This window comes from Kogia breviceps, chromosome 16 (assembly GCF_026419965.1).
Source record: "Kogia breviceps isolate mKogBre1 chromosome 16, mKogBre1 haplotype 1, whole genome shotgun sequence".
NCBI lineage: Eukaryota > Metazoa > Chordata > Mammalia > Artiodactyla > Physeteridae > Kogia > Kogia breviceps.
In genome coordinates this window covers 22,025,701-22,085,705 of record NC_081325.1, presented here as the reverse complement: position 1 = coordinate 22,085,705, position 60,005 = coordinate 22,025,701, and the positions used below count along the sequence as shown (strand labels likewise).

Sequence of the window (60,005 nt, the reverse complement as noted above, 5' to 3'; positions counted from 1 at the left end):
AGTGATATTTTTCTCATAGAACCAGAAGTCTGGAGGTAAGAAGCTGCAGGCATTGGCGTAGCTTCCCAACAATGCCAGTAAGGACCCTGACTGTCTTCCGGTCCTGCCCCTCTTAGCATGTGGTCTTTTGTTACCATGCTTGTCATTTTGTGATTCTAAGACGGCTGCCACAGCTCCGGGTCCCATGTCCGCATTACAGGTGGGAGGATGGGGAAGGGCTGTGCCTGTGGCCGCTGCTCCTGGGCCTGGCCCTTTTATAAAAAAGTAAAAGCTTCCTCAGACACTCTCCCTTCCCCACGGGAGCAACACCTTTGTCTCTTTGGCCTGAACTTGTCACTTGGCCATGCTTAGCTGCAGAAGGACTGGGAAAGAAAGTATTACGTTTTCCAGCTTCTGTACTGGAGGCTGGCAAAGCAGAGGAGGGTTAGGGAGAAGCTGTCCTACCAATAACATCAGAGAGCAGCCCATCAGGGAAGCAGCGAGTGGCCAGAATCCTTTGGGTTGCTTCCTTTTGTGGCACTTAAATCAGATTCTACCCAGTTTCAAGTCAAAACACCTCCTTAGGTAACTTCCACCTACAGGCTACACAGGGAGGTAAAGGAAACGGGAAGAGACTGGAAGTTGTCTCCGGCTACACCGTCAGGCAGCGTAAGATGGTCCCATATGCAGTCTTTGCTCCCTTACTCCGATAGCAGCTCTGGTGACACTGTCACAACAATGCCTGGCAGGCGACTCTTCAGAATGGAGCACTGTGGATCCGTGCTTTGGGCTCTGACATGATGGTGACTCAGATATTTTGCCTCTGAACCTGCTACTTCTGCCTTTTCCAGTGCTTTTCCTGTGTCTTCTATCAAATGTCCCAAGAGGAAATCAGCTGGACAGCCCTCACTATCCACTGGAGGCACCCCAGGCGGCTGCTCGTTCAAGGCCACCTCAGGCCTCTGGCTGGCTTGGCAATGGCTCCATTGGTCTAGTAGTGTGACCGGGGTGAAGGATCGCTTTCCACCTACCAGTCTTGGTCATCTCAGGGGTGACCATGGGGACCGTGGGGGAGGGAGGCTCCCTGAGACTTGAGAGAGGAGGTAATGAAACTGTGGCTGGTCCTGGATTCCTAGTTCTAGGCTATTTGCTAAGCTGTGTCAGACTGGCCTTTTCTGGGGGGTGGAGGTGGGGATTGGAGCTGTTTTACTATTTACAAAGAGTTATCTGCCTTTCTAGCTTCATTTGCTCAAAGTTAAAGCCCTAAAACTTTTCTGTATTGACTACCCAGAGTATCAGAAATCTAGAATAAATAAATAAAACAGCAACAACAACAAAAAACCCCTACATTGCTCCGGTGGTATGTATTCCTGTTTTTTTTCCATTAAAAAAAATTGAGGTGAGGGACTTCCCTGGTGGTCCAGTGGTTAGGACCCCGCACTTCCACTGCAGGGGGCGCTGATTTGATCCCTGGTCGGAGAGCTAAGATCCTGCGTGACGCCCATTGTGGCAAAAATAAATAAATAAAATAAATAAATTGAGGTGAAATTCACATAAGATAAACACAACCATTTAAAAAGTGTATTTAGTGGCATTTAGTGTATTTACAATGTTGTGCAACCTTCCCTCTATCCGGACCCAAAGATATGTTTGTTTATTTGTTTTTTAACATCTTTATTGGAGTATAATTGCTTTACAATGGTTGTTAGTTTCTGCTTTATAACAAAGTGAATCATTTATACATATACATATGTTCCCATATCTCTTCCCTCTTGCGTCACCCTCCCTCCCACCCTCCCTATCCCACCCCTCTAGGTGGTCACAAAGCACCGAGCTGATCTCCCTGTGCTATGCGGCTGCTTCCCACTAGCTATCTATTTTACCTTTGGTAGTTTACATATGTCCATGCCACTCTCTCACTTCGTCCCAGCTTACCCCTCCCGCTCCCCACGTATTCAAGTCCATTCTCTACGTCTGCATCAAAGATACGTTTTTGAACAAGTGATCACGAATGCTGAGGATGAGCTGGTCCTCTGTGTTGAAAAGACTGTTGGCGCTGCCTGCCAGACTCACCCCAGAAGCCATGCGCTTATGGATTCGGTATAGACTTTAATGAAGAAAAAGCTCTCTTTCTGACTGTTCCCAGACATCTGTCCCAATTCTCAGAAACCTCCTGCTCTCCCCCTTTCAAACATCCCTCAGCTGCAAAAGTTGCAGTGAGAAGCTGTTTGTTTGCTGAGGATTTGTTGTTTAACCACTGTATGGTGGCTTAGACAGCAGTTAATTCACACCCAAACCAGCAAACGATGACCTAACTGAGTCAGGTTCAAGGCCATGGGTGGACTTGGTGTGACATGAAAATAGGATCTCTCCTTTGATTCACCCACTGGGAGAGGAATTTTCCAGGTTAAGTCCTTAAGATGAGTTATTGGACGGCCAAATCACTATTCAACCTTAACAACGTTTGTCGCAGAGCCCTTTCCCCTTCTTTGGCATACTCACAGAGTCAGCTCATGGGATCCTCAAGGCAGTCCGATGAAGGAGGCAGGGCAGGTGTTGCCATCTTGCGAGAAGAGGAGCCTCTGCTCTGAGTGCATCGCCTGCAATCAGACAGTGGCTGCCTCTCTTCTAAGCACTCACCTCCTCTAACTGTAGAGATAGAAAAGGAGGGCTGGGCTTCCCTGGTGGCGCAGTGGTTGAGAGGCCGCCTGCCGATGCAGGGGACACGGGTTCGTGCCCCGGTCCGGGAAGATCCCACATGCCGCGGAGCGGCTGGGCCCGTGAGCCATGGCCGCTGAGCCTGCGCGTCTGGAACCTGTGCCCCGCAACGGGAGAGGCCACAACAGTGAGAGGCCCGCATACCGCAAAAAAAAAAAAAAAAAAAGAAAAGAAAAGGAGGGCTGTAGAGGCCCCTCTAATTACAGAATAACTCGGAGAGAGTATGATTTGATTTGACTTTTATAACCAATATTTTTCAAACTGTGGGTTTTCCATTTAGTGGGTTATGAATAGTATGAACAAAATGAAAGAACATAGAATAATAAATGTCAGAGTGCATTGCAGTCATAGTAAGTATTCTTTCCTGAAACGTTTGCCTCAGTTGTATGTGTGTGTGTGTGTGTGTGTGTGTGTGTGTGTGTGTGTGTGTGTGTACTGGGTCATGATGTACAATGGTTTCCTAATGTGGGTTACAGTTTAACAAATTCATATTTGAAAGCCGTGGACAGAAATGGCTGCGGCCCCTTCGGCACTGTTCAGATTTGAGCACTGCCAGCCTCCAGGCTTGCCTGCCGCCCTGACCCTCCAAATACTACCAGGATGGAAATGTCATGTGTGTGTTCAGAGTACTGTGCTCTTTATCAGGGACAAAAATTTAGTGTGACCATCTGCCCCAAAGGCAAGTTCCAAGAACCAAGAACATGACTGTCACTGGTTATACAACTTTTTGACTTTCCAGTGGTAAAAACAGTGTCAGTCCTGGCTTTGCTGTCCCCAGTTATTTTGTGAATGTCTTCGAACATTCTAAGGCATTTCTTTTTCTTTTTCCTTTTTTTTTTTTTAAAAAAAATTAAATTTTATTTATTTATTTTATTTTATTTATTTTATTTTTGACTGCATTGGGTCTTTGTTGCTGCGTGTGGGCTTTTCTGTAGCTGCGGCGAGCAGGGGCTACTCTTCGTTGCGGTGCGCGGGCTTCTCATTGCGGTGGCTTCTCTTGTTGCAGAGCATGGGCTCTAAGCGTGTGGGCTTTATTAGTTGTGGCTTGCGGGCTCTAGAGCACAGGCTCAGTGGTTGTGGCTTGTGGACTCTAGAGGGCAGGCTAAGTAGTGGTGGTGCACAGACTTAGTTGCTCTGCGGCATGTAGGATCTTCCCGGACCAGGGCTCAAACCAGTGTCCCCTGCGTTGGCAGGCGGATTCTTAACCACTGCGCCACCAGGGAAGCCCTCTAGGGCATTTCTACAGTCGTTGGAGAGAGCACAGACCTCCCTCCTGGCCCCAAGAAGCACTCTGCAGGGAGCTCTGGCTAAAATTACCCTGCAGAGGCTACCTGTTAACCTCCTTTTATCCTGTGCCTCTCAGCATCAGGCGGCCCAGATCACTTACACTTCCCCAAATCCTTTTTTGTGGAAAAAGCCATTTATTCCATCTACTGGGGATTGCAGTTGGCCCCTTTATTTTGCTTCTGATAAACTGAAGTCTCATAGTTTCTTAGGCAGTGTCTACGTGAAGGCACCCAGAAAGGGAGTAAAATATTTAACCAAATGATTGACTTAAAGAAATGCAGGACTTCCCCGGTGGCGCAGTGGTTAAGAATCCACCTGCCAATGCAGGGGACACGGGTTCGAGCCCTGGTCCAGGAAGATCCCACATGCTGCGGAGCAACTAAGTCTGTGCGCCACCACTACTGAGCCTGCGCTCTAGAGCCTGCATGCCACAACTACTGAAGCCCGCGTGCCTAGAGCCTGTGCTCCGCAACAAGAGAAGCCACCGCAGTGAGAAGCCCGCCCATTGCAACGAGGAGTAGCCCCCGCTCCCTGCAACTAGAGGAAGCCCGTGCACAGCAACGAAGGCCCAATGTAAATAAAAATAAAATAAAAGAGAAATGCAGACAGGGACTTCCCTGGCAGTCCTGTGGTTAAGACTTCGTGCTTCCACTGCAGGGGGCGCGGGCTCAATCTCTGGTCCTGGTAGTGGAGACTAAGATCCCACATGCTGCTGGGCACCGCCAAAAAAAAAAAAAAAAAATGCAGACAATTCCAATTAAAGCCCAGAAAGACTTTTTTTGGTTGTTGGGGGGGGGGCACGTTGAATTGGCTAGTTTTCATAGTGTTCCAAAGATATGACTTGCCATAAGAGCAAGTAAGTAGCCATTTTGGTTTCTGTTCCTATTGCATTTTTGAAGCTGTATCACTCAATAAAAGTTAATTGGAAGTGCTGAGTGTAAATCTCAGGACAAAACCACTAAGAAACATGAAAGGCTTTAATTTTAGACTCTTACCCTGTTAGCAATACTGGTTTTACTTAAATGGAGTGGGCTTTTTTTTTTTGGCCAAACGGGGATTGAAGCCAGGCCCTCGGCAGTGAGAGCGCAGAGTCCTAACCACTGGACCTCCAGGGAATTCCCAATGGAGTGGGCCTTGTGTATATAACATGAAAGAGTCGTTTGGAATAATGACAATCATGATGACGGTAATACTAACAATGGCAATAGCGATGTTGATTATATGCAAGGCACTGTGTTCACGATTTCATTCATTTCCTTTAATTCTTACAAAAACCCTCTGAAGAAAGTATGTTTATGATTTTACTTTTAAGAGAACTGAGAATTATAAAGAAGATAAATAACTTTTAAAGTCCTCCTGAGTTGGATGCCACATCCCCAAGCTGCATCTTTGTGGAGGGAGAGAAATTCGCCAGGCACGTGGACCCTTTGAGCCATTTTCATGGAGGTGTTTATACTTTTTTGTTCCCCCTCCTACCTGACTGTTCTGCTTGTCAACTCACCAGGTGGAAAAACGGAGGGGAGGGAATTCCCTGGCAGTCCAGTGGTTGGGACTCAGGGCTCCCTGGTCGGGGACCTAACATCCCACAAGCCGGGCAGTGGGGGGCTGGGGTGAAGAGAGAAAGAAAAAAAAAACTGGAGGGGAAAAACTTCAACACATTCCTGAGTGTTTATGGAGAGACCAGGAGAAGTGAAGGTCAGTTCCCAGGAGCAGGTCCCAGAAGACCCAGGCATGAACCCACCAGAGATCCAGATGCTCAAGGGAAGAACAGAGATCTTGTTGGGGAGGGAGATTAGTTGCAGACCCAGATGACGTGGCAGGGAGATGAAGGTGGTCAGGGAGCATGGGTTAGTGTCCTATTGCTTCTATGACAAATTACCACAAACTTGATGCTATAAAACAATAAACATTTATTATCTTTTGTTCTAGAGGTCAGAAATCTGGAATGGAACTCATTAGATGAAAATCAAGGGGCTGTATTCCTTCTGGTGGCTCTAGGGGAGAATCCGTTTCCTTGACTAATTGGGCAGCTTTTGGCGCTGCCCACATTCCTTGGTTTATGACTCTTTTCCATCCTCAAAGCCGACAATGGCAGGTAGAGTTCTTCTCACATCAAATCACTCCAACCTACCTCCACAGTCATATTGTATCTCTGACTTTTCCACCTCCCTCTTTCACTTAAAAGGACCCATGTGATTACGTGGGACCCGCTCACTATCTCATTATCTTGGATAATCCAAAATAACCTCCCTACCTAAAGGTCAGCTGATTAGCCACCTTAATTCTCTCTGTAATCTTAATTCTCCTTTGCCATGTAGCCTAACTAGTCACAGATTCCAGGAGTTATTTGGGGCTGTTAGTGTGACTAGCACAGTGGCCTCTCGGATGAAGCAACATTTGGCCTGAGACTAAAAAAGTGGGTAAATGTCAGGGTGTGAAAAGAGGGAGCAGGGCGGTAGTATTCCAAGCAGAGTTGACAACATGCGCAGATGAAGAAGAGCTTAGCACAGTGGAAGAACCCACATCATGCTGGCCTCCAAGGCTGGCATAAGGATTTAGGGGCTAATGCTAAGTACAGTGGAAAGCTTTTAGGCAGCAGGAAGACTTGATCCAAGTCACTGTGCTCTGTGGAGATGGGTGAGGGAGGCAAGAGTGGACATGAGAGGCTAGCTATTATCATATACCTTCCCTCCTGGAAGCACATTCCACCAAAGTGGGAAGAGATTCACCAGATATTCACCAAAATCCATTTCCTTTTCCTAGATATACAATTAAAGCACACTTCCCAGCATCTTGGTATTTTAGTGGGGCTTTGGGACTAATGCCTATGGATTGTGACCACAGGCAGTAAAGAGCAGGTGGGCCTTCTCCATGCTCTTTTCTTTCTTTCTTTCTTTCTTTTTTTTTTTTATAAATTTATTTATTTATTTTGGGCTGTGTTGGGTCTTCGTTTCTGTGCGAGGGCTTTCTCTAGTTGTGGCAAGCGGGGGCCACTCTTCATCGCGGTGTGCGGGCCTCTCGCTGTCACGGCCTCTCTTGTTCTGGAGCACAGGCTCCAGGCGCGCAGGCTCAGTGGTTGTGGCTCACGGGCCCAGTTGCTCCGCGACATGTGGGATCTTCCCAGACCAGGGCTCGAACCCGTGTCCCCTGAATTGGCAGGCAGACTGTCAACCACTGCACCACCAGGGAAGCCCTTTTCTTTCTTTTTTAAAAAAATTAATTAATATTTGGCTGCGTTGGGTCTTCGTTGCTGTGCGTGGGCTTTCTCTAGTTGCATTGAGTGGGGGCTTCTCTTCGTTGCGGTGCACAGGCTTCTCGTTGTGGTGGCTTCTGCTGCAGAGCATGGGCTTCTCATTGTGGTGGCTTCTGCTGCAGAGCATGAGCTTCAGTAGTTGTGGCTTACGGGCGCTAGAGCACAGACTCAGTAATTGTGGCACACGGGCTTAATTGCTCCATGGCACGTGGGATCTTCCCGGACCAGGGCTTGAACCCGTGTCCCCTGCATTGGCAGGCGAATTCTTAACCACTGTGCCACCCGGGAAGTCCCCAATATGTAGTGTTTTAATTACTCTGACTTTTTAAATTTTATTCATAGCTGAGCCATGTAGTATACCATGATTATGTTTCCTCTTTTTATGACCTCTGGTTTTCCCTGGAATTAAAAATTGTCATCATTTAAAAGGTTTTTGGGGACTTCCCTGGTGGCGCAGTGGTTAAGAATCTGCCTGCCAATTCAGGGGACACGGGTTCAAGCCCTGGTCTGGGAAGATCCCACATGCTGCAGAGCAACTAAGCCTGAGTGCCACAACTACTGAAGCCTCCGTGCTTAGAGCCTGTGCTCTGCAACAAGAGAAGCCACCACAATAAGAAGCCCAGGCACCGCAATGAAGAGTAGCCCCCGCTCGCCACAACTAGAGAAAGCCCAAGCACAGCGAAAAATAATAATAATTGGGCTTACTTTTCTGGGTGCCTATTTCAAATTCATCCCCAAACTCTCTCTTCGTAGTTAAAGCCCCCTATCACTACTTTCACAAACATCAGGTGATTTCTCAGTCTCAGTTTTTCTCTGCAATGTATTTCCAGGATCCCTTTGTACTCCTGCTCCAATCTAGGCTGGTTGCTCTTGTCCTGAGATTGATTTTCACTGTCATCTTAGGAAGTCCTTCCCCACCCTCCTGTGTTGGAGCTCCTATTTCCCATGTATACCTTTTTTTTTTTTTTTTTTTTTTTTTTTTTGCGGTACACGGGCCTCTCACTGTTGTGTCCTCTCCCTGTTGTGGCCTCTCCCATTGCAGAGCACAGGCTGCGGACACGCAGGCTCAGCGGCCATGGCTCACGGGCCCAGCCGCTCCGCGGCATGTGGGATCTTCCCGGACCAGGGCACGAACCTGTGTCACCTGCATCGGCAGGCGGACTCTCAACCACTGCACCACCAGGGAAGCCCCCCATGTATACCTTTAAAAAAAGTTTATTCCCTGGTGGCGCAGTGGTTGAGAATCCGCCTGCCGATGCAGGGGACACGGGTTCGTGCTCCGGTCCGGGAAGATCCCACATGCCGCGGAGCGGCTGGGCCCGTGAGCCACGGCCGCTGAGCCTGCGCGTCAGGAGCCTGTGCTCCGCAAAGGGAGAGGCCACAACAGTGAAAGGCCCGCCTACCACAAAAAAAAAAAAAAAAAAAAAAAAGTATTCCTTAGTTTTGAGGAAATATATCCTTTATTAGTTTTTCTGAGAACACATACAGGAGAGGCCAATTCTTTGAGACCTTGCATGTCTGTAGCTTTAAAATTTTTTTTGGTTAGATATGGTGTTACAGTTTGGCAATAATTTTCCCTCACATTTAAGGCATTGCTCCCTTGTTTTCTAGCTTCCAGTATTGCTGTTGAGAAGTTTGAAATTGTTAGTTTTCTCAATCCTTTAAACGTGACTTGCTTCTCTCTCTCTCTCCACCTAAATCAGGCTCTAAAACAAACAAATTGGGTTTGCTGAGGGAAAATGACCAGGGATGAAGGTAGAGAAACGAAATTCCAAGTGAAAGGCTTAGACTTGAGGTCTCTGCTATGTATCAGACACAACTCCTCTGTAAAAAGGGAACACATAACTGGAGTGTATCTCACAACACTTCAAGATAATCTTATTGATGTCCTGATTTTTTTCATTATCTAGTTACTCAGCTGACCTGAGCTAGTAAATCTGCTGTTAGTTGGGTACATTATTATATGATTATATAACCCTGAGAAGGTTTAGAATTAAATATAGCAATGGTGAGCTAAATCAAGCCCATAGTACTAATATTTTTAGTACTAACCTTGAAGTGTAACACAACCCTTATGTGTCTGTTATTTATGTGCAGTGTCTGTAATAAAAATAGAAACTATACTCTAGAGAATCTGACAGAACCTTGTGATTTCAATTTGAAATGTGTAATTGATTTTTTTTTTTTTTTTTTTTTTGCTGTACGCAGGCCTCTCACTGTTGTGGCCTCTCCCGTTGCGGAGCACAGGCTCCGGACGTGCAGGCTCAGCGGCCATGGCTCACGGGCCCAGCTGCTTCGCGGCATGTGGGATCTTCCCGGACCGGGGCACGAACCCGTGTCCCCTGCATCGGCAGGCGGATTCTCAACCACTGCGCCACCAGGGAAGCCCTGTAATTGATTTTATATTTATGATTTTAAAGTGAAGGTGCAAGGGAATTTGGTTAAGTGTGTAGACTACATTGATTGTATTAAGACGATCATAGTACAAATCTGTCCTGTCAGGTGCCAGGGGTCTTTGTGAGGGTCTCATGATAGTCGGTTCTGCTACCATCAGCTGTCACAAAGCTGTGCTCTTCCCCCTTTACCAAATGAGCCCCAACAGGCTGATAACACAATAGCCAAAGCACAGCTGAGACCAGAATGGAATATTTAAATGCAAATATGCTAAAGGATAGAGCAGTGGTCAGCAAACTTCTTCTGTAAAGGACCACATTGTAAATATTTTGCTCTTTGCAGTCCAGGACACAAAATTGAGGATATTCTGTAGGTACGTATATAACTATTCAAAATGTAACTATTGGGAATTTCCTGGTGGTCCAGTGGTTAGGACTCTGTGCTTCCATGGCTAGGGTCACAGGTTCGATCCCTGTTCTGGGAACTGAGATCCCATGTGCCATGTGCAGTCTGGCAAAAAAAAAAAAAAAAAGTAACCATTAAAAAAATGTAACAACCATTTCTATGGCTATACAAAAACAGGCAACTACCCACATTTGGCCCATAGACCATAGTTTGCCAGCTCCTGGGCATAAAAATTAAAAGGATACTAAAAAGGAAAACAGGGCTTCCCTGGTGGCGCAGTGGTTGAGAAATCCGCCTGCCGATGCAGGGGACACGGGTTCAATCCCTGGTCCGGGAAGATCCCATGTGCCACAGAGCAACTAAGCCCGTGCGCCACAACTACTGAGCCTGCGCTCTAGAGCCTGCAAGCCACAACTACTGAAGCCCACACGCCCTAGAGCCTGTGCTCCGCAACAAGAGAAGCCACCGCAATGGGAAGCCCTCTCGCCACAACTAAAGAAAGCCCGTGGGCAGCAACAAAGACCCAACGCAACCAAAAAAAAAAAAAAAATGTCTCCAGACATTGCCAAATGTCCTCTGGGGGCAAATCTCCCGGTTGATAGCCACTGCTGTAAGAGGTGAGGGTAAAGAATTTCACTGGCTCATTCCCCGAGCATACCCGCTGGGAACACCGCCTATCCAGCTGTTCTTGTTAGGAGTAGCTGTCGCTTATTACTGTTCCACTTTGCCAAGGGCAGGGGAAGGTGACCAGATGTCTCAGATACAATGTTCTCCCCCCCACCAATCACTGAAGGCTACCCTAAAAGTGGTCTGATTCAGGCCTTTCATTCTGCATGGCATCAAGCATCCAGAAAAACTCAAAAGACTCCTTCCTGACAAGATGTAGGGCCATATTACAGTGTAATCAATATCATTCCTGTAGTTTAAGTTAGTTGCATACACACTTATTAAATTCTAGCTGATTCCAAATCATTTGTTCTTTATCACAGTACAAATGCAACTACCAAGATGATGAAAACCAAGAAGTGGGTGAGGAATGGTTCTTGCTGCCCAGCTCCTCCTGAGGCCTGGCGTAGCCCAACTTATAGACTGTGGCTTGTTTGAGGACCTTTCCATTCTAAACAGTGGCGTACACAATGTGCTGATAAAGGGCCTATATGGAAATACGGCGAAGAGTCCAGCTCCTTGAGGTGGCCAGACTTTAGAACGCAGGCTTGAGAGGCAGATGAACAGGGGAGGATGGGGAACTGGATTCTGTGACTGGGAGCTCTAAAAACCACACGGGGAGGGGCTTCTCTGCCAGGCTAAGGGCTTATCCTTGATTCTGAAGACACTGGGGAGACACGGAACAATTTTAAGCTCATGAGTGACATAGCCAGATGAATGTAGAAGAAATTTCTACAGCACTTACATTTTACAGAGTGTGTTTTTGCACACATCACCTCATTTAACATTCTGTGAGGAAGGTATTGTTTGCATTTTGCAACTGAGGACTTAGAAAAATTAATCAGTCAAGGTCAGAGAGCTAATATAGAAAAATTATTCAGTCAAGGTCAGAGAGCTAATACAGTTTGGCCAAGATTGGGTAGAATTCAGGTGTTCACTTCCATATTGCCACCTGGGTGACTTGACTGTAGTCAGATAAAACGCACATACAAAGGGCTGTTACAGGGCAAAGGTGAGAGAAAAGAATAGGTGAAAAATTAGTTGCGTTTAGCAGGGACTGGTACTGAGTAGTTAGTAGATTTGTTTCTAGACTCACCATTTCTTTTTTGTTATTCTTGTCGTTTCAAAACTGGTTATGATGATGTAACCATGTTACTATTCCCTAGAGCAGTGATTTCCGACCTGTGGATCAGGACCCTTGGGGGAACCCAAGGTTATTCAGAGGGTCCTCAAGTTCGGTGTGAATTTTCTTGATAGATGCTGAAAGTACTACCATCCATTTTAGAGGGACTCCAAGATTTTTAAAAATTTAGTTTGTACTACAGATGGATCTTTATACTTGAAAGGGATCTTCATACTAAATATAAATGACTGGATATTATCTGTGTATTACTAAGGATGATATGCCCACTAGCAGAGGCTGGTAGGGCACAGGAAAATAGTGGAGTTTGGGTGTCTAAAGAATCTATAGGAAAGGGTGTGTCACACAGTCATGAGTCTGGAAAGGACTTGGTGAGGTGAGAGCTGGGGTAGAAAAAGTCCTGTTCTTATTTCCCTGCCCTAGAAAGGAAAGCATTCCAATGACTTTCCCCACAGCGTGGAGATTACATTTTGGTTTGTTTGTTTATTTTGTTTTTTTCAGGAACTGGTATTTGTTATCAAAGTCATATTCGATGTCAACAAGAAGCCACAACTACAAAAAAAAAGGGTGCACATTGCAATCTCAATGCAAACATACATTTGTTTTTATGGCGGGATTCACGTGAAACCTCAAACAGGTCTAAACTGTACTGACATCAAAACAGTGAGCGGACAAAACTCCAGGGTCTCACTTAGAGCTCAAACTGGAGAGTGGAAATTGGGGTGTTTAAGGCCAGCCTGGGGCCTGAGCTAGAGAAACTGGAAAAGGGAATGAGAGAGAGGGGCCTTTGGGCTCTGGCTCTGGCATAGACCAGTCGTGAAACCACAATTTCCTCATTTATAAAACGGAAATAACACTTTTTTTGGGCTTGAATGAACCATTGAATATAAAGATTCCTGGAGGAGCGCTTTGCATCCATAAATGCAGGTTTTGTACACATGCATTTGCTTTTTGACCCAACAATCCCACTTCCGGGAATTTACCCTGAAGCTATACCTCCTCCAATGAACACAATATATGCAAAAGTTTCTTCATTATCTCACTATTTGTCATAGCAAAAGATTGCAAACCAACTATATGCCACATTTATTCATTTTCTATTGCTGCATAATATAAAACCACAAGATTAGCTTCAAGTGACACCCATTTAGTAGTCGATCAGAAGTGTGGCCTGGTGTGGCTGGGTTCTCCACTCAGGGTATCACAAGGCTGAAATCAAGGTGCCGGCTTGGTTTAGTTCTCATCTAGAGAACTCAGGAGGATGAACCTGCTTCAGAGTCATCTTTATTGCTGGCAGAATGTAGTTTCTCGTGGCGGCAGGACTGAGGATGCTGCTCCTTGTGGGGTGTCAGCTCGAGACGCTCTCAGCTCCTAGAGGCACCCGCATCCCTTGCCGTGTGAAGCCTCATCGTCAAGCCGGTGTCTCAAATCCTTCTGTGATTTGAAGCTCTGACTTTCCTTCTGTGACCAGCTAGAGAAAATTCTCTGCTTTTAAAAGGCTCATATGACTAGGTCAGGCCCACTGAATAATCTCCCTATTATCAGGGGCAACTGATTTGGGACATTATTTTTATTTTTTAAAATTTATTTATTTGGGGGCTTCCCTGGTGGCGCAGTGGCTGAGAATCTGCCTGCTAATTCAGGGGACACAGGTTCGAGCCCCGGTCCAGGAAGATCCCACATGCCGCGGAGCCACTAGGCCTGTGAGCCACAACTGCTGAGCCTGCGTGTCTGGATCCTGTGCTCCGCAACAAGAGAGGCCGCGATAGTGAGAGGCCTGTGCACCGTGATGAAGAGTGGCCCCCGCTCGCCACAACTAGAGAAAGCCCTTGCACAGAAAACGAAGACCCAACACAGCCATAAATAAATAAATTAATTAATTTAAAAAATTATTTGGTTGCACCGGGTCTTAGTTGTGGCAGGCAGGCTCCTTAGTTGTGGCATGCATGTGGGATCTAGTTCCCTGAGTAGGGATCGAACCTGGGCCCCTTGCATTGGGAGCATGTAGTCTTAACCACTGTGCCACCGGGGAAGTCGCTGGGACTTTAATATACATGCAAAATCCTTTCACAGACTTACCTAGATTAGTGTTCGATTGAATAACTAGGAGAAGGTATGTGCACATCAGGGGCCAAGAATCTTAGAATTCTGCCTATCACACTACACGAAGCTAACTGGTAAATAACCGGGGTCCATCCACATGAGGGAGAACTATGCTTGTAGTAATGAAGGATGAGAAAGGCCTCTGGGAACTGCTCTTTTTTTTTTTTTTTTTTTTTTTAAATTGGAGCACAGTTTATTTACAATGTCATGTTAGTTTCAGGTGTACAGCACAGTGATTCAGTTATACATATACACACTTTTTCAGATTCTTTTCCCTTATAGGTTATTACAAAATAATGAATGTAGTACTGAGGACTGCTTTTGTTTCCGAATCAAACTTGGGTCACCTGCTCGCAGTAAAGCTAATCTACTGACACAGGGTTGTGGTGAAGGAAAGTGCAACGTTTATTGCAGGTGCCAAGCAAGGAGTCCAGGGCAGCTAGTGCTCAAAACACCAGAGCTCCCCAATGGGTTTCAGGAAAGCATTTTTATTTATTTATTTTGGGGCCGAACCACACTGCTTGTGAGATCTTAGTTCCCCGACCAGAGTCTGAACCCGGGCCCTCAGCAGTGAGAGCACGGAGTCCTAACCACTGGACCGCCAGGGAATTCCCAGGAAAGCATTCTTAAAGGCAAGGTGGGTGTATGGGGGGGTGTCACAGGGTGTGTGATCAGTTCGTGCACAATTCTGATTGGTTGACGGTGAGGGCGGTGTCACAGGGGTCAACATTATCCATCTTTAGGCATCGGTAGGTCTGGGGGCTGTGTGCTCATGGTCATCATGTAGTTAAAGTCTTCTATTTGGTAGGGGTTTTAGCATCTGTAAAACAACTCAGGAAATGTGCATCAGATAACTGTTATCTAGGTGCTTCAGGGAGGAGCTAAAGCAGGAGATGGGGGAGGGGTCTGTCCTGGGAAGGCCCCATAGGGTCCTGCTCAGTTATACTCCAGAGTAATTTCCAGGATACATTATCTATTGTTAAACAGTGAAAACAGCAAGGAAGAATAAAATGTGCTACTTTTCATGGAAGAGAAAAGGGGAAGTGAAATAAAATATATAAATTGTGGCAGGCAGGCTCTGAGATGGCCCCCTGATCATTGCCTATTGTGTACTCCTTTCCCTTGAGTGTGGGCTGGACTTACTGACTCTAGCAAGCAAGTAAAATATAGCAGAAGTCGTGGGATGTCATTGTTAAATAATGTTACAAAACGACTGCGTCTTCCAGGCTGGAATCTCTCTCTGTTTTTTCCTTTTTCTCTGTAGTGCGAAGCAAGCTGCCATGTTGTGAGTAGTTTTACCGAGAGACCACGATGCAAGCAACTGATATTTTTGGTGGTTGTGGGTTGAATTGTGTCTTCCAGAAAGACATACTGAAGTCCTAATCCACCTGGTATCTGTGAAGTGACTTTATTTGGAAACAGGGTCTTTGCTACTCTAATCAAGTTAAGATGAGGTCATACTGGATTAGGGTGGACCCAAATACAATGACTGATGTCCTTAGTAGAAGGAAATTTGGACACAGACACACACAGACACAGACACACAGAGACACACACACAACGTGATGTGAAGGCAGAGGCAGAAACAGAAGGTATGCAGTTACAAGCCAAGAACACCAAGGATAGCTGGTAACAGCTAGAAGCCTGGAGAGAGGCAAGAAAGGATTCTTCCCTGCTGACATCTTGATTTTGAACTTCTAGCCTTCAGAACTGTGAGAGAATAAACCCCCCCATTTTTTTAAAACATCTTTATTGGAGTATAATTGCTTTACAGTGTTGTGTTAGTTTCTGCTGTATAACAAAGAACCCCCCATTTTTTTAAAACCATCCTGTTTGTGGTAATTTATTAAGGCAGCCCCAAGAAACTAATTCACTGGCTGACAGATCTCAGCAGGGACCTGAAATCTGCCAACAGCCAGGTGAGGGAGCTTGAAAGAGGATCTTCTGAGGCCAACTAACAGCCAGGTTGAGTGAGTCTGGAGGCAGATCCTCCTCCAGTCCAGACTTGAGAGGATTGTATTCCCAAGTGCCATCTTGATTACATTCTTGCCAGAGACCTGGAGCCAGAGGTAGCTACCTAAGCCCTTCTTGGATTTCTTTTTCTGAAAAAATTAGTTAATTAATTAATTTATTTTTGGCTGATTTGGGTCTTCGTTGATGAACGGGGGCTTTCTCTAGTTGTGGCGAGCAGGGGCTACTCTTCGTTGCGGTGCACAGGCTTCTCGCTGTGGTGGCTTCTCTTATTGAGGACCACAGGCTCTAGGTGCATGGGCTTCAGTAGTTGTGGCACGTGGGCTCACTAGTTGTGGCTTGCGGGCTCTAGAGCGCAGGCTCAGTAGCTGTGGCACACAGGCTTAGTTGCTCCGCGGCATGTGGGATCTTCCCGGACTAGGGCTCGAGCCCATGTCCCCTGCATTGGCAGGTGGATTCTTAACCACTGCGCCACCAAGGAAGTCTCTTCTTGGATTTCTGATGCCCAGAAACTGTGAGGTAATAAATGTTTGTTGTTTTAAGCTGCAAAGCATAATTATACAGCAATAGATACCAAACAAATAAATACATATTCTTAATTTTGGTGGGGCGAATGGGAGAATAAACTAGAAACTAATGACAATCGTTAGTGATAGGAGGTGAGGGGGAACAGAGTGCAGGAAACAGGAAGGGAGAGCTTCCTCTGAATAAAACATTTGTAAGATTTGACTTTGAACCAGGTGAATGCTTTATACATTCAAAAAATAAAACTAGATAAGAAAGATGAACAAAGCAAACTAAAATTATGCAAATAAAAATAACAAACCTAACAATATATCACATATATTGCACATAGTTGAGAAGGGCCGTATTTATAAAGATAAAAAGAACTGCAAAGAAATCCTGAACTTAGAAGTTTTGCTGCTGGTATTAGTACTGAAGTCTCAGCTCTTTTGTATATATTGTAGGATAGAATAAATGAGTAAATATATTGATGCTGATGGGAACCAGCATTCTCCTGCATTTTCACCCCCGCCATGTTTACTGTTTTTGACATCATATTTCATATCTTTTTGTTCGTAACCAGGGTTTTCATTGTGGGAGAAAAAAAGATATAAATATGGAAAGAGGAAGGCTAGAATGAACCTCGTGGTGTTGAATGTTTAATTGGGGGTATCAGTATGAACTCATGATTTTAAAATATATTTGGGTAAAGACTATACTGTTTACTGTTTTATATCTATATGAATATATATACACTTGGTCCACTGAAAGGGCCTAGAAGAAATGACATCCCAGTAGCAAACACTCAGATCTAGTTTTCCAAGTACCATTTCCTACTAAAAGGAACTAAGGTTTCTCTGCATAAAGCAGAGAAAATGCAAGGAGAGCTTGGGAGGTCCTGGGTCAGAAAGCAAGGTAATGTTCAAAGACTGATAGGATATTTGTAAGGAAAAAGGAGCCCGGTAGGGGGCTTCCACGGCTCACAAAAGGGCAATTTGAGCACCACAAATAATAATGGTATTTGATTACAGTAATTTAATTAAATTGAATTTCAAAATAATGCCAGAGTTCACACTGTTATTCAGAAGGAGGAGGGGGAGGGGAATTGTGAAGGGGAGGAGAAACAAAAAAGAAAAGGAAAAAGTGGGGGGGCGGGAGTCCTCTTCTTTAGAAAGGAATGCCAGCTAATAAACGGAGAAGGAATGATAGAATTAGAAAATCTCCATTTTATAACATTTGCACTAAGTGTTTGCTACCCCTATTGGGTGAAAATACCCACCTGGTTTCAGCCTAGCACTGCAGACATTATCTGTTGCAGAGGGAGAGAGGATCTTTGTGGAGAGAACTACCAGACCACCCTTGATCAGTGATCAAGCTTGACATCACGGATAATAGGCCAAAAGGATACTGTGCCTGCTGATGGAAATACACAGCATCACCTCCGACTTTTCTTACTAAAAAGTTTGACTTGAATCTAATTATGAAGAAACAATTCAATAAACCCATACTGATATAGTCTACAACTGGCCTGGAGTTTTCAAATATGTCAAAGTAATGAACGTGTAATGGAGCAGGACCCGATGGGGCCTTCCAGGGACAGGACTTCCCCCATCTCGTCTGTTTTAGCTCCTCTCTGAAGAACCTAGATAATAGTATTTGATGCACACTTCCTGAGTTATTTGCAGAAGTGAACACCCCCCCCGCCCCCCCCCCACAAATGTAAGATGTTAATTACTTGGCAACCCCTGTGAGCAACTAGCCCCAGGCCTCCTGGGGCCTGAGGACAGATATTGTTAACCCCTGTGACACCACCCTGCTACCTCACCATCAGGCAGTCAGAGAACTGTGCACAAGCTAATCACATACCCTGCGACCCCCGCCTCCCATCACCTGGCTTTTAAAAGTGCTCTGCTGAAACCCTTTTGGGGAGTTTGTTGCTTTTAGGGCGTGAGCCGCCTGTCTCCTTGCAAGACCTTGCAATAAGCTTTTCTCTGCTCCAAACTCTGTTTCAGTTTGTTTGGCCTGGCTGTGCCTCCGCCCACGAACTTGCATTAACAAAAGATTCTTTTTAAAGTGAGAGTACTAGTACTAGGGTAGTAGACTACAGGAGTTTGTACAGAGAGGCATGAAATCAAATGCAACGAATCCTGGGTAGATCTCGAACTGGAAAAAAAAAATGTGTGTGTGTGTGAGACCTTTAGGGACAACAAAGGAAATTTAAATATGGACAGTATATTGGATTTGACTGAAATGGTATTTAAGTTCTTTCATGTTCTAATGCCGAGGTATTTTGGGGGTGAAGCAGTGTTGTTTGCAACTTTCCAATGGTTCGGGGTGAAAAAAGCCTATACAGTGAAAGAGAACGCAAATACTGTCAAATGTTAGCATTTAATTTAGTGCAGGGTATACTGTTCAAATCTTCAGTCGGTTTATAAATTTTCATACTAAAAAGATGGGTTTTTTTTTTAAAAAAAAAGGAGTGCAAGTTTACTTCCTTCTGACTGCAGAGGTTCACGTGAACAAAAAGAATCAGCACCCTGAGAAGGCTCTTCGTGGCTCACTGCAGAGTTGACCTCGAGGTCGTCGGAGGCGTCGCCAAGTCCGGGAAGCTCCTAACCCAGCCAGCAACGAGCCGGAGTCCGGCAGTCCACTCCCTCTGCGGCCCCTCTCCGCCGGCTGCCGGGCACGCGACCTGGGCGTGGCCTGTGCCGGGAGCGGCCAATGGGCGCCAAGGCTGCGGGCGGGGCCGTGCAGGGCCGGGCGGGGCGGGGCTGCGCGCGGGCTCCTGGGCCGCCACTCCCCAGCCTTTCCTCCAGTTCCCGTGCGGCCGTTGGAGCCGGCTGCTGCTGCGCCTGGAGAGTAGGAGGTGCAGGGCCGCCGCCACCCGGTAAGTGTCTGACTTCCCGGCCGGGGCCGCGCTGGCCGCTCCGCGCCTGCTCCGGGTCGCCCCTCCTCCGGCCCGCCCTCCATTGGCCCGCGGCGTCCAGAACCACTGGCGCGGAGCTCCCGGCCCCAACGCGGCGGCGCTGCCCCTCTGGTCGGCCGCGGTCCCGGAGAGCCCCGGCGTCGGCGGCCCTACCCAGGGGCCACCTCTGCTCTCCGGTTCGCTTGCGGGGCCTGGTTCGGTGGGGCGCGAGGTTCCGGGCTGGGCCCTGCTCCTCGGGTTGCCGCTGCCTGCGGCCGGGCCGGTTCTGCAGGAGCACCGGCTCCCGGCCCTCATCACTCGGTGGCGTAGGGAGTGATTTCTCTTCCAGCGTCACCGAGATCTGGCGTGAGGCCCGTCTGGCATCTCGGCGTGTGTGCCCTTGCCGCCGAGGTGCGTTTTTCCTGCCTCTGCATCTCTCACACCTGCGGTCCCTTCAAGAGCGTGCAGCCCGGGCACCTGTGAGCTGCTTACCATGGGAAAAGGCTCTCTGTACTTTGAATTACTTCTGGAACACACCAGGCTGGCTCACGTTGGCAAGGACCGGTTGAATTCATTTGTTCGGAAAGTTAATGCAGCTCTGGATTTTAGCGTGATTCTTGGTGTGAGTAATTTCGTGTAAAACAGTTGCAATGGCATTGTTCCTGCGCAGGAATAGCAAAACGTGTCGAACTGCCCTGCAAGAGTCGAGATTCGGCCTCCTCTGACGGGGAAAGTTGAAAGGCATGAATTCTGTTCTTGACTTTGCTGCTGCCAAGCTTTGTGACCATGGACTCAGTTAATTCACGTGAAATAAGATAAATTTCTAAGATTCCCTTCAAATCCCACGTGTCACTAGTCTGATGAGCTTATTTTTCGCCCTGTACCTTTAAAAAGAATGAGAAATAGGAAAAAGCCACGAAAGGCAGGACTGCGAGGAACAAAGATTTATGAGCGCACAGAAGTTTAGAGACTGGATTGGGGTTTAAGATTGGGGACTGAAAAGGGAGCACAGTAAAGGTGAAAAAACTTAGCCAGAATTAATTATGTAAGAGAAACTTGGAAAGCTTTCGGAAGTTCCAGCAGCAATTACTGTTTTTAATTCCCTCTCTTTGTAGCTGTATAGATGAGGTAAGGAGAAAATAAATGCTGTTAATAGAAAATGTAGTAGAGAGGAATGTAACTTTAGCATATATCTTAAGTGTAGGGAGAATCCTTTGTAGTTCTTAATTTGTATAGACATTTCTGCTCAGAAAACACTTTTTTTTGGTTGTTAAATAGATAAAAATTTTTGTACACCCCGCTCAGGAAAACCCTACCTGTATTTTGAATATGTCGATTTCCTACCCTCCCACCCACCGCTTTTTATTGTATTCTTATTATTTGCGCCAGTATTTTTAACAGCCTTTGGTAAATAGCGTTTGGCTTTGTAGTACATAGAGGAAGGATCAGCGTTCCCTCAGGGAGAGCTCAGTTTGAGTACTTCATAGCTGTGTGGCTAGGCACAGTCACTTTCCCTCTCTCAGGCTGTCTTTCCTCAATTGTGAAATGAGATAATGATACCTATTTCATAGAGTTGTAAAGGTTAAATAAAATCCTTCATGTGGAAGACATATAGCAATGCCTGACGTGTCAGGTATTAATAATGACAGTATTGTGGTCATAGTGCAGCACAGAGAAGTGGTCTCTGGGTTTTAGTTTGGCTAGAAGGTTCTCCCAAGAGGAGAACAAAGTGGCAAGTGACCAATAGCCACTTCCGTGCTGGACGCTGGAACTTTTGCAGGTTGTAAGCCCTTCGTTCCCTGAGTCTCAGGCTCAGCTGCTGCTCAGACACTAGTGATCGCTAAGGGACACATCAACCTCCCTGACTGTGTTGGCCTGTTAGTCTTGACACTTGAGTAGAGTTGGGATTTTTCCCAAAAATTGAGCTAGCAAGTTAAGGAATGTGTGTGAGGAGAACCCCTTAAAGAGAGCTCAAAAACAAAGAAATGGTTTAGTTTACTGAACAGAGACTTCAGCCCAAGATAACAAGCCCTTCACTGCTTGCCGTGGCCAGTACAGCTTACTGGACATACGGTCTCCTCTTCCAGTATTAACCAGAACCTTTTCTTGTTTAGATGTTTCACCAGTTACCGATACTCTCTGGTGGTTATTTAAACCAAAAGATTCTTTATTTGACTCTGCAGACAGTAACCTGGGGAGGCACGGTAGTCTTAACTGCTCAAGAAGCTAGTCGTAGCTTTGGGAAAGGAAAAGAGAAGAGCCCCCAAGTTAATTTACCCTCGTCTTAGTTAACTTTTAAACATTGTGGTGAATAGACTGTACTTTCTTACAGTTTAACCAGGGATACTGAGGGGGGGGAACCCTTGTTTGTGGAAGATAAGTTATTGTGGGGAAATACCTGAATAGGAACGAACCCACGTGATTCAAAACCCTGGGAGGCAATTCCACAGCAAGGTCAAGCTCTACTTGAGTAGTTGCATATGAGTATAACCCAGAACCTCTGGGTTTTAATATTATAACTTACTAAAAATTTAATATCAAAACCAACAGAAGAAAAAGTAGCCAAATCTCATTAAACTTAAACTGGCAAAAGTATTGGCAGGAAATCAGAAAGTTAATGGGTGAGATGGCATGAAGTCATATGACAATGTAGTTTTTTATTAAAAAATAAATTTATTTTTCGCTGTGTTGGGTCTTTGTTGCAGTGCGTGGGCTTCTCATTGCGGTGGCTTCTCTTGTTGCGGAGCGCGGGCTCTAGGCTCACGGGCTCAGTAGTTGTGGCTCGCGGGCTCTGGAGCGCAGGCTCAGTAGTTGTGGTGCACTGGGCTTTGTTGCTCCGCGGCTTGTGGGATCTTCCGGGACCAGGGCTCGAACCTGTGTCCCCTGCACTGGCAGGCAGATTCTTAACCACTGCCCCACCAGGGAAGCCCCCCCAACGACATAGTTTTTTAAAAATATCTTGTTTCTAATTAGAGATCGGAAGTTATAATCCCATTCTGAATAACGTTTTTGCTGACATTTTAGAGGATATCTTGTGTGTGTGTGTCTATTTTGTACATATACATTTATGTATACACTGTAGGAAAAAAAATCTCTACTAAGTAAGATGAATGCAAAGAAGAACCTGCTATAATGTCATCACTACCTAATCAACTACACGTATTCCAAGGCCATCATTTATTTGACTCATTGATGCTTGGGATTTCCCTCATTCAGTGGCTGGGGTCCTATGTGTGTACTTTTAAGAAGCTCCTCAGCCAGGTTAGGAACTACTAATAAGGAGTCCTGTGTTCCACACAGATGCTTGATGCATGTGTAGTATCACAGCCAAGAAAATAAGAATCATAGAGGCCAGGGGGAGGGGGAATGGAGAGGAACTGCTTAATGGTTTCCTTTTGGGGTGATGGAGTATTTTGGGGCTAGATAGATATGGCGGTTGTACAAAATTGGAATGTACTAAGTGCCACTGAATTATTTGCTAAAATGGTTTATTTTATTTTTGTTTGCTTGTTTGTTTGTTTTTGGCTGTACTGCACAGCTTGTGGGATCTTAGTTCCTCGACCAGGGGACCAGGGATTGAACCCTCGCCTGGTGAGTGAAAGCGCCCAGTCCTAACCACTGGACCGTCAGGGAATTCCCTGGTTTATTTTGTAGTACGTGAATTTCACCTCAGTAAAAAACTTTGGGGAAAAATGTGAATACTATCTTTGTATACTGTGTATTGGAAAAATTAATTATAGCTGTTTAGATTGACTACCTTCTAAATATATATTTTTCTCTTAAAGCACATTTTTCATTGTTTCTAGGGTACATCTTATCAGTAGTACCTTTTCCAAGGTGCTTGATAATATTAATTAATTAATTAAAATGTCATCACTCCTTTTTGATCATGTAGAGCCTCAGGTGGTAGCAGAAAGAACACTAAACTTGGGATCAAAGCATTTGGGGGTTGGAGGTCCATTTCTGCCCCATCAGCCATGTGGCCTTGGACAGGTCGCCTTCCTGAAACTGGGTTTCCTTGTTTCTTTCTGTCCTATCCCGAACTTGTTGGGGGATCCACTGCAATCATTTATGTTGAACACTTTTGTAACGCCAAGTTACAGTGCTTCCAGACTCCAATGTTATGTAGTTATTGTTTTGCTTTTTAATTTGGACTCGGCAAAACCCAAGGATGGGTTGAGGAGAATAATGAATTATTGGATTTATTATTAATGTGTTTTATAGTCTGTAACTTATAGTGTTAATCGTTCCCTTAATTATGAATTTGGTAAGGCTAAGAATTAAGTACAGATATTAAACTTTTTCATGGCTAATAGTGAGATGAGTTTTGGGGAGCAGGACTTGTTCTTTGGTACTGAAACACATAAAACATGATCTTTTAAGTTCCATGCTCAGGGAGCCTTCTACCTTAGTCATCTGTAACCACTCTGAATTTGGTTAATGTCTGTAGATGAGGAACAGATATCTGTATGTATCTGGTGTAAGGAAGCCCCTTGGCCATCTTGTGAAGTGACGTTCTTGGCAGTAGTGACTTGGCGGTAGGTCTCCTGGGAAATACAGACTTGGGAACACTCCCTAAACGTGAAGTAAAAACACTGGGCATATTGCTTGCCAATGACTATAGTAAATTCGGATTTTATTTTAAACTGACAAGAATTAGAGTTGATAGTATATACAGAGAAGTGTGTTAATTTCCATGTGTCTCCTGTTAATTGGCGCAAGGCCAGATTTGCCAACGGAAATTGCATAAAACTGCAGAACACATAATGAATGTGGGGGGCCTGGCTGTGGCAGGTGCGTGCAAATATGTCACAGTGAGTGAGGACCTATACAAGGAAAGGAGGATGGAAGGCAACATTTGTGTCTTTTTTAAAAAATAGATCTTTACTGGAGTATAATTGCTTCACAATATTGTGTTAGTTTCTGTTGGACAACGAAGCCAATCAGCCATATGCATACACATGTCCCCATATCCCCTCCCTCTTGAGCCTCCCTCCCACCCTCCCTATCCCACCCCTCTAGGTCCTCGCAAAGCGCTGAGCCTATCTCCCTGTGCTATGCTGCTGCTTCCCACCAGCCAACTATTTTACATTCGGTAGTGTATATATGTCGATGCTACTCTCATTTCGCCCCAGCTTCGCCCTCCCACCCTATGTCCTCAAGTCCATTGTCTGTGTCTACCTCTTTATTCCTGCCCTGCAACTAGGTCATCAGTACCAATTTTGTTTTTTTTTAAGGTTCCATGTATATGTCAGCATATGGTGTTTGTTTTTCTCTTTCTGACTTACTTCACTCTGTATGACAGACTCTAGGTCCATCCACCTCACTACAAATAACTCAATTTTGTTTCTTTTTATGGCTGAGTAACGTTCCATTGTAAATATGTGCCACATCTTCTTTATCCATTCATCTGTCGATGGACATTTAGGTTTGTTTCATGTCCTGGCTGTTGTAAATAGTGCTGCAATGAACATTGTGGTACATGACTCTTTTTGAGTTATGGTTTTCTCAGGGTATATGCCGAGTGGTGGGATTGTGGGGTCGTATGGTAATTCTATTTTTAGTTTTTTTTTTAATTTGTTTTTGTTTTTTGTTTTTTGGTGGTACGCCGGGGCCTCTCACTGCTGTGGCCTCCCCCGCCGCGGAGCACAGGCTCCGGACGCGCAGGCCCAGTGGCCACGGCCCACGGGCCCAGCCGCCCCGCGGCACGTGGGATCCTCCCGGACTGGGGCACGAACCCGTGTCCCCTGCATTGGCAGGTGGACTCCCAGCCACTGCGCCACCAGGGAAGCCAATTTTTAGTTTTTTAAGGAACCTCTGCACTGTTTTCCATAGTGGTTGTATCAATTTACATTCCCACCAACGGTGCATGAGGGTGAACCCCTTTTCACCACACTCTCCAGCATTTATTGTTTCTAGATTTTCTGATAATGGCCATTCCGACTGGTGTGAGGTGATACCTCATTGTAGTTTTGACTTGCATTTCTTTAATAATTAGTGATGTTGAGCATCTTTTCATGTGCCTCTTGGCCATCTGTATGCCTTCCATGGTGAAATGTCTATTTAGGTCTTCTGCCCATTTTTTAACTGGATTGTTTGTTTTTTTTGATATTGAGCTCTATGAGCTGTTTGTATATTTTGGAGATTAATCCTTTGTTGTTTCATTTGCAAATATTTTCTCCCATTCTGAGGGTAGTCTTTTTGTCTTGTTTATGGTTTCCTTTGCTGTGCAAAAGCTTTTAAGTTTAATTAAGTCCTATTTGTTTATTTTTGTTTTTATTTCCATTACTCTAGGAGGTGGGTCAAAAAAGATCTTGCTGTGGTTTATGTCAAAGAGTATTTTTCCTGTGTTTTACTCTTAAGAGTTTTATAGTGTCTGGTCTTACATTTAAGTCTTTCATCCATTTGGAGTTTATTTTTGTGTATGGTGTTAGGTAGTGTTCTAATTTCATTCTTTTACAGGTAGCTGTCCAGTTTTCCCAGCACCACTTATTGAGGAGTCTGTCTTTTCTCCATTGTATGTTCCTGCCTCCTTTGTTGTAAATTAGGTGCCCATATGTGCATGGGTTTATCTCTGGGCATTCTGTCTTGTACCATTGATCTATATTTCTGTTTTTGTGCCATTACCATACTGTCTTGATTACTGTAGCTTTGTGGTATAGATTGAAGTCGGGGAGACTGATTCTTCCAACTCCGTTTTTCTTTCTCAAGATTGCTTTGGCTATTCAGGGTCTTTTGTGTTTCCATATGAATTGTAAAATTTTTTGTTCTAATTCTGTGAAGGATGCCATTGGTAGTTTGATAGGGATTGCAATGAATCTGTAGATTGCTTTGGGTAGTATAGTCATTTTCATAATATTGATTCTTCCAATCCAAGAACATGGTATATTTCTCCATCTGTTTATGTCATCTTTGATTTCTTTCATCAGTGTTTTATAGTTTTCTGAGTACAACTCTTTCTCCTCCTTAGGCAGGTTTATTATTCCTAGGTATTTTATTCTTTTTGTTGCAGTGGTAAATGGGACTGTTTCCTTAATTTCTCTTCCTGATTTTTCGCTGTTGGTGTATAGGAATGCCAGAGATTTCTGTGCATTAATTTTGTTTCCTGCAACCTTACCAAATTCATTGATTAGTTCTAGTAGTTTTCTGGTAGCACCTTTAGGATTTTCTATGTATAGTATCATGTCATCAGCAAACAGTGACAGTTTTACTTTTTTTCCAATTTGTATTCCTTTTATTTTTTTTGCTTTTCTGATTGCCATGGCTAGGACTTCCAAAACTGTATTGAATAATAGTGGTGAGAGTGGACATCCTTGTCTTGTTCCTGATCTTAGTGGAAATGCTTTGTTTTTCACCACTGAGTATGATGCTTGCTGTGGATGTGTCATATATGGCCTTTATTATATTGAGGTAGGTTCTCTCTGTGCCCGTTTTCTTGAGAGTATCATAAATGTGTGTTGAATTTTGTCAAAAGCTTTTTCTGCATCTATTGAGATCATATGTTTTTATTCCTTAATTTGTTAATGTGGTGTATCACATTGATTTGCATATATTGGAGAATCCTTGCATCCCTGGGATAAATCCCACTTGATCATGGTGTATGATCCTTTTAATGTGCTGCTGGAATCTGTTTGCTAGTATTTTATTGAGGAGTTTTGCATCTATGTTCATCGGTGATATTGGTCTGTAATTTTCTTTTTTTGTGTTATCTTTTTCTGGTTTTGGTATCAGGGTGATAGTGGCTTCGTAGAATGAATTTGGGAGTGTTTCTCCCTCTGCAATTTTTGGAGGACTTTGAGAAGGATTAGTGTTAGCTCTTCTCAAAATTTCGATAGAATTCACCTGTGAAGCCATCTGGTCCCGGACTTTTGTTTGTTGGAAGATTTTTCAATTACGGTTTCAATTTCATTACTTGTGATAGGCCTGTTTATATTTTCTAATTCTTCCTGGTTCAGTCCTGGAAAATTGTACCTTTCCAAGAATTTGTCCATTTCTTCGTGGTTGTCCATTTTATTGGCATATAGTTGTTTGTAGTAGTCTCTTATAATCCTTCATATTTCTGCAGTGTCAGTTGTGACTTCTCCTTTTTCATTTTTAATTTTTTTTTTTTTTTTTTTTTTAATTTTTATTTTTATTTATTTTTTTTGTGGTACGCGGGCCTCTCACTGCTGTGGCCTCTCCCGCCGCGGGGCACAGGCTCCGGACGCGCAGGCCCAGCGGCCATGGCTCACGGGCCCAGCCGCTCCGCGGCATGTGGGATCCTCCCGGACCGGGGCACGAACCCGTATCCCCTGCATCGGCAGGCGGACTCCCAACCACTGCGCCACCAGGGAAGCCCTTCATTTTTAATTTTATTGGTTTGTGTCCTCTCCCTTTTTTTCTTGATGAGTCTGGCTAAGGGTTTATCAATTTTGTTTATCTTTTCAAAGAACCAGCTTTTAGTTTTATTGATCTTTGCTTTTGTTTTCTTCATTTCTGTTTCATTTATTTCTGCTCTGATCTTTATGATTTCTTTCCTTCTACTGACTTAGGGTTTTCTTTGTTCTTTTTTTCTCTAGTTGTTTTAAGTGTAGGGTTAGATTGTTTATTTGAGATTTTTCTTGTTTCTTGAGGTGAGATTGAATTGCTATAAACTTCCCTCTTAGAACTGCTTTTGCTGTGTCCCATAGGTTTTGGGTGGTGGTGTTTTCGTTGTCATTTGTTTCTATGTATTTTTAAATTTCTTTGATTTCTTCACTGATCTCTCGGTTATTTAGTAGTACATTGTTTAGCCTCCATATATTTGTGGTTTTTACAGTTTTTTTTTTCCTGTAATTGATTTCCAGTCTCATAGCGTTGTGGTCAGAAAAGATGCCTGATACAATTTCAATTTTCTTAAATTTTCTGGGTCTTGTTTTTGTATCCATGCAGTCACTTTGTGTCTTTTGGGACATTTAATCCATTTACATTCATCATTACTCTGAATTTTTTTTCACGTAGATTGCCTATTTCCTCTTCATTTATTTGGTCTTGTAGGTTTTTACCTTGCTCCTTCATCTGTGATATATTTTTTGCTGTCTCTTTTTTTTTTTATGATTGGGATTGTGTTCCTGTCTTACTGGTTGTTTGGCCTGAGGCTTCCAACACTCGGGTTTGTAGGCTATTGGGTAGAGCTGGGTCTTGGTGCTGAGATGAGGAACTCTGTGAGACCTCACTCCGATGAATATTCCCTGGGGTAGGAGGTTCTCTGTTAGTCCAGTGGTTCAGACTTGGACCTCCCACCGCAGGAGCTTCGGCCCAACTCTGGGCTCGTGAACCAGGGTGCCGCAAGCCGCCTGGGGTGGCAAAAAAAAAAAGTAAAAAATAAAATTAGACTAGGAAACTAACAGATACGTTAGGAAGAATATAAAAATAAAAATATAGATGAATCAACAACCGGAAAGTGTACCTTTACCACAATAATAAATATAGAGGAGGAGGGAAAAGAAAAAAAGCAAGTGTGGGGCAAGTCCTCAGCTGTGGAGGCGGGGCCTAAGCAAGGGTGAGGTTTGGGTGGTGGGCAGGGCCAATGCTCAGGACCCACAGGACTGGAAATGGGGGGGCTGTGGGGAACAGAAGGGGCCTAGGCATGCCCCCAACCCCTGGTCTCAGAGGGCAGGGGACCTCGCCTGGGAGCCCCGCAGGCTCCTCTGGGACCGAGTGGCCGGGACAAGCACCCTCCACTCCTCTCACTTCTCTTGCATGGCTCCTTCAGCCTGTCTCTTCTGATCTCCCCAGCCTCCCTCCTATGCCCCCAGGACCCATGTGGCCTGGATGGGGTTTGGAGGGGGCCATACCGGCCTAAGAGCTCAACAGGCTTCTGGGGCCTGAGTGGGTGGGGCAGTCACCCTGCACTCCTCTCCCGCCACTCCCAGAGAGTCCCTCCCGCCTGCCTCTCCTGATCTGGCCTCAGGGGCCCTGATCCTGTCTGGCCTCCGCTCCTCCTCCCCCCTCAGTCCCCCTACGTCCTACTGGTTCACTTCGGGGTTCCTCCCGTCTCCTTGAGCGTCAGAGTCTCCCACCAGTGCCCGGCAGGCGCACTACTTGTGGGGAGACGCTAACTCTGCGTCTTCTCACACCGCTGTCTTGACTCCACCTCCCGTGAGTGTCTTTTTTGTATTTAATTTCCACGGTAGGCATGAGTAAAGGTGTGGACTCTACCCCTAATTGGTTGTATTGGCTGCTTCAGTGATGATGATGATGATGATGATGGAGAATTTAAAAACCTAGAGGTTAACAGGAACTTTACTAAGAAGGAGGTGATGAGTCTCGGACCCCATAGTCTTCCTCATTCCTTCGTCCCAAGCCGCCTCACAGCTGGCAACATGACATGAGTAAGAGAAGAGAACTAACATTTATAAACTCAAGGTACATTTTGGTCATTTTAAGTAATTATCATTTTAGCTTGTGACACTGGGTTGCAACATTTTTCTGCTTCTGTGTATCTGAAAGACTCCAGTACCTCCTGGGAGGGACTCACTAAGACAGTGGCAAGCAAATAGCAGATATTTATTAAGTGAAGAACAGATTTAAGATAACATGGACTACCCAGAAAATCATCTCCATGGTACTACACTAATCACACGCATATCAAGATATCAATATATCGGCTTATTTAAGGCCTGGGTGAGAATTAAGGCAACTGATCAAGTGATTTGGGGTTTAGGAAATAGGGGTGCTTTGCTTTATAAGGTGAGGATCATCTTGGGAATTGTGCATGTGTGGGTGGGGACAGGGTTCAGGGGTAGCGTCTGGTAGCGCTCACTCCGAGTGAAACACAAGCTTAAAGAAGAAACTGCCTGTGTGAGAAGTTACAGCATTGAAACACCTTCCTTTTGTGTCCAGGAAAAACCCTGTTGAAGGCTATGCGTCTGTGAACAAAGGAGAAGGGACAGCGGTGAGCATGTCGGCCCTGAACTGGAAGCCCTTTGTGTACGGAGGCCTGGCCTCCATCACAGCGGAGTGCGGTAAGGAGCCCAGGGCAGAGGCCAGTCAGCTGCCTGCTGCATGTGATGAGGCTGAAACTTATGTGATCATCACGGTGTGAGTGTAGTTCAGGCACAGAATGTGAGATTATGAAACACTTAATCTCAGGATTCAAATTTTCTTTCTTCCTTTGGGATACTTTTAAGACAAAATAGTGACTTTGGGGCTTCCCTGGTGGCGCAGTAGTTGCAAGTCCGCCTGCCGATGCAGGGGACACGGGTTCGTGCCCCGGTCCGGGAAGATCCCACGTGCCGCGGAGAGGCTGGGCCTGTGAGCCATGGCCGCTGGCCTGTGCGTCCGGAGCCTGTGCTCCACAGCGGGAGAAGCCACAGCAGTGAGAGGCCTGCGTATCGCAAAAAAAACCAAAAGTGACTTTGGCTGCTTATTAGCCGTTTAGGGTTCAAAGTTCAATGGGGAGACAGTTGGATCTGTTGCTGAAACGGAAGTTTCATGAATCATTGTTGGATGCCATCTATCCCCGTTCTTGCCCTTTTCCCCACTTCATCACTGTTAACACATTTGGCTTTGAAAGAGGTTTAGGGAGCCCCAAGGCCTTCCTGAGCTGGAGGCGAGTGACTGTCATCGTGCCATCATGTTCTAATCATGCCTGTTGTTCATGTCCTGCTGGTGACTTCCTCATCAGCTCAGTTCCAATCAGCTCCTATTTGTTCCTTTGTTTATTCCCCGGATCGTTCATTCAGCACATGTTGATTGACGGGGGAATTCCCGTCGATGGTTAGTACTCTGCACTTTCACTGCCTGAGGGCCCAGGTTCAATCTCTGGTTGGGGAATTACAATCCCACAAGCTGTGTGGCGTGGCCAAAACCAAAACAAAACACAACACATGTTGATTGAGATGCTGCCATGTGCCAGGTGCTGGGCTGAGTCGCTGCTGTCTTGGGACAGAGGCTGCCCCTGAGGAACCAGTGGGGACCAGGGCTGAGGGGTTGAGGCACGTTAACCACCGACCACTGGCTTAGGCCTCCTGTGTAGATTCATCGACACAGTGACTCAAGGTTACTGTGTATGGGTTTATATGTTTGGATGAACTGCCTCTTAGGTACTACATTAAACATTTTTACCTACATTAACAGAGTCACTTTTAGGCTGTAACACACAGGTGAGAATCTCCTTTAGAAAATGCATTTATCTCCATGTTGAACCCCGTATCAGCCTTCACATGTGTGAAAAATAGTAACTTACATTTTATTTTATTTATTATTTATTAATTTATTTTGCAGTACGCGGGCCTCTCACTGTTGCGGCCTCTCCCGTTGCGGAGCACAGGCTCCGGACGCGCAGGCTCAGCGGCCGTGGCTCACGGCCCCAGCTGCTCTGCGGCACGTGGGATCCTCCGGGACCGGGGCACGAACCCATGTCCACTGTATCGGCAGGCGGACTCTCAACCACTGCGCCACCAGGGAAGCCCGACATTTTATTTTTATTTTATTATTGTTATTATCTCTTGGCTGCTCTGCGCGGCTTGCGAGATCTAAGTTCCCCGACAAGGGGTTAAACCTGGGCCCCGGCAGTGAAAGTGCTGAGTCCTAACCACTGGACTGCCAGGGAGTTCCCAGTAACTTATATTTTAAAGTGGATTTCCTGTTTGTGTAAATCATTCCATGTACCTACTTTTGATAGCAGTGCAGCCTCCTCAAATTCTAGGTAGAATAAGATGGGACATAAATAAAAATGTACAGAAAACACAGTTATGCAGTTTTAAAAAGATTAAAAAAAATCTTTTGGTGCCTAATTTTTTTTTTTTTACTAGGAAGATTGCAAAGTATCTGCTATTTCTTAATTCTGTTTCTTAGTTTACGTTATAGTCAGAATGTTTCCTCAGTAATGTATCCCTGTGTATCCTTCGTTTAGTGAAATTTCTTTCTATTAAGTGAAACGTTTCCTTTTTAAAAATTTTAAGGTACTTTTCCAATTGATTTAACCAAGACACGACTCCAGATTCAAGGCCAGAAGAATGATGCAAACTTTAAAGAAGTCAGGTATCGAGGAATGTTGCATGCGTTAGTGAGGATAGGCAGAGAGGAAGGCCTGAAAGCACTGTATTCAGGGTAAGTAGACCTTCGTGTGTTTATATTTCACTGTTGAGCTTTCAAATGAACAGACTTCACACTAAGACTTCACAGAGGAAAAAATACAAGTTTGGGGTGTATTCAAGAGCAAGTAGCAATGGTTGATTGTTTTTTTTTTCATTTCAACTTTATTTTCTATATATGTGTTTTAATGTAGCGAGTGTTGTGGTGAAACTATGTTTTTATTATATTCAAATACAGATAATAATACAAAAATTACATTTGTTTTAATAGCCCTTCCCCTTGGTTATTCTGAATTACTGAGATTTTTGCTATAAAGAAAATGATATGATATTCTCCATAGGTAAGATTTGCAGTGAACAGCTTTTCTTTAATCCAACATTTAACGACCAGTGAGCTGCAGGCACTGGTTAGGAAAGTGAGTAAGGTGGGGTCCTGACTATGTCAGTCAGAGGCCCTTCAGGAAACAATTCGTTCGGGTGGTTTAAATGAAGGGAGATTAATGAAAGGGCTACTTAAGGGTTAAGGGAATAAATAAAGGATTTTGAGGTACCCAGAAACTAGCAAAGTGAGAAATTGTTACCAACCCTAGGACCAGAGGGATAAGGACAGGAATGATGTTAGCAGAGCCTACTAGGGCTGGAGCCTTGAAGGAGCCAACAGGAGTTGTTGAGAGATGCCTTGCTAGTGCCCAGGGAGAGGAAGAAATACCTCCACTTCTTCCCTCTTCCTCCCTCCCTCCCTCCCTCCCTCCCTCTTTCCCTCCCTCCCTCCCTCCCTCTCTCCCGTCTTCTACTGGCTGAATCCGCCTGGAATCAGCTGGCATGGGAGCCGCGTGGTGTTACCCATGGCGCCAGCCTCGGCACAGAGCAGCACAGAGAGGGGCGAGACTGGATCTGGGTGGACACATGGGAGTCGGCAGCAGCCCCTGCCCTGAAGGAACTGTGGTTGAGTGGGGGCTGCAGATGTGCAAACGGGATTACAGTGGCGTCTGCCCAGTACTAGACTCTGCTTGAGGCAGGGCATCAATCCCAGGCTAAGAGGCCCTGGATCTGATCTCGAAGGACCAAGAGGAGTTAGCTGGGTGACATCAGAGGGGAACTCTGTTCATGCAGAGCCAGTAGCGTGCGTGGGAGAGCACAGCACATTCTAGAAACTGCAAGTGATTCAGCATGGCTTTAGCATGGGGGTTAGTAGCAGGGGATGGAGTTGGAGCTGTAATAAGGAGTCAGGGCCTGCATGACCTCGGGTCGTGCTAAGTCAGCATCTTGATTTTGGGCAGTACACCAGGTCCAGACCCCAGGCTGATGTCTCACAGCCCTCCCACCCACGGGTCCCCGAAGGTTTTCGTCTTTCAGTTGAGCCAGTCTTTTAAATGCGAGAAGGTGAACATAAAAACCATTCGATCTTCTCAAGAAAGCTAACATCTGGGCCCACATTTGGTCACTTAATGATAATAGTAACTGGCGTTAAGGATGCTTTCTCTGGTTTACCAAACCTCTGGCACTCACATGGTGTAGGTGTGCATTTAGACTCAGCCCGCTTCACGCGCTCATAGCATCTGCCCGGTACCTGTAAGTGTGTGAGTTTACCATACCTGTGGCAGACATAAACCACTGAAGGGTTTTGAGTAGAGGGACTGACATGATCAGGTTTCTGTTGTAAAAAATTCCTGCCTGCCTTTGGGAGAAAGAGAGACAGTGACAGTGGAAGCAGGCTGACAGACACATCGGAAGCAAAGACAAGGATCTGACCTGAGGAATTGTCTTGGGGATGGAGAGAAAGAAGGCAGGCTGTTTAGGGCAGAGGATCGACATAGTGTACGACCTCTCATACATGAGGGGTGGTGGGGAAGGAGGCGACGGGCTAGTGTCTCTTTCTGGTTCTGGCCAGTGTGCAGATGGCGGTGCCGTTCCTTGGTCTAGGACACAGAAGAGGAGAGCGGATTGTTTGGAGAGGGAGGATAATTAGTTGTGTGAGACACTTGCTCTGGTGGTAGGTGTAGGACATGTGAATTGAAAAATCTGGGAAGCAGCTGGAAACGCATCTCGGGATCGGTGTTGGACACATGAATTTAGGAGTCATCACTCTTTGGACATTTGAAGCCATGCGAGTAGATGCGCTCGTCTGGGGAGTGTGGAGCCATGAGAGAAGAGAGGAAGGACAGAACTCCTGGGCTCCTCAGAGGACAGAGGTAGGATGTGCAGAGAAAGAAGAGGAATTGGAGAGAGTGAAGTTACGGCAGCTCAGGGAGGAGACGGCTGCAAGCAGGACAAAGAGTGGACCATAGCAAATACTGGAAAGACAGAGAGGCTTTATAAGATGCTGATTGAAAAGCATCATTTAATTTAGCTACAGAGATGTCCCTTGGGCCCCTTTTGGTGAGGGCGCTATCGATGAAGAGGGTGGAAGGAATCCGGATTGCAGTCTGAGAAGGAGGTGGGAAGTGTGGCAGGAGAGCCTGCGAGTGTGAATGCCACAGGGTGGTTTTGGGGTGGGGAGGGTCCTGGAGGAGGGAGAGGGAATAAGTGGAACAGGCCCCCAGGGAGGTGGGAGATAAGCTCCAGAGCAACCCTGGAGGATGCTTACGGAGGCCAGATTTCACCAGGTGCTTTGTCCTGAGAAAGGAAAGCCCTCCCATTATAATGTGAATGGGCAAATAGAACTCCATGTTCATGTACGTTTTCATTGAGGATAAATATGAGGGGCTGATCTATCACTTAGGGAACTAATAACTTGCACACATTTAACTGAACCCGTACACACACACACACACACACACACACACACACACACACACACACACACATTTTATTTTTTGCTCCACTGTGTGGCTTGTGGGAGCTTAGTTCCCCCACAAGGGATTGAACCTGGGCCTTTGGCATTGAAAGCGCCTGTTCCTAACCACTGGACTGCCAGGGAATTCCCAAGAGCCCACCTTTTTTGTTTTATTTTGTTTTTTTAAATTTTTATTTATTTATTTTTGGGTGTGTGCGGGCTTTCTCTAGTTGTAGCGATCTGGGGCTGCTCTTCGTTGTGGTGCGTGGGCTTCTCATTGTGGTGGCCTCCTGCCGCGGAGCACGGGCTCCAGGCGCGCGGGCCTCAGCAGCCGTGGCACACAGGCTCAGCAGCTGCAGCCCATGGGCTCCAGAGCGCAAGCTCAGCAGTCGTGGCACACGGGCCCAGCCGCTCTGTGGCACCTGGGATCCTCCCGGACCAGGAATTGAACCCGTGTCACCTGCATTGGCAGGCAGACTCCCATCCACTGCGCCAGCAAGGAAGTCCCAGAACCCACCTTTAAAAAGATTTGTTTTTAAACTTTTTTAAAAAAATATTTTAAAATTAATTATTTATTTGTTTATTTTTTTAATTTTTATTTATTTTTGGCTGTGTTGGGTCTTTGTTGCTGTGCACGGGCTTTCTCTAGTTGAGGCGAGCTGGGGCTGCTCTTCATGGTGGTGCACGGGATTCTCATTGCAGTGGCTTCTCTTGTTGCGGAGCATGGGCTCTAGGCACACGGGCTTCAGTAGTTGTGGCACATGGGCTCAGTAGCTGTGGCTCGCGGGCTCTAGAGCACAGGCTCAGTAGTTGTGGCACACGGGCTTAGTTGCTCTGTGGCATGTGGGATCTTCCGGGACCAGGGATCGAACCCGTGTCCCCTGTATCAGCAGGCGGATTCTTAACCACTGACCCACCAGGGAAGTCCCTATTTATTATTAATTTTGTTTATTTTTGGCTGCGTCGGGTCTTAGTTGCGGCGTGCGGGATCTTTGTTGAGGCATGCTGGATCTTCCGTTGTGGCGCACGGGCTTCTCTCTAGTTGCAGCGTGCAGGCTCCAGGGCACGTGGGCTCTGTAGTTTCCGGCACACGGGCTCTAGTTGAGGCGCGAGAGCTCAGTAGTTGTGGCACTAGGGCTCTAGTTGAGGTGCGTGAGCTTAGTTGCCCCACAGCCTGTGGGATCTTAGTTCCCTGACCAGGGATCGAACCCACGTCCCCTGCATTGTAAGGTGGATTCTTTACCTCTGGACCACCAGGGAAGTCCTCCACCTATATTTTTGCTGGATTTTAAACTCTTAAGAAATGTGTCTTAGTGTAGTTTGATTGTGGAAGGCCAGATACGTGATTGCGTCTCCTATGTGTGTCTTCTAGAGGATTTTAAGTGGTTTTTTAGAATTTTTTTGTCCCTTTGTCCGTTGGTTTGGCAGGATTGCTCCTGCGATGTTGCGCCAGGCTTCCTATGGCACCATCAAGATAGGCACCTACCAGAGCTTGAAGCGGTTATTTGTCGAGCGCCCAGAAGGTGAGTGGGGAATTCTTTTTCCACCTGTGGACGGGCGGTGGGTTGTTTGTCTTTTTATTCAAGTGGTTTGGGATCGATTTTCTTATTTGTGTCTTTACTACTATGGAGGAGAACTTTGGGTTGGGTGTAAAATCTAAATGAATTGTACTTGCTTATATAAATAAGCAAGTCAGATATCAGTTGAATTTGGGGCGGGGGTAACAGAGCAATTTTACAAACATCTTAATGAGTTGTCCTTGTTTCCACAATGTCCAGACTAGAGGGTATGTTGTTGTAGTTCTAGCCCACTTAAAATTCTCTACAATCATAGGAGTTATCACCTATTTTTCAGGAAAGCATTGACTACATTTTCTTAGTATTAAGAACTAATATTCTCTTGCTGGTTGATTGTTCGACTTTGCTTTAATCCATAGAAGTTTCTGTCTTTTTTTACAAAGAGATAAGCACTAGTCACTGTTCTGTGAGAGCAGTGAGCAGAGGAGCAAAGATGTTTTAAAAGTGCTTCAGTATATTTCATATTAAATATGTATGATGTGCTTTATAAAATTTTATCTCCACCTTATCTCATAGGAGGGTATCTTTTATTCTTCTACCAGTTGGTGTATGACCTCGTCTTAATTACAGTGGTCTGCACTTACACACAAAAGTGAATTATGGTTCACTTCCATGATAATTCACATGGTTACTCTTGGGTGATAATTCACATTCCTTTTTAGCTGTCAAGACATTTTGCTAAGCAAAATCCCTTCAGCCAGCAAAATCCCTAATCCTTTGAAAATTACTTGATTCATTAAGCATGTATTTCTTTAGTCTCTTAAATGAACAAGTGATGTGTACATGAATTACACCTATACATGAGTTACTCATATGAAGAGCCCTGTACGTATGAAGGGTCAAATAATATGTCTTTGTTTGCAGATGAAACTCTTCTGATAAATGTGGTCTGCGGAATTCTCTCTGGAGTCATATCCTCAACCATTGCTAATCCAACTGATGTTTTGAAAGTAAGCAGTGCTATCTAGGTCTTACAGGCACACTCTGCATTTTCTTATTGTAATCAACATTCAGATAATGAAAATCTGTGAATATAACATATACTATGTATGTGTGAATCTTTACAGTTTTAGTTCCATGAAGACTCAGAAACATGCACTAGGTGGATTTCCCACTGATACAGATAAGCTCACAAGTAGGGCCCATTATTGGAGACTTTGGAGGTTTTGGTGATTAACCAGAAAAAAAAAATTAGGCTTAGGTGTATTTGAATTTCATTTTTCATTGAAAATCTCCCTTGTTTTTATTGGTTCATTAAAATAGATGGGCTGCTGGGAATTCCCCGTTGGTCCAGTGGTTAGGACTCGGCGCTTTCACTGCTGAGGGTGTGGGTTCAGTCCCTGGTCAGGGAACTAAGATCTCGAAAGCCACACGACGCAGCCAAAAAATAAAAAGTAAAATAAAATAGATGGACTGCAAGTTTTACAGCAGTCTAGGCAGCTTGTTGATGACCGTTTCTGAAGGCGTTATGTTTTCCACTAATTTGATTTCAGGAACTAGTAATGAAAATATTTACATAACTACAATTAGACATAATGCATTAGATGACCTTATCAACAATACCAGGGATACGGCCTCCTTAAATCCTTTTTGTAATAAGGCAAGGGACTAACTAATTAAAGAAAATCAAAATTAGGTGTGAGTTATTGGTCGCACCCTCTCAAGCTACTCCTTTCCTTCTGTCATTCTTTTTCTTCCCCCCATTATTTAAGCAGCATTCACTGTGCTTCTACCTTGTACCAGTTGGTGTACTATATGCTTAGAATCCAAAAATGAGTCAGGGGCTTCCGTGGTGGCACAGTGGTTGAGAGTCCGCCTGCTGATGCAGGAGACACGGGTTCGTGCCCCGGTCTGGGAGGATCCCACAGTCCGCGGAGCGGCTGGGCCCGTGAGCCATGGCCACTGAGCCTGCGCGTCCAGAGCCTGTGTTCCTCAACGGGAGAGGCCACAACAGTGAGAGGCCCGTGTACTGCAAAAAAAAAAAAAAAAAGAGTCAGGCAAGGACCCCACCTTCAGCTTTCAATCTAATAGGAGATTCCAACAACATCAAAATTGCATGCAGCAGGGTGTTGGGTGCACTACAGTTACACACGGTGTGAATAGAAGTACCAGGCCCTTTTGCCCTAAGTTTACCCTGTGCTGGGGTAAAATTGCTAGAGAAAAATATCCACACTCCTATTAACCTCTTAAATGTACATCAGGGCTATGGAAAGGCAGTTCCTGCATTTTGTTTTCTCATGTTAGCCTGGCAATAACAGTTCCCTTTAGAATTAGAGGGTAATGCATGTGCTCCCTAAACCAAAATAAGGTACCAGTTTTTTAGTGAGAAGTCCATTTTTATTCTTAAAAATGCAGAGCTACATCAATCATTATTTTTATGTTGGAATATTGGTCATGTGAATTCCATGGAGTTATAAAGTTAACTTGTAAGTTCCCGTGTAACAGAGTGTGACGGACATCACATGGCCGTCCTTTGGCCAGCACATCTGCATACCTTGGGGTTTGGCTGGTTGGAAATAATAGGGCTTGGCGTAACTAACTTAAGAAATGTGCTTGGGCTTCCCTGGTGGCGCAGTGGTTGAGAATCCGCCTGCCGATGCAGGAGACACGGGTTCGTGCCCCGGTCCGGGAAGATCCCACATGCCGCGGAGTGGCTGGGCCAGTGAGCCATGGCTGCTAGGCCTGTGCGTCCGGAGCCTGTGCTCCGCAGCGGGAGAGGCCACAACAGTGAGAGGCCCGCATACCGCAAAAAAAAAAAAAAAGAAATGTGCTTGCCAATGCTTGGTGCTGCCAGGTACACTGGATACTCATTAATTAATGTTAAATCTTTAGAATTAACCATGATATTCTCTCTTTCCTACTTAGTAACCTAGAGGGAGACGTGCCATTTTCTTTCCTTTTCAAAAGACTATTTAAAAAAAATTTCCTTTTGACACTTAACGAGCTACTACTGCATGCAAAACTGGACTCTCCTAGATGCTTTTTGTTGATTGTAAAGGGCCTAAGAACCAATCCTGATAAATTTAAACTAGCATTGTAGTCATATTTATATTTCAGGTTTTTTCTTTTAATGGTTAATAAACAACAAATTGAATAATTTTTTTTTTTTAAGTCTGCATTTGGGAAGAAACATGCTAGTTTCTTTCTCACGTTAGTCTTTAATTTCTAGATTCGGATGCAAGCACAAAATAGCACCCTTCAAGGAGGAATGATAGGCAACTTTATCCACATTTACCAGCAGGAGGGAACAAGAGGACTTTGGAAGGTAAGCTTGAAAAACAGACCCAACTGACTTAGTTCTTCCCATTTAAAAAAAAAAAATTATTTTTCCTATTTTTATTATTTTATTTAATCCAAATGGTATAATGGAGTAAAGGAAGAAGGATGACATCTGCCCTTGAAGAGATCTTCTTCCTCAATTTCCTTAATCTGCAAAATGAAAATATGTCATGATTTTGCATAAGGAGTATGTCGTGATTTTAAAGTACCTTTTGAAAAATTCATATATAAGAAATTCTGTGAGGGTTGAATACTTTTTTGGTTTACTTTTTTCCCCCCCTAAGTTCTTATGGAGAAGAGGTTATAGTTACATTGGATTTTTTTGATCTGTGTGGTTTCATGGCTCTTAAGTGAAGACTGAGGCAAGCGCTGGTGTGGAATGCTGTTTCCTAGTATTCTAGGGACTGTCGTCCCATAGATTAGATGCTAAGGGTCATCCAGTCGGATCCTCTCCATACATACAAGGAAACTGGAGGCTCTGGAGGTGACTCGTCCCGGTCAAGATTGTACAGTTAGTGCCAGAATCGGAAATAGACTTTGGGGCTTCTGACTTCTTACCGTCTGGATTTTTCTACTCTTTCACTCTACATTTCTACCTACCAGCAGGAAAACGTAAAAGATGGTCATAGTTTCTAGGGGAGAGATATCTGACTTGTTATTATTGATATTTTTACCCAGGGCGTGTCCCTTACTGCTCAGAGGGCCGCTGTTGTTGTTGGTGTGGAGCTGCCGGTCTACGACCTCACCAAGAAGCATCTGATTCTCTCGGGCTTGATGGGAGACACTGTGTATACCCATTTCCTGTATGTTTATGGATTTTAAAATTAATATTTTAGGTATGCATGAGCTTAGGGTAGAAATTTGCTGCTAATTTATAGACATTTTAAAGAAAGTTTATTATAAAAGTATTCTCATATTTGAAAAATTATGATACGGAAGTAAACCAGGAAAAAGTAGAAAAAGTATGTCCTTACCCCTTTACATAGGTAGCCATTGTTAACTGTTTGATATGTACCTTCAGGTGTTATCTATGCATATGCAAATATGTCTACAAAAGTATATTGCATGTGCTTTATTGTACAGCTACAATCCTGCTTGGTATTCTCTTGCTTGCTTTTTATTTTTATATTTTTATATTTTTCTGCTTTATTGAGGTATAATTGGCAAGTAGAATTGTAAGATACTTAAAGTGCACAATATGGTTAGATACACGTATGCCTTATGAAATGATTACCCTCATCGAGTTAATTAACACATCCATCATTTTATGTCTGTGTGAAAACATTTAAATTCTACTCTCGTAGCAAATTTAAATTCTATATAATACTGTGTTGTAAACCATAACCACCATGTTATACATTAGATCCTCAGACCTTAGTCATCTCATAACTGAAACTTTTGTACGCTTTTACCGACTTCTTCCCAATCCCAAACTCTGGCAACCACTTTTCGACTCTCTGTTTCTATGACATTTGGCAGTTTTGGAGACTGTTCTGATTCTTATGTGCTAATGACATCTACCAGGTAGAGGCCAGCGAGCTGCTACACATCTTACAATGCACAGGACAGACATCCACAACAAAGAATTAGCTATTCCAAAATGTTAGTAGTGCTGAAGCTGTGAAACCCTACTCTGAGTTAGTTGATACCAGGGCTGGTCTATGGTAGTCTTGTGACTGAAAGTTTAATAGAACCCAGGGTCCTGGTGGGCATCACATTACAGTGAGGAAATCTTTTTCTCTGATCTCTAAGAGCAATGTAGTTACGAGATGGCTAAAATTACTCTGATGCCTATTTGTAGGTGAATAGATAGGTAAAATAGATCATCCTTGGAGGATGTTCCTTCCTGTTTCTATGATTCGTTGACAGAAGCCGAGGCTGGAATTTATAAGCCAGTATAAACAATGCTGGTGTTTAAGAAGTCTGTGCAGCTCTTTAGATAAGGGCCTCATTCTCATATATTCCATCTTGTTACATGTTACTTTAACCTAGTTTGGGAGGAGGCTGTTTCCTGCCCTTGATAGTAGGGGCTGCAGCTCAGGGCTATTAAACTTTTTATTTTTCAAATGGTCTCTTCTTTATAGCTCAAGCTTCACCTGTGGGCTGGCGGGGGCCCTGGCCTCAAACCCTATCGATGTGGTGAGAACACGTATGATGAATCAGAGAGTCCTCCGAGATGGCAGATGCCCTGGCTACACAGGTTCCCTGGATTGCTTGTTACAGGTGAGCGGGGATGTCCGTCTGTACGCTGTTGTGAATGCCTTTCGTGGCTCATTGGCTTCCATGTTACCTTCTGAAGAGTTTCTTTTCAGGATTTAAAGACACAAGGGTTTAGAGCCTTATGAACCTGTGATTCTGTCATTTGTAATCGTGTGACTTCGGTCAAGGTACAGACTCTGTACACTGTGGTTTCCTCACAAGTGAAATGGGACAATAAATGATAGCACCTACATCACGGGATTATTATAAAAATCATTGAGATCATACCTACAAAATAGTTAGCACAGTGCCTGGAATAATGTTATGTAGAAACATCACATACATTTATAGTAAGTATAGACATAATAATAAAACCTTGTTAGTATAATAATAAGGGACACTGGTGAAGTAAGCACATTTATTTAAGTTAGTCTTCAGCGTTCTAGTGGATTGCTTCAATCCGTGAAACAGCCCCCCAAATAAATATTTGTATTTATTTAACCAAAGGAGTATCTAAATTTTGAGGGCTGATATAACTAAGATGAGTGACGCTCTAAAGTCTTGAGGTGGTACAGAGTTTTTGCCACACAGGGGCTCATTTTTTTAAATACAAAAATCTAAATGAACATTTAGAAATGAAAGTTCATTTTTCTTATATCTCTGCTCTGCTGTGAAGCGTGAGAAAATAGTCATATTTTCTGTGATTGTAGTAGAACTGTGTCTCCTTCCAGAATGTATCACCTTCCTGTTGAGTCAAACTGGAATGAACATCCTTCATTCAGACATCTCTCAAAGGGACACATGACTCTTACCTTAATTCTCAGTTTAAATACTTGGGCCTGCTGTTTCTCAGTAGATGAAAGTTTGTGACTGTCTCCGCTACTGGATTGCCAGCAGCCAAAGATGAGAGACCACTTTTGTGGTTGCTGTTTACCGGCATGATGCTGGCACATCCCTAGACATCAAATGTTGCTTTAATGAAGCAAAGATGCTTAACGGTATCTATCCAACAACATGAAATAGTGGTACTCTTGAATTATGTCCTTACTGCCATTGGCTCCTTTTTTTATTTCTGACCTGCTGTAAGCCCACATGGCAAAGGAGGCAGAAGACTCTAGTTGGAATTAAATCTCATTTCTTATTCATCCAACTGCTGTTTGCTTTGGGTGTGGGGTAGTGTGGTACAGAGCCCTAGTCTTCACCTATGCAGAAATGTTTGGTTGGTTTTTTTGTGTGTGTGGTACGCGGGCCTCTCCCTGCTGCGGCCTCTCCCGCTGCGGAGCACAGGCTCCGGACGCGCAGGCCCAGCGGCCGTGGCTCACGGGCCCAGCCGCTCCGCGGCACATGGGACCTTCCCGGACCGGGGCACGAACCCGCGTCCCCTGCATCGGCAGGCGGACTCCCAACCACTGCGCCACCAGGGAAGCCCTGCAGAAATGTTTAAAGAACGAAAAGAGGCAGAGGGCAGTGATTGCTTAGATAGTCCTTCCAAACAGAATTTTGTTTTTAAGAAAAACATATTGGTTCAGTCTGGCTACTAATTATTGATGCATATTTGACATAATTGGAAAGTTGGACGTTAACCTTTCCCCCCCCCCCTCCCTTATAACAGACATGGAAGAATGAAGGGTTTTTTGCTCTGTATAAAGGGTTTTGGCCAAATTGGTTGAGACTTGGTCCTTGGAATATTATTGTATCCTTTTCTGTTGCGGTAGATCTGAAAAAATATATAGCTGAAGAATGTTGTTTATATAAACTGTCATGTTATTAATTATAATTTAGAAGTAGGTTCTTATTGTGTTAAGTTCCTCTGATTCAAGAAATAACTATTCAGTTTCTTTTTCAGGAGGTATAAAGTCTCTGCTAAGCACTGTGAAACTTGGTTTAATGGTGGTGTTATTGAAAGGCAGTGGTACCAATAAAAACTTTTCTTTAGACTCTGCTCTAGGAGCTGAGAGTGTTTATGATTTCAGAGAGAGGGAGAGACAAGGATTTATTTCTTTGTGTATTTTTTCAATCCCTTGCCACCCTTGGGAAGGATGTGGTTTGGCAGCTGTGTTCTAGAATGCTTATTTCAGAGAGTGCCTAAGGATAGACAGGAATTCGCTCCAGAATTATTTGGCTGATTAGCACTTTTCCCTCTATGCCAAAGCGGGAGGCAGGAAGGAAGAGACAGTTTATAAGAAATGAAGGGACAGAATTATAAAGCAGGGGATGTCAGTTTGCACCATCCTGTTTCTCCACGCCTCCCTCCCAGGCAAGCTTGCCTACCGGCAGCCCTGGAGGAGAGCTCCCCGGGCTTGCTCTCTTTCTCTTGCTCACAGAATTTACTGTTCTGTAAAGTCTTCCAAAAAGTCAGAAAAGCTAGCAGGGTGGATGTACTCTTAGAAGCTTTTGGAGCTGATGCAGGAAATTTATGTGTCTCAGTTGCGGTCTGTCTCTTACAAGGTGACCTTGGGAAGGTTAATGGGGAGATCTCTTGGAGTGGTTGAGGGTAGAGCCCCTCATGTTTAATCATGTCCACGGCATGTGGTCTGCCCAGAAATATTTGTTAGGAGGTGTGCTATTTGTGGGTCTGTTTGGATTCGTTAGGCTTAAGATGGCATAAAATGTCAGCCTTAACTAACACCTGCAGTTCTTTGTGACATATGAGCAGTTGAAGAAGTTGGATTTGTGACAAGTCAAGCCTGCATGAGACATCCCGCTGAAAATGCTCACGTCTGAAATAGCGAAGCTTCCTGTCTTTCCCACTGCTTCTCACTGCTTGGCCCGCCACAGATTCTGAGGTGTGAGCAACAGGTGAAGACCGGGTTAGCTCGGATTGCTGTGTCCTGGCATCGGACGCTCTGCACCAGATGTTTAATGGCATAGACCGTAACATCCAAACACTAGTCCTTACCATTCAAGTGCCCTTCGACATCAAAGATAACATGAAATGCATGTTTCTTACTAAAGAAAACTTGCATGAAGATCAGGAACTGTGGACTGATTCCCTCAGGGGAGAATAACTCCGGATGCATCTCGACTCATAGCCGAGACTCCCAGACTGTTCGAAAGAAGCTCTTCGGAACCATGGAATGAACAGAGCCTCCAAGAGGGTGTTACTGTTCCTGAACTTCTGGGGGGGCTTTGGCTTCGTGTCTGCTGAAGAAATTCACACATGGAGACCTGGTATACCCCAGGTATAAACAGTGCACGATATAGATCCCTGGAATATTGCACTGCTTTCTAATTTCCAATTTTGGTAGGATCTTTCACTTATAATAAGTGATTTTTAAGCCTTTGACCACTCGACCTTTGTGAGGAATTGTTACCAAGTATTAATATCTAAACTCATGATGGTGTGATAGGTTGGCTTGGAAGGTGGCAAAGTCTGTGCTGGTGGGAGGTGTTTTTAAGCTACTTGGGTTCTGTCTTAAGTAATGTTTGTAATTTGCCCTGTGATTTTAGCAAAGTTTCTATTTCCCGATCTGTAAAATGGGGATAATAACATCTATTGATATTGAGGGTCAGGTGAAGAAGATAGTAGCTGCTACTACTTGACTTGTAGGATTAGTGTGTTTACCTCATGCTGTCATACAGCCATCATCCCAGAATAAATGGTCCGTGTGTATGGAAGAGAGTCATTTTATCATGGGCTTCTCCTGAGTGAGATCCTTTGTTAAAGGCCTTGTGAAAGAAAGGTTAAGGTTCTATTACATTTTCCATAGCAAAATGTTGCAAGTGAATCAGAGTTGATTATTCCAGATTTCCCGGGTTTTACTTTAGTTCTGGTCACATTTGTCAAAATACTTCCTGTCTTGGACTTCCTAATCAGTTTGGAATGAAAGTACTTGCTTGAAATTCGAAAGGTGATTTTTGTGTGTGTGTGCCTATTTATCTGGAATCTGATAAGAGGTATATAATGTCTTCTTTTCTTCTAAAGACAGGATATCATTCTTCTTTTTCATCTTCATCTTATTCTTTTCAAAATAAAAAGTGCTTCTCAGAGCCCCACAACCTTTTACCCTTCTAGAAGACAGCCCCAGGAAAGGGACGATATTGAATATTTACTTGGGGACCTTTGGTTCTACTCTTTGAGAGTAACATTAAATACATACTGTGGCCTCCAGGACAGACACCTCTGCAGTACATGCAGGTTCCCAGTGGGTCCAGCCCCTGGGCTGCTTCCTCCCCTGAAGCAGAATGGAAGGCACACATGTTTTTCTTGGGGATTGGGCAGTTTTGCCTCCAGTCATCTTGACCTTGCCTTCTTTGCAAAAGATTTTGTGAAGCAGAAATTTAGTTCCAAAAGTAAGAGCTAAGTCAAGAAAAGAGGAGGTCGGAAGGGCAGGTAGGTGTTGATTGCTTCAAGGCTCAGATGAAGCCCAGTTCTCCCTGACCAGTTCCGGACATGACTCTGGAGAGCTGAGCCTGTTCACGCCTCGCCCCTCGTACTGAACCATATCTTCAGAGAGCAGATTATTCTTCTTCGTACCAAAACATTCCATTGATGTGGTAAGGGCTTTCTATAGAAAGCCTTTTTCACTTTTGAGTCCCTGGAGTTTAAAGGATGACTTTTTATGAGCCACTCTTTGTTTCTTTTTTTTTTGATGTAGAAAACATGTTAATTGTACATACATAATTCCTAAAACAGAAGCAAGTTCATTTTGAAGACCATGTAAAGATTGAATGTCATGCAATATTCATTATATCAGTTTATTCAAAAATGTACATGTTCATACCAGGATGAAAGGAAAGCCAAACGTTGCTGTAAAAGGTAAGTGTGTTTTTAAAAAAATAAATTTATTAATTTTATTTATTTAGTTTTGGCTGTGTTGAGTCTTCGTTGCTGCGCACGGACTTTCTCTAGTTGGGGTGAGCAGGGCCTACTGTTCACTGCGGTGCTCGGGCTTTTCATTGCAGTGGCTTCTCTTGTTGTGGAGCACGGGCTCAGTAGTTGTGGCACGTGGGCTCTAGAGTTCAGGCTCAGTAGTTGTGGCACACGGGCTTAGTTGCTCTGCGGCATGTGGGATCTTCCCGGACCAGGGCTCAAACCCGTGTCCCCTGCATTGGCAGGCGGATTCTTAAACACTGCACCACCAGGGAAGCCTGGTAAGCATGTATTTAAGATGAAAATATAGTATTTCTTCAGTGCAGAGTTATTAAATACCTTATAGAACAGAGTCTTACCTTGTTTTGATTTTTTTTCTGCTTCTTGAAAGAGTAATGCAGTTGTTGAAGCTTCTAACCAAGAAAGAAACTTGAAGAACTGGGAGACTTGGTCCCCTTGTTTCCAGGGCTGTGACTACAAGTCATCCATCCCCTTGGGTATTGCTGAGTGTGGCAAAGGGATTTTTAGCTTTGAAAACCAAAATGACAAAAGTGGATTTTTTTGTTTGCTTGTGGATTTGTGTAATCATTGATGCTAAGTGTTGGCTGAGTGTTATATAAAAAATGGCTTCTCTTCTCCATATTTATTTATGTGCTAGGAATAGTATATATTATATAAAGACTAAAAAGTTTTCATAAGCCTTTATATTTTGAGCTCCTTATATAAACATTGTTGTAATATGTGGCATAAGCCTGGTTTCGGTATTTAATAAACAGAAGTAATATATAATAATAAAAAATGCTCTGTGGTTATTTCAGATGAATTTAAACTTTTAAAGAAAGATAAGCTGCAAAGCGTCCAGAAGGCTGGAGTAGAAATAGCATTCGTGAAAGTGGCTATAGACATTTCTCTCTGCTTAGAGAAGTTGTTGGGATCATCTTACTAATTACCTGGAGACCTGTGTGGCCTCCCAGTCTATGAATCACTCTGCAGCTCAGTAGAGGCCAGTGAATTTGGTTTGTGGGCTTGCTGGGCAGGGCACCTTGGAGATTCAGAACACCAGTGGTATGCCATCAGTGCCTTGAAATTTCAGGACCCCTCAGTGCTTCTTCTAGCATCTGGTGTTGGCTAGAGGCAGAGCCGGGATCCTTGGTTAACTGTGGGCCAGGCAGAGACACCTCTGGTTGGTATAAAACAACCAGTGAATGAAATGCAAACCTGGCTCATTATTTTTTTTTATTGGAAAATGTTTTCAAGGTGCCTGTCTTAATATTTGTGTTAAACACAGTGGTCTATTGAAAAAACAATTGGCAAAAAGAGGGAGCCTTAAATGTCTGGAGAACTCATGTCCCACTAGATCAGGGCACCTGTTAGAAGCATTGGGCATGAAATCCAGGCTACTTTTTTTTTTTTTTTTTTTTTTTCCATGTTGGGTCTTTGCTGCTGCGCATGAGCTTTCTCTAGTTGCGGCGAGAGGGGACTACTCTTCATTGAGGTGTGCGGGCTTCTCATTGCAGTGGCTTCTCTTGTTGTGGAGCATGGGCTCTAGGTGCGTGGGCTTCAGTAGTTGTGGCACGCGGGCTCAGTAGTTGTGGCTCGAGGGCTGTAGAGCGCAGGCTCAGTAGTTGTGGTGCACAGGCTTAGTTGCTCTGAGGCATGTGGGAATCTTCCCGGACCAGGGATCGAACCCATGTCCCCTACAGTGGAAGTGCGGAGTCCTAACCACTGGACCACCAGGGAATTCCTTCATCACTTTTTAAATTTGCTGCACTGCTTTGTGCTTTTTTAGCATAATAATTTGTGCAGAGTAGATAATACCAAAAATACTTGCTGTATTAAATGGAAGCAACTTACTAAGATTTGCTCATTACTTCTGGGATTCTTATGTAGTAAATGTTATCTTAAGGTCACCAAGGAGTCTGAGAATTGGGTTGAGAGCACTGCATGTAGTATTTTCTACCGACTGCTTTATTTACCCAGTTTCTCTTATGACACTCAAATTAAAATCTCTGTCAGCTAGTGTTCAGTTCAGGCTGATACTAATTTTTAAAAATTGTGGTAAGGTATTCATTTAAAAATTTACCATTTTAACCATTTTTAAGTGTACAGTTTTGTGACATTAAGTACACCACCATCCATCCCCATAACTTTTCATCTTGTGGGACTGAACTCTATATCCATTAAATAAGAAGTCCCCGTTTTCTCTCCTCCTCCCAGCCCCTGGCAACTCCCATTCTACTTTCAGTCTCTAGGATGTCCTCAGGATTCATCCATGATTTAGCATATTGCAGAATTTCCTTTTATTTAAGGCTGAATAATAATTCTATTATATCTTTATGCCAGTTTGCTTATTCATTCATCTGTCGGGGGACACTTGGGCTGTTTGCATGTTTTAGCTGTTGTAAATAATGCTGCTATAAATATGAGTGTATGAATATCTCTTTGAGACTCTGCTTTCAGTCCTTTTGATCCTATACCCAGAAGTGGAATTGCTGGGTCATACGGTAATTCTATTTTTAATTTTTTGAGGAGCTGCATACCGTTTTCCACACCGATTGTACTAGTTTACATTCTCACCAATGGTGCGTAAGGGTTCCACTTCCTCTACATCCTTGCTAACACTTGTTTGCTATTTATTTGATAGTAACCATCCTGATGGATGTGAGGTGGTATCTCATTGTAGTTCTGATTTGCATTTCCCTGATAATTAGTGATGTTGAGCATCTTTTGCTGTTCTTATTGGCCATTTGTATATCTTTTATGCAGAAATGTCTACTCAAGTTCTTTACTTGTATTTTAAAATTTATTATTAATCCCTCTTCATTTCTTTTTTTAAATATTTCTTTCGTTTTTAAATTTTGGCTGCATCGGGTCTTAGTCGAGGCAGGCAGGATCTTTGTTGTGGCATGCGGGATCCAACATTGTGGTGCTTGGGCTCCTCGTTGCAGCACGTGGGCTTCTCTCTAGTTGTGGCGCATGGGCTCCAGAACGTGTGGGCTCTCTTGTTGTGGCCCACGTGCTCAGTAGTTGTGGCACTTGGGCTTAGTTTTCCTGTGGCATGTGGGATCTTAGCTCCCCAACCAGGGATCAAACCCACATACCCTGCATTGGAAGGTGGACTCTTAACCCCTGGAGCACCAGGCAAGTCCCAATTTCTTTTTTTTTTTTTTAAATTTATTTTTATTCTTACTTAATTTATTTTTGGCTTTGCTGGGTCTTCGTTGCTGCATGCAGGCTTTCTCTAGCTGTAGCGAGTGGGGGCTAGCGACTCTTCATTGCGGTGTACGGGCTTCTCATTGCGGTGGCTTCTCTTGTTGTGGACCACGGGTTCTAGGCCATGGGCTTCAGTAGTTGTGGCATGTGGGCTTAGTAGGTAGTTGTGGCTCACGGTCTCTAGAGCGCAAGTGCAGTAGTTGTGGAGCATGGGCTTAGTTGCTCTGCGGCATGTGGGATCTTCCCAGACCAGGGATCTAACCTGTGTCCCCTGCATTGACAGGCAGATTCTTATCCACTGCGCCACCAGGGAAGACCCTCAATTTCTTTACTTGTTTTTGAATTGGTCTGTTTGGTCTTTTTGTTGAGTTTTGGCAGTTCTCTGTGTATTCTGCATATTAATCCCCTATGAGATAGATGATTTGCAGATGTTTTCTCCCACTCTGTGGGTTGCCTTTTTCACTTTTTGATAGTGTCTTTTTTGGTGTGCGGGCCTCTCTCTGTTGTGGCCTCTCCTGCTGCAGAGCACAGGCTCAGCAGCCATGGCTCACGGGCCCAGCTGCTCTGCGGCATGTGGGATCTTCCCTGACCGGGGCACGAACCCGTGTCCCCCGCATTGGCAGGCAGACTCTCAACCACTGCGCCACCAGGGAAGCCCGATAGTGTCTTTTGATAACACAACATTATAAAAATTTTCATGAAAGTCCAGTTTGTCTATGTTTTCTTTTGTTACCTGTACGTTTGGTGTCATATCCAAGAAATCATTACCAAATCCAGTGTTGCAAAGTTTTTGTCCTATGTTTTCTTTTAAGAGTTTTATTGCTGTAAGGCGTTACATTTAGGTATTTGGTCCATTTTGAGATAATTTTTATATACGGTATTAGATAAGGGTTCAACTTCCTTTTTTTGTGTATGGATATCCAGTTTCCCCAGCACCATTTGTTGAAAAGACTGTCCTTTCTCCATTGAATAGTCTCGGCACCCTTGTCAAAAAACATTTGACCATATATGTGAGGATTTATTTCTGGGCTCTCATTTCTATTTCATAGGTCTGTCTGTCTTTCTTTATGCTAGTACCACACTGTTTTGATTGCTGTAGGTTTGTAGTAAGATTTGAAATCAGGAAGTATGAATCCTGCAGTTTTGTTGTTCTTTTTCAAGATTGTTTTTGCTATTTGGGGTCCCTTGAGGCTCCATATGAATTTTAGGATGGGTTTTTCTGTTTATGCAAAAACCATCATTGTGATTTTGATAGAGATTGCATTGAATCTGTAGATTTCTTTGGGTAGTATTGACATTTTAATAATATTAAGTCTTCCAATCCATGAAAACGGGATGTGTTTACATTTATTTGTGTCATCTTTAATTTCTTTCAGTGATGTTTTTATTGTATAAGTCTTTTACCTCCTTGGTGAATTCCTAAGTATTTTATTCTTTTTGATGCTATTGTAAATAGAATTCTTTTAAATTTTCTTTTCAGATTGTTCATTGTTCCTGTATAGGAATGCAACTGATTTTTGTGTGTTGATTTTGTATCCTCCTACTTTGGTGAATTCATTTCTTAGTTCTAATAGTCATTTTTTTGGAATATTTATGGTTTTCTACATTTAAGATCATGTCATCTGCAAACAGATAATTTTGGATGCCTTTCATCTCTTTTTCTTTTTTCTTTTTTTTTTCTTTTTTTTCTTTTTTGGTGGTACGCGGGCCTCTCACTGCTGTGGCCTCTCCCTTTGCGGAGCACAGGCTCCGGACGTGCAGGCTCAGCGGCCATGGTTCACGGGCCCAGCCGCTCCACGGCATGTGGGATCTTCCTGGACCGGGCACGAACCCGTGTCCCCTGCATCCGCAGGCGGATTCTCAACCACTGCGCCACCAGGGAAGCCCTATCTCTTTTTCTTGCCTATTTGTTCTCACTAGAACTGCCAGTACGATGTTGAATAGAAGTGGTGAACACGGGCATCCTTGCCTTGTTCCTGATCCTAGAGGAAAAGCTTTCGATCATTCACCATTTAGTATGATGTTTGTTGTGGGTTTTTCATATATGGCTTTTATTATGTTGAGGTAGGTTCCCTTTATTCCTAGTTTGTTGAGTGTTGAATTTTGTCAGATGCTTTTTCTGCATCAATTGAGATGATCATGTGGGTTTTTTTTCCTTCATCCTGTTGATGTAGCATAATATATTGATCAGGTTTTATATGTTGAACCATCCTTCCATTCCAGGAATAAATTCCACTTGGTCATAGTGTATAATCCTTTTAATATGCTGCTGAATTCTCTTTGCTAGTATTTTGTTGAGGATTTTTGTATCAATGTTCATAAGGGATATTTGTCTGTAGTTTTCTTGTAATGTCTTTGTCTGGCTTTGTTATCAGGGTAATGCTGGCCTTGTAGAATGAGTTAGGAAATGTTCCCTCTTCAGTTTTTTGGAAAACTGAGAAAGATCGGTATTAGTTCTTCCATAAACGTTTGGTAGAATTCACCAGTAAAACCATCAGGTCCCGGGTTTTTCTTTGTTAGGAGATTTTTTTTTTTTTTTTTTTTTTTTTGGCTGCACTGGGTCTCCATTGCGGTGTGCTGGCTCTTTGTTGTGGGCTTCTCTCTAGTTGTGGTGCGCGAGCTTCTCTAGTTGTGGCGTGTGGGCTCCTCTCTAGTTGTGGCACGTGGGATCTTACTTAGTTCCCCAACCAGGGATTGAACCCACATCCCCTGCATTGGAAGGTGAATTCTTAACCACTGGACCACCAGGGAAGTCCCGTTAGGAGATTTTTAAAATTACTGATTTAATCTCCTTATTAGTAATAGGTCTATTCAGATTTTCTATTGCTTCCTGACTTAGTCTTGGTAGGTTTTCTGTTTCTAGGAATTTGTCCATTTCATCTAGATTATCCAATTTGCTGATGTATGATTATTCATAGTAGTCTCTTATAATCCTTTTTATTTATGTAGAATTGGTAGTAATGCCCCTATTTTCATTTTTGATTTTAGTAATTTTAGTCCTCTGTTTCTTTTCTTAGTCCATCTAGCTAAAGGTTTGTGAATTTCGTTAATCTTTTCAAAGAACCAAGTTTTGGTTTCATTTATTTTCTCCATTCTCTGTTTAATTTATCTCTGCTCTGATCTTTATTATTTCCTTCATTCTGCTAGCTTTGGGTTTAGTTCGTTCTTTTTCTAGTTGCTTAAGTTGTAAAGTTGTATTTCACTTTCATCTATCTCAAAGTAGTTCTAATTTCCCTTGTGCCTTCTTTGGTACATTGGTTAAGAGGCAAGGCTAGGAAATCAAGTCACCAGAGCCTAGTGAAAGTTGCACTTGTGGAGGAGGGGCCATTGGGCTGGAACTGTGATCATAGAAGGACACAGCTATGTCCAGGGACACAGCAGTGAAACAGGGAGAACATGAAAAAATACCCTGTTCTCTCTCCCTCTCCAATTTCCTGCCGCTATTTTCACTGAATAACCCAACTGGAAACTAGAAAGTAAAGAGACCTGAGTAATCCAATCCACATTCAAGGAGCCATCACCCAAAAGCGTAGAGCAGGGCGTAGATGTAGTAACTCTGGGGGGAGATAATGGAGACACACCACCTTGACCATGGTCATAGATTCAAGACTTCCAGCCCTGGCAGTACAAAGGTACTGTTTGAAGTCTGAGTGGTCAGATTTTCTTTCTCTCCCAGTTATTTTCCAGTGACACTCCTAACTGGGGCTGGCACACTGCAGCAGTCCACTTCTGGTTGGTGCCTATATGTTGTTCAGAACCATCTATAAAGCAGGCTAAGTTTTTTCTTCCTCTGTCAACTGGCCATAGGGAAATCCCAGTGATGCCATAGGTGTGGTTTGAGGGCAAGGTAGTAATGCAGTAGAACTCCCTGCCGTGGGAGTCTGAGCCCCGTACTCATGCCTTTAGGAACGGCTCATGCTTGGTGCTGTCTGTCTATTCCACACCACTTCCATTTGCTGCCAGACACCCTGAGCCCTCTCTGGCCATTTTATTGCAATTCAAGTAAACCTCAAGCCCTGTGGATTTTATCTTAATATCTCTTCCGTTCATCCTCCTTTCTCCATCTCCATTAACACTCCTGAGTTCAGGCCTTCTAGATGCTGAAACAGCCTCCACTCTATGTCCACACCACACGTCATCCTATCAAGGACCTTTCTGCAGCCAATCTGACAGTATCCTCACTACCCAGTCTCCTCAGTGTAGAGGCCAGACTCCTTAGCATGGTGCCCAGGGGTTTCCTGGTCTCGTCCCCACTCACTTCTTTGGCTTCCTCATCACCTTTCAACCTGCAACTCCAAATTCCAGCCATATTGTAAAATTTTTGACTTCCTAAAAATGTGGTATATTCTCACTTCTAGGCCTTAGCTCGCGCTGTTTCCCTCTGGCTTAAAAGGGTTTCTCCTTCTTTGTCCTGTTTTCCTTCAGATGCCAAGTCATTCAAGATACATTTATTGAGCATTGACTATATGCCGAACACCGTGCTTACAGGTCCCTTCCTCTAGGACACCTACCCTGATCTTCCAAGAATGGATTCAATGATTTTCTTCTGTGCTTTCTGTAATATGTAATTATGCTTATTCCAGGGGGACTGCACCTCAAGTCGTAATCTACTTTCCAGTATTTGTCGGCTTGTCTTACTAGATTGTAAGCTTCTTGAAGGCATGAAATGTTCTTATTTAGTTTGGAAGACTCAGACCGGCACACAACATGGCACCTAGTAAGTACGCACCAAAGATTTCAATAAGTGGATGAGCTAATGAATAAATGGGTGATTGGTTATGTTTTGAGATCCCTAATGCTATACAATATACACATGCCAACAGCATAAAAATACATAGGAATAATTAATATATGCCATCATTACAAGTAACACATACTCATTAAAAAATATATAAAAACAGAAAATACCAGTAAAATGTAAACAATTTAAAATCACTGTCTTAGTAGGCCATCAAACAAATTTACCATAGTTCTATATGTAAATTGTTTACAAATGTTTGTTAGTAGCCTATGATGAACAGCTTTCTGCATAAATCTTTTTTATTTTTTTAAATTTACTTTGTGTGTGTGTCTGTGTGTGTACTCATGATTTATTGAGGGTGGGAAGGAAGGAAGGGAGGGAGGGAAGGAAGCAAGATAGGGATGGAGAAGCTGCTGCACGCGAATGTGGTGTTAAGTTCTGCTTTCAGCCTGATCTGGAGGGGAGCTCTGGAGGGTAAACTGAACTGCAGATTCTGAAGCTTTTTAAAAAAAATATTTAAGATTATCATTTTTGAAAGAATCTTCAAAGAAGAAGTAAAAAAGTGAATATTATAAAGCTAGTGATGTTTCCAAAAATGTTTTACCAGTGTTGCCAGTGTTTAATTTTATCACCATAATGTAATAGTGCTTTTTATTCCATTTCTTTTAATTTTCTTACTAGCAAAGATGCAGTTCATAGCTTTTTGAGGTTGAAATCTTGACAGGTAATTATGCCTTTCTTCAAAATATGCCTTGATTCAAAATATTCTAAATTCAAAACTGAGAGACCATTGTCTGATCTAAGGAAGCAATTCTTCTGTTATGAAATAGAGCCCAACATACTATTTAAATAAATTGTCAAGATTTAAAGTGATTTATGCAGTTCACTGATGTGTGAATGAGAAATTGATACAGTAAGTAAGCAAGGAAATAATTTGAAAAGGAAACATCTTCAAATACTTGATGAAGCTATAAAAGCCAACACCAAGAGAAGTGATTCTGATAATAGGTTGGAGGCTCTGACATGAAGAAATTCAGCAATTTCCAATTAACATGCTCTGAAAATCCAGGAGGGAGTTGCAGACATGCAGGTGGCATAAGAATTTTTTCTTTTAAATCATTTCATTTTGTGACTTCATTGTAAGCAATGAAGTGAAATGGAGCATGATTGGAGAAGCCTGACGTTTTATCTTTCCTCCTCATCGATGCTATGATTTAGTGTTTTGGCGCTTGAACTACTCCCGCCTTATAGTAGAACAGAACGTACCAAAGCTTCAAGCCTTTTCCTCTTAGAGGTATTCCTTCAAGCCTGTAATGCTCACCTTAGGACTCATGCTTGCTAAAATGCCCTGTTACAGAAAAGCACTAATGGGTTTAAATGTCTTCATGTCACTCCCTTTCATAATATTAGTGTAAAGAAGAAAGAGAAAGTCTTGTCAGGAGTCCTGGTTCCAATGACACGTCTGCCCTTTACTAACCATTATCCTGAACAGGTCACAAACCTTCCTGAGATTCAGTTCTTCACTCATTAAGTAAAGATAATAGTAATAATATTCACCAACTTCCTCCTGGGTTAAAGTAAGGAACAGGTGAGAGGTACTTTATACTACAGCATCAGCGATTCTCGCGATGTTACATTATTAGCAGGGGTCTTTTGCAGTGATCAGATTTTAGTCATTGAGTGGGGCTGACCGAGGTGAGACTTGAAGTACGCACTGTAAGGAAGTCTTGGGATCCCTATCTCCATCTCTGCTTTCTCCTCCCATCCCTGACCTGCAACACCCTTGCCTCTTGTCCCTTAGGGCATTTTTTCCACAGGCCTATTTATTTATTTATTTTTTAATATTTATTTATTTATTTATTTATTTAGGCTGTGCCAGGTCTTAGTTGCGGCACGTGGGATCTTCATTGTGGCATGCAGGATCTTTTACTTGCAGCATGCAGACTTCTTAGTTGTGGCATGCATGCGGGATCTAGTTCCCTGACCAGGGGATCGAACCCAGGCCCCCTGCATTGGGAGCTCAGAGTCTTACCCACTGGACCACCAGAGAAGTTCCCCAACAGGGCTATGCTAAGACATTAATAGATGAAGTCTTAAGCAAAGTTATGGCTCTGGGGACATTTGCAGAAGGTAATAGGGAACTTTCACCACTATCTATCTATGCCTTTAGGGCAGCAGGATATAGTGTGCAGCATATCGAAAACCAGAGCCTCTGGACAATTTTTTAACTATATTTTCATTTCATATACTTAAACATTTTTTTTTTTTCTGAATCATTAACATGATTGTCTTAGGATTGCCCCGTTATTTCACCTTCCACCCCACCACCCTCCTTATTTGTGTATTTAGACTATTTTAATTAAGCTATTAAAGAAGAACAGGGATTGATTTATATGCAAATGGTATGTACAAGCGCATTAAAGGCAAGATGATGTGAGGGATACAGCCTGAGTGAAGGCTTCCTGGTGATCCGAATGTCAGGGGATTTAGCCTGTTGCTGGTGTAACATAAGTGCGTGAACCCGAAAGCAGCTGTGTGGCAGCAGTCAGCACCATCTTCGTGCTGCCAACAGCAATTTCGTTTTCCAGCCAGACAGTATCATCCATCTCGTTGTTAATTTGAATATTGGTCTTATACTTTTAGTGGTATGTAACTTATACATGAATTTTAATGTAAACATACAAAGCTTAGGTCAAGTTTTCTTTTTTCTTTTCTTTTTTTTTTTTTGCAGTACGCGGGCCTCTCACTGCCGTGGCCTCTCCCGTTGCAGAGCACAGGCTCCGGACGCACAGGCTCAGCGGCCACGGCTCACGGGCCCAGCCGCTCCGCGGCACGTGGGATCCTCCCGGACCGGGGCACGAACCCGTGTCCCCTGCATCGGCAGGCGGACTCTCAACCACTGCGCCACCAGGGAAGCCCAAGTTTTCTTCTTATACTTGAGCAACATAACATAGTTATTTACATCAACATTGGGGATCTGCAGTTTTTTAAAAGGGCTTTGTGCATTACTCAACCTGGGAAAACTCTGGGGTAGTACAAAGAGCGTCAGCTCCAGAAGTCAGGTTATCTAAGTTCTAGTCCTAACTTTAGCATTAACCACCGGTAGGACTTTGGACTGGTCATCTCGTCATCTCCTCTCTGTATGCCTCAGTTTGCTCATCTGTAGAATGAAAGGTTTGATTATATGATCTTTAGATTCTCTGCCAGTTCTGGATTCTCTTCTTCAAAGGTCAAAGAGCCCTTATTTGGGAACACAGCCAGGCACTGGTTTATGCTATTTGTTCTCTGGGAATAAAGCCTGAAGTCACTGTGACCTTAGCTAGAGACTGTTAAGATCCCCACGAAGCTGCTTCTAGCTGCTCTGACCCCATGGAAGGGTAGGAAGGGGTCTCCTTAACTGTTGTTGGCTCAGACACAAGGCACACGCTCTGGATGTCCCTGGTGTTATGACAGCGATTCCTTATGGGGCCTGGGGAAGGTGGGGTGTCACCAGAATCCAGGGCTTCTCAATCCAGCGGACTTCCATCTGGAGCCCCACCCCAGTTGAGAAGCAGGTGGAAATAGACCCCTGTAGCTGCTGGCAGTAGATCCAGTCGTCTGGGATGTGGCACGGAAAAATGGTTGGAAAGCAGCTGAGGAAGTTGTCCTTGGAATGTGCATGATGATGTTTATTAAAGATCCCCACAGGCAGAGGTACAGCTGCACTCAAGTCCTAGAGACTCTGGAAGATCAGCCTGCAGAATTCCAGAGGGATTAAGTCTAAACTACTTGAAAGTTTCTCCTCCTAACTTTCTCTCCCTCTCCTCCACTTCCTCCTCCTTCTCCCCACTATCTTCCTCTCCAATACCTAAACCTTACTGAGCACCCACCCTGTGTCATTCTGGGGCTTTCACACAGATCATCTTGTTCTATCCTCACCACACATCCAAAGGGCAAGTACTTTTATTATTTTATTCAGTACACATTTTCGCATCAGGACACTGAGGCACAGAGTTTCTAGTTGCCCATGTTCACCTGGGGAAGAAGGTAAGCAGGGCACACCCTTGGGTGGCTGGGCTCCGGAGCCGCGCTGTTAAACGCTGTTGTCAGCACCAACACGAGGACAGGCAAAGGCTGGGAAGCACCCTGGGGCTGGCCTCATGGGTATGAACGATTCAGCCCAACCATCGCCTGTGGAACGAATAAACCAAAGAGGCCCTGGGCCAGGGTGCTGACTGCTGTCCGCGTTCTCCAGCGGGGAGTCGGGTCATGGCTGCCTGGGCTCTGCCTTCTGCGGCAGGGACAGGAGCGACCCCAAAGCAGCCTGTTCCCAGGTAGGCGGGGCCCGAGGCGCAGCTCCGGCGGCTCAGAAAGGACCGGGGCTCTGCGGGGCTGTCGCGGTGTTGCGGTGAGCTGGCCACATGCGCACTAGCACCTGGCGCCCGCCTATCATCAGCGGCCCCCGTCTCGTCCTGGAGCCGCCAACCACAAATGCTCACACTTGGGGAAGGGCAAGGGGAAGGAGGCCAGGACCCAGGGCCATAGAAACCATGGCACCCCTGGTCCCGAGGCTCACCCACGGTGGTTCTTTAGCAAGCTCACATCCCAGTAAGGAAGTGAGAAAAAAGGGAGGAAAAAGTTCAGAACATTTTTTTCTCCTTCCCCTGTTTAAAGCTGTCGGTTGGATTCAACAGAATGGCAGCCACACCTGATAAAAAATCTGCAAATGAAAATTTTAAAATGCAGGATCTAGGTTATTCCGGGTGAATGCCCGTTATGCAATGACATAATCATGAAAGCTATTTAATTTGAAAAAGAAGAGAGATGTTTTTACCTTTTGGGTGTTTTGTTTTTATTCAGCAAAAACAAAACACCCCTCAAATACCAGGCTGTTAGTTTTAAAACAGAAATCTGGAAACCCTGTCTTCACCCAGAGGAGACCTCCAAAGGTGACAAATACCTCCCCTCCCTTCATCCCAGCCAAGAGAAGGAAGGGACCTACTTTGGGAGGAGGGGGGAACCACTTCAGACCTTGTGTCAGGGT

The 60,005-nt window shown here is 44.2% G+C and overlaps 1 protein-coding gene across 13 annotated transcripts; it reads left to right on the top strand.

Annotated features, from left to right (window-relative positions):
• The first annotated feature begins 19,169 nt into the window (after positions 1-19,169).
• On the top strand, positions 19,170-59,748 carry SLC25A30 (solute carrier family 25 member 30). Of its 13 annotated transcripts, XM_067016667.1 has the most exons (12): positions 19,241-19,308; positions 19,676-19,948; positions 22,865-22,917; positions 30,190-30,311; positions 32,253-32,400; positions 36,589-36,683; positions 37,602-37,687; positions 39,907-40,002; positions 40,695-40,819; positions 42,101-42,239; positions 43,828-43,908; positions 44,851-45,833. In XM_067016667.1, exons 4-12 carry the CDS (start codon positions 30,248-30,250, stop codon positions 44,890-44,892), a joined length of 876 nt encoding a protein of 291 aa, XP_066872768.1. In that variant the 5' UTR covers positions 19,241-19,308; positions 19,676-19,948; positions 22,865-22,917; positions 30,190-30,247; the 3' UTR covers positions 44,893-45,833. The 13 variants fall into 13 exon arrangements, with proteins under 13 accessions (XP_058897864.1, XP_066872761.1, XP_066872760.1 ...); XM_067016663.1 differs by lacking the exons at positions 43,828-43,908; positions 44,851-45,833 and adding an exon at positions 57,714-59,748 and having other exon boundaries at positions 19,235-19,308; XM_067016666.1 differs by lacking the exon at positions 19,676-19,948 and having other exon boundaries at positions 19,238-19,308.
• The last annotated feature ends 257 nt before the right edge of the window (positions 59,749-60,005 follow it).

Excerpts from the sequence above, each read along its gene's own strand:
- SLC25A30 (XM_067016659.1), top strand. The coding sequence starts at position 29,675 with ATGAGTAAGAGAAGAGAACTAACATTTATAAACTCAAG. Across the intron at positions 30,312-32,252 it reads CTCCATCACAGCGGAGTGCG|GTACTTTTCCAATTGATTTA; the intron begins GTAAGGAGCCCA and ends AAAAATTTTAAG. Across the intron at positions 36,684-37,601 it reads ATTTGTCGAGCGCCCAGAAG|ATGAAACTCTTCTGATAAAT; the intron begins GTGAGTGGGGAA and ends CTTTGTTTGCAG.